Below are 72,089 nucleotides of genomic sequence, written 5' to 3' on the forward strand. Positions count from 1 at the left end.
TTCTAGTTTAATGCCTTTGTGGTCTGAAAAGTTGGTTGGTAGGATTTCAATCTTTTGGAATTTACTGAGGCTCTTTTTGTGTCCTAGTATGTGGTCTATTCTGGAGAATGTTCCATGTGCACCTGAGAAGAACGTGTATCCTGTTGCTTTTGGATGTAGAGTTCTGTAGATGTCTATTAGGTCCATCTGTTCTAGTGTGTTGTTCAGTGCCTCTGTGTCCTTACTTATTTTCTGTCTGGTGGATCTGTCCTTTGGAGTGAGTGGTGTGTTGAAGTCTCCTAGAATGATTGCATTGCATTCTATTTCCTCCTTTAGTTCTGTTAATATTTGTTTCAGGTATGTTGGTGCTCCTGTATTGGGTGCATATATATTTATAATGGTTATATCCTCTTGAGGGACTGAGCCCTTTATCATTATGTAATGTCCTTCTTTGTCTTTTGTTACTCTCTTTATTTTGAAGTCTGTTTTGTCTGATACCAGAATTGCAACACCTGCTTTCTTCTCTGTGTTGTTTGCTTGAAATATCTTTTTCCATCCCTTGACTTTAAGTCTGTGCGCGTCTTTGGGTTTGAGGTGAGTCTCTTGTAAGCAGCATATGGATGGATCTTGCTTTTTTATCCATTCTATTACTCTGTGTCTTTTGATTGGTGCATTCAGTCCATTTACATTTAGGGTGATTATTGAAAGGTATGAATTTATTGCCATTGCAGGCTTTAAGTTTGTGGTTACCAAAGGTTTAGGGTTAGCTTCTTTACTGTCTTACTGTCTAACTTAACTCGCTTGTTGAGCTATTATAAACACAATCTGATGATTCTTTATTTCTCTCCCTTCTTATTCCTCCTCCTCCCTTCTTCATATGTTGGGTGTTTTGTTGTGTGCTCTTTTTAGGAGTGCTCCCATCTAGAGAAGTCCCTGTAGGATGCCCTGTAGAGGTGGTTTGTGGGAGGCAAATTCCCTCAACTTTTGCTTGTCTGGGAATTGTTTAATCCCTCCTTCATATTTAAATGATATTCGTGCTGGATACAGTAGTCTTGGTTCGAGGCCCTTCTGTTTCATTGCATTAAGTATATCATGCCATTCTCTTCTGGCCTGTAGGGTTTCTGTTGAGAAGTCTGATGATAGCCTGATGGGTTTTCCTTTGTAGGTAACCTTTTTTTTCTCTCTGGCTGCTTGTAATACTTTGTCCTTGTCTTTGATCTTTGCCATTTTAATTATTATGTGTCTTGGTGTTGCCCTCCTTGGATCCCTTGTCATGGGAGTTCTGTGTACCTCTGTGGTCTGAGAGGCCATTTCTTCCCCTAGTTTGGGGAAATTTTCAGCAATTATTTCTTCAAAGACATTTTCTATCCCCTTTTCTCTCTCTACTTCTTCTGGAATGCCTATGATTCTTGTATTATTTCTTTTATATTGATCACTCAGCTCTCTTAAAATTCTTTCATTCCTGGAGATCCTTTTATCTCTCTCTGCATCAGCTTCTCTGCGTTCCTGTTCTCTGTTTTCTAGTCCATTAATGGTCTCTTGCATCTCGTCCATTCTGTTTTGAAGTCCTTCCAGAGCTTGTTTTATTTCTGAATTCTCCTTCCTTAGTTCTTGCATATTTCTCTGCAAGTCCATCAGCATGGTTATGACTTTTGTTTTGAATTCTTTTTCAGGTAGACTGGTTAAATCTATCTCCCCAGATTCCTTCTCAGGGGAAGATGTAACAGATGCTGAAGCTGTCTGGGTTAGTCTTGTCTGGATCATATTTTTTTGCCTTTTCATGTTGACAGGTGCTATTGACTGTCAGCTGGGAGGGCCAAAATTTTCACTTACTACTGGCCTTTCTTTACTGGGGCAACTGCGACCCCTAGTGGCTTGTGTTGGGTAATTGCGTGTAGAGTGGGTCTTTGTGTCTTGCCTGGCCGGGAGGGAGAAATTTCCCTTTCTGTGGGCGGAATTTGTCTCAGGCTGCTTCTCTGCTTTCGCAGCGCCCGGTGGGGTGATGGATGGGGGGGCTGCTTGACTATTTGCCTCCGTGAGGGGTCTCAGAGCTGTTGCCCAGGGGGTTAGTGCACCCGGTTTTCCCTGTAATTTCCAGCTGCTGTACTGTGACCTGGGTTTTTTCCGTCAAGCTGTTAAGTCCCTGTCCCTTTAAGACTTTCAAAAAGCCCCCGCTTTTCTTTGTCACAGGGGCATCAGCTTCAGCACCCGCTCAGAGGTCTTACTCCCTGTTCTCCCAGTATCCAGGGCCCCCTGGGCATATACTGTGTCTGCGCTCTGGCCCGGATGGCTGGGGCTGGGTGTTCGGCAGTCCTGGGCTCCGTCTCCCTCCCGCTCTGCCTATTGTTCTCCCGCCGGGAGCTGGGGGGAGGGGCGCTCGGGTCCCGCCGGGCCGGGGCTTGTATCTTACCCCTTTCACCAGTCGCTGGGTTCTCGCTGGTGTAGCTGCAGTCTGGCCACTGTCCTGCGTCTTCTGGTCTCTCTTTTAGGGCTAGTTGTGTTTGTTGTATTTTCAAAAGTATATATGTTTTTGGGAGGAGATTCCCACTGTCCTACTCACGCCGCCATGTTGGCTCCGCCTCCTGATTTATGTTTCTTAACCAGATACTTGAGGTAATCAATCCTCTGGAAGGGCAAAGATCATGATAGCCCTCACAAAGAGGTAGAGTCAGGATTCCCTTTGTCTGTCTCTGACCACATCTATAGGTTGGCCTCACTTTCTGTCTCTAAAGAAACATGTCTTTCATGAAAAGCTCCTGAAATTTGGTAATAGGCAGTAGTGTGTAGTGGTTAAGAGCATGTCAAACTGCCTGAATTCAACTCTCTGGCCCTACCACTTACTGGCTGTATGACCTCAGGCAAATTACTTAATCTTCTTCCCTACAGATCATTCATTTGCAAAATGAGGATTTGAATTATTGTACTTTGTAGGAATTCATGAAGATACATTTGATTAATACGTATACTTTCTTAGAATGATCTTTGGCACATATTAAATATTCAAAAGATTGTGGCTGTTATTCTTTAACAATTTCTCACCAGAAAGGTGGCTGAGAAAAAAACTTTGCTTTCTCTTTCAATAAAAACTGAAAAATATTCCATGTTCATAGATTGGAAGACAGTATTTTTAAGATGTACTACCCAAAGTGATCTACAGATTCATCACAATCCCTATCAATATTATACATTGTGGTTTATATACATTACAATTTTCATTCATTGTGGATGCTTGTCCCTTATGAGATATGTGACTATTTCCTCCTATTCTGTGGGTTGTATTTTCATTTACCTGTGGTGTCCTTTGCAACACAAAATATTTTGATTTTGACATTCAATTTAACTATTTTTCTTTTGTTTATTGCATTTTGTGTCATGACTAAGAAACTATTGCCCAACCAAGGTAATAAACATTTAACCCTCTGTTTTCTTCTAAGAGCTTTATAGCTGTAGATCTTATACTTAGGTCTATCAACTATTTTGAGTTATATTTTGTATATGATAGCACATAGGGGTCCAACTTAACTCTTTAAAATTTGGCTATCCAGTTACTCCAATACCATTTGTATAAAATAATATTGTTTCCCACTTAAGAAACTTGACAGCCTCGTTGAAAATCAATTGACCTTAAATATAAGTGTTTACTTCTGGACTCTCAATCTATTCTATTTATCTGTATGTCTATCCTTAGCCAGTTCTCAAAGTCTTTATTAATGTGGCTTTTTATAAGTTTGATATACGGAGATGCAAATCCCCAATTTTATTCCTCTTTTTCACTATTGTTTTGACTATTCTGGATCCCTTGTATTTCCATGTGAATTTTAGGGTTACCTTGTCAATTTCTACAAAAATATCAGCTGTATATGTATTAATATATACACATATATGTATATGTATTAATCAGAGTTAAGTTGGACCCCTAGCCTAAAGATGGCACCCAGCAAGAGTACTTTGAAAACACCCCACCTAAAGGACTTAAATTTTGTGGACTTCAAGGTTCAATTTTTCAAGCTTGTATTTACAACTACATACATTAAGAAATACATTTTTAAAGCGACCAGGGTAACACAGAGAAACATATAGTGCACAAAATAGCTAAATAAAATAGCAAAACAGCATGAAATTTACCAGGAGTGGTGAACTCTGAGATTAATCTAATTTATTAAGTTTTACTCCATTATTTTAATTCCTCTCCTAGTGCATGTTTTTGTTTTTTCAATACACTGTTCCTGATGAGTGAGTGTTTCCTGTCCTGCAGTATGGGGGAAAAAACTACTGAGGGCCAATCAGGGTAGCACACACTGCACTGCACTGTCCAGAGGCTCAGCCAATAAAACACTTAACACTTCCTACTGCCCAGGGATTCATCCAAAGAATAGGTATGCAACACAAGTAAATCAGTAAGGTCCCTCATGGGATTTTCCACCCCAGGGATTGAAAGAAACCTTTTGTTAGTTTGCTTGTTTGCTTGCTCACTGGTTTGTATTTGTTTCCTTATCATAGAGATTTAAGAACGTGCTTCTAGAATTGATTAAAGTAATTCTTGTTTCTTGGAGCAAATTAGGAGACCAGTGGTGAAACAGAAATGAGAAAGTTCCTATTGGAAGAAGAAGAGGAGAGGAGGAAACAGAGAATGGCATGGGAACCTCATTTCCAGTCCTGGGTCCCTATCAGTCCCTGCAGCTTCTCCTCCAGTGGAAGGACTTTGCTATCTCCCTGCCCTCTCTGCCCAATCTTAACCCCAAAGGCCAGTGTTGAGGTTATATGCTGGCTTCTCATTTTTCCCCTTTAAGTTTTTTTCCGTAGATAATTCTAGTCCAGGGAAGAAAAACATGAGATGAACATGGAATTATTCATTTATAATCATGTTGCTACCCACTGCAGACTGGTAGAGATTTAGGGACAAGAGTTTCGGAAAGCCATCCTTACAATGATGTCATAAACCTCCCCTCAGTTTCCTTTATATTTTTAAAGGGTTTAACTACAATGCTCTTGTGGGGTAGGAAGGCAAAATACCATGCATGTTATAAGTACGGGGAGAGGAAATCCTGGGACAAAATACCTCTAAAAACCGAAATCAGTTCAAAGGGAGAAATAAAGTTTAAAACCCGTTTATTGCTTACAAACTACAGTCCAGCACTGTCCCTCTCCCCTGCTCTGGAAGGAAGCAAAGCAAACAAGCAAGCCAGCCCCTCCCTTTAAATTCTCAGGTTCAGATACACCCTCCGTTGCCCAGGTAATTACCCATTGATATGGAGATGAATTTCTCTTCATCCCTGAGGATATGCAAATGCACTAAAGCCAGGTGAGATACTCTGGAAATGTTACAATTTTACCCACAGGCCACCCCTCCAGAAATCTCACCTTACAATCTACTCTTTTCCCCTTCTTCTGCAATGGTCCCTGGGTGAGAAAACTGGAGCATTGTGACCAGACTAATGACATAACAATAGCAACAGCAATAAAATTATGACAATCCTCAAACTGGAGGATTCAGCTAGGTTCAAAATCTTATGCAGATTAAGTCCATAGCTCTTCCAGTCCAAAGGCAGGCAGTAGCCAAGGGTTCAGAGCAATCATCACGCAGCAGCTGCAGCCAGGGAGTGCATTCAGGCCACAAGGACTGTAGGAACAAATAACCTTAAGGGTGATAAGGTACATGTTTTAATGGTACCAGCATAGGCAAATCTTATCCATCAGGTAAGATACATGCAAGAGAGTGGTCTTGTGACAGGGATGAGATCTCATCCTGGTCTAGTATACCAGACTTTCACCTCCCTCCCTGTGGGAGTTACAGATGTGTCAATATATAGGGCTACAAGAGGTACATGCACTGGCTGTGAAGATAAAACAAAACTTCCCAGCAAGATGCTCTTACCCACTGGATGTTTTGGGTACACTACCGTGACCTTTGGGGGCCATTCAGCTGTTATTCCAGGAATACACAGGAGGCCAGCTTCCAGGCCTTTCCCCCAAGGTGCCAGAAGGGCCAGCCATCGCTGGTCCATGTGTTGAAATGTCCAGGGCCATGTCCATTCAACAGTGTCTCCAGGGATTAATGCAGTTGGGGCTGGCAGCAGGATGTTACTCTGCTGTCCATATCCTGGCTTCAATAACTCCTCTTTGGTTTGCACAGACAGTTGTATAGGAGAGGTGGCAATGTGTGTTAGCATATCCACAGGGCTCAAGGCTCCTTTTCAGGGCTTCTCATTCAAACACCGTAGCATGGTCCATAAGCAAACTGACCAACCCTGTAGACTATTGGTGTCCTACTTCACACCAGATTTCAACAAACTGTTGTACCTCTCTATCATGCCTGTCCCAGTAGGATTATATGGTACATGAAATTTCTACTTTATTCCTAATTGCTATACCCATTCTTGTAACGTGGGTGCCTTGATCTCTTTCAATCACCTGCGGCCAGCCATAGGCTACAAAGAGATGCTCCAGGCCCCTCTTGGTGGTTTGCTGATCTGCATGACATGTAGGAAAAGCAACCAGTAGTCCAGTAGCCATGTCCACAGAAGTCATGGCATACTGATATCCTTCTGATATGGGCAGAGGCCCAATATAGTCTGTTTGCCACCTGACAAGGGGTATTGGCCCCCTTACTATTGTCCCATGTTGCTCTGGGACTCCGTGTAATTCCCTCTTAGAGCACACAAGGCACTCCTTCCAGGATCTGCTGACTTCTTCAAAGGTCAAAGGCAGGCCCCACCGACAGACTACAGCCCACACTGTCTTTTGCCCTGCATGCAACAAACACTGGTGTAGCCATTGGGCCACATCAGAGGCAGGCTTTCTTTCTAGCCAGCACACCTGGGCTAATGTGTCAGCTTCATCATTCCCTGGGGATGCCAAAGGCAAATGGCCAGTCACATGATTACAGTCACAGTCTTAGTCTGACCAGAGGCCCATAGGTCTTGCAACAACTCTTGCCCCCAGAGGGGCTGGTGACCAACCATCCAGTTGGCATGATACCATGTTGGTAGTCACAGGGTCAAGCCCCAATAGACAGCCCACCTGTCAGTGCAGACAACTATGGGGGAAGGCTCCTGGGTGATCACAAGTCACACTGCCCTCAACTCGGCCCATTGGCTGCTCTTCCCCTCTCCATTCTCCATCCATATTGTCTCAGTCTTAGGATGGAAAGCCACAGTCTTCCACTTTGGGGGCTGCCCATGACTGGAACCGTCTGTGTACCAAGCATCTTCAGGTATAGGGACTTTTCCCTCCTGATAAGGAGTCTCAGCTACCAAGGGCTGAAAAGCAAGTTATTCCTGTTTCCACTGGTACAGATCACTGGCCCCAATAAGCATTGGAGTTCTCCACTTAAGGGGCTAGTAGAGAGGGTGCTGCACTGCTGTAAATATGCGCCCCATTTGGCCAGTGTAAGTGTGAGTGCAACGCCACTCCGTGGCCTTTGGGTCCAGTCTCACACCCACCCCGCGATGGGATAGGTGGTTATTACCTTGGTTGGAGCTGTTTTAGCAAAGGGCTCTGTAGCCAGCAAGGCATGGTACACAGCAGCCAGTTGCTTCTCTATCAAGGTGTACCAGTCCTCTGCTCCTTTCCATAGTTGTGAACAGAATCCAATAGGTTGGCATGTCCGTTCAAGCCACTGCCAAAGACCCCATCCATAACCATTTTTGGTTATAAGAACATCTAGTTCACAGGGCTTTGATGAGTTCATTACATTCAAGGCCTCTATGGCCTTGACTCCCCACTTGGCAGCAGTAAAAGCAGCTGCACATGTCTCATCCCAGTCCCACCTGATGCCCTTTTGTACCAACTGGTATAAGGGCTTCAGAATTTGTGCCACGTGAGGGATAAACACTCTCCAGTAGCCCAAAAGACCCCAAAACTCTTGTAATACTGCCACAGTGGTAGGGGTGGGGAAAGCCTGGACCTTGTCTGTGACTGCTTTAGGAACAACTTTAGTTTTACCCAACCAGACAACCCCCAAGAATTTCACAGACAAACCAGGTGCCTGAATCTTGGTGCTGTTCACAGCCCATTCTTTCTCCTGTAGATGATGCAGCAGTCTAGGAATTGCCCCTTCTAAATCTGCAAGAGAATCAGATGTGGGTATAATATCATCAATGTAGTGTTAGAACTGCACTGTTTGCAGTTTCTTCCATGTGGCCAAGTCCTGGGCTACAAGTCCATGACAGATAGTGGGACTGTGGAGATATCCCTGTGGAAGGACAGTGAATGTATACTTCCACCCTTCCATGTGAAGGAAAACTGTTCTTGGCTTTTCTGTGCTATATCAACAGAGAAGAAAGCATTAGCAAGGTCTACTACATAATGATATGTTTCCAGTTCATGGCTGAGGGTTTCCAGAATGTCTGCTATAGAGGGGACAGCAGCATGCAAAGGGGGTGTGACTTTATTCAGTTCCCTGTTGTCTACAGTCATACGACAGGAGCCATCTGGCTTTCTCACTGGCCACACTGGGGAATTAAAAGGACTATGAGTGGGCTTTATGATGCCCACCTTCTCCAACTCCTGTAGAGTTTCTCCAATTTCCTTGTGCCCATCAGGCAATTTATACTGCTTAGTATTTGTCACCTGCTGAGGTACAGGCAGAGCTACAGGTTGGTGCTTAGCATGTCCCCTGAGAACTGCCTTTACCACACGTACCCTCAGTCTGAATTCTCCTGCAGTGGTCTATAACCAGAGGCCTTGCAGGATATCTATCCCCTAAATATACTTAGGGATGGGAGACATGTACACAGTATACTCCTTTGGGGGTAAACGCCCTATCCCCAATGATATTTGGGCTTTCTTCACTCTAATTGCCTTACCCCCATAGCCATCTATCACAGCAGGGGTCCCTGGAAAACATCAGGGTTGCCATGAATCAAAGAACACTCAGCTCCTGTGACCATCAGCGCCAGGACACATTGTACATTCACAGGGGACCAATGAATTGCTAATTCTACATGTGGCCTCTGGTCCCCACCATGTCCCCCAGGGTGGGGACTTTGATTCCCCACTCTCAGTCGAACCGCGATGCCCAATCATCCTCCTGTGGGGGTGAGGGCTCAGGTGAATCCTGAGTACTGTCTCCCAGGAAGTTTTACAGCAAAACTGTCCAGGCATGAGGCTTTGACTCTTGTTTCCGAGTCCTGGACCTCAGTGGCTGGAACTGCTGCTCTGACTTTAGTTGGTGCCACAGTTCTAATAATATTCTATTGGGCTGTCCATTGAGTTTTTCTTTCACTACCCCAGCCTTTATCCAATCAACCCACATCTGGGTCCTCGAGACCTTCACGGGGCCTTTTGCACCTCTCCTTTCAGTTGTGGCCCGTACTCCCTCCATGCCCTTATTGTTTCAACCTCCCCCAGATCTGCTAAAATATGAGTAGTCTCACATATGGGTTGCCCTAGGTGGGGGGAAAGCATATTCACTAGGGATCCAAAGAGATGTGGGAGCTGTATGCAGCACCAGGTTTCTCATTTCTAGAGTGAACACTTCCTCATCAGGGCCCTGGGAGTCCACATTATAGATGACGTTTTTCATACCCAATTCCCACAGTACCCGTTGGAGCCCTGCTTACATTTTCCAACTACTGGGAAAATATGGTAAATCACCCTCATTAGGCCAAACTATCCTGGTGGAAGCTATCAGCCATTCCAGGAGTGTCTGGTTCCCTGAGGCATGCCAGGCATTTTGTAACCGCTGCCAGAGGGAAGGGTGAGTCATCAGGGAAGCCATTCTACTCATCTCAGTACCTGACACAACAATGTTTTCCACCCCCATATCCCAGAGACATAAAAGTCATGCAAGCAGAGATACGGACGCTCATGTCCACCAGCTCATCCTGGTTATAGGGGTGGAGCATGGAGTTCCCAACAACCTGGGAAGGGGCCTGATCCTCCCCCTGAAGAGCCTGCAGTTGTTTCATTCATTTTTATTTTTTTAATTACAGCTGTGCGGGCCTTATAACAGAAGAAGATGGTAAGTCCAGCAGTGGCCTGGGTAGCAGATCTGCCAATGGCCCTGCCTCCTCCTCTTCTCCCTCGGGCTTCTCCACTAACGGCTCCTCCTCCACTATTTCCGGGGCTGAAGACACTACTCTTTCCTCCCCTCCCCCACGACCTCCTGCAATGCGGCTTTTCCTGCCGCCTCCCCGCTTGCTGCTCAGGACTCTTCTAGAAGTGTGACCTGTATTTTCAGTAACTGTCTCTCTTCTTTAACAGCATCCCATAGGTTATCGCGCAGCTCCTCCAAGCAATGCTGAAGTGTGTCCCTCTCCCACCTAAGTCCCTCTCTCTACTCGCTAACCCTCTTGATAATCCTCTTTCCCCTGTATAACATTTTCCACTATCTTGATGAAAAGAGACTCTACAATGCCATCCGCTACATGGCCCCGTAAGGTCTCCAAGCAGTCTTCCAACTCACAGAAGGCTAATTCTGCAGCTTTCTGGTGTTTCCATCCTTCCCCAGTTCTGGGGAAGGCCCCACCACTCTAAGAGGTACTTGATCCTAGGCCAACTCTCCAGTAGGAGTTCCCAACTTGGAAGCCCCACAGCTGGGGGGATAATAACAGGTGAAGTGGCACCCTCTGCTGCACCCGCTTGGGCCTCCCTACCATCCACAGGAGCAGCCCTCCCAAAGGTCACACCTACTATGACAGATTTCGGGTTCAGAGGCACCCTGCTGACTACCTCCAGATGTAAGTCCGGGGAGAGGAAATCCCAGGGCAAAATACCTCTAAAAACCAAAATCAGTCAAAGGGAGAAATAAAGTTTAAAACCCGTTTATTGCTTACAAACTGCAGTCCAGCACTGTCTCTCTCCCCTGCTCTGGAAGGAAGCAAAGCAAGCAAGCAAGCCAGCCCCTCCCTTTAAACTCTCAGGTTCAGACACACCCTCCGTTGCCAAGGTAATTATCCGTTGACATGGAGATGAACTTTTCTCCACCTCTGTGGATATGCAAATGCACTAAAGCCAGGGGAGATAATCTGGAAATATTGCAATTTTACCCACACATGTATACTGTAAACATTTCAATTTATACAAGAATGTAACATGTAGATAGTGAGGAAACCTTCCCCACTCCCACTCTTAATTATTTCTAAGAGTTTGGTATGTTTTGCTTGCACATTTATACATACAATTTTGGTTTACTGATGAAACAGAAACATTGTGTGGCAGCTTCAAGACAGTCCCTTGCTAGCATATGCTATTGCCTCTTCTTCTCCCTTTTCTCCATTTTTTTGCTGGATGAAATAATTTCAACTAAGAGGATGAGGACAACACACTATGTGTGACAGTGTAGTGAGTTTCAAGTGGTCAAGCCAAGGAATTCTTACACAACTACTGCAGTGGATATGCTGACTGGACACACTTTCACTGATTAGGTAAGGAGACAAAGAGACAAGACAACTAACTGGATTTAGACAGTTTATTACTTCTAGCAGAGCAGGCAGCATGAGCTTCATGCTCGCATTGTTTTCCCTTGCCCTCTAAGTGCCATGGTAATGATGCAGAGCAGCCAAGTTGATATTGTGTATACAGTGGGTCTTCATCACAGCTGAGGAACACTGAGCTTAAAAACAACCCAATTTTATAAGGACTTGGCAAATCTGACCAATCTCTGCCCAGCAGATCCAGGAATCACATCTTGTCCTCTGACCTGGAGAGAGACACTGTTTCATCTTCCCACCTGTTTGCTCTTTAAACATCCTTGAAAAGAGATTTCTGGACAAAAGCTGTTGTAAGACATGTAGAAATAACATGAAGAACTGTCTCCCAATAGTGAGTGCAAGTGATGCCAGGGTTCTTGTTCACGAAGCCAAAGAATGAGTTTCACAAACAGTCAAGGTAGGAGAGCAAGGTACAGGCTTTTATTTAGAGATAAAGTGAAAAAACAGAGCTCCTGGCTTACGCCAGGAGGGAACAAGGGAGTCCGTGGTGGTGCGTTGTCTAGGGGCTTCATAGGCAGTTGAGAGACCAAGAGTTAGGGAGGTGGATCCACCAGATTGTCTCTAAGTGTTTATTTTTAAAGAGACACTAAGTTTCTAATCAGTTTTCCAGACTATTTTGCGGAGTTAACATAAGAAATTGACTGCCTTGATTCTTTCTTAGAATAGCAGTTTCTTGTTTTGGGAGCGTATTAATCAAGGCTGCTTGTTTTTCTTTCAGGGTGAGCTGGGTTATTGTCTGTTTGTTAAATAGTCTTAATTTCTTATCTTTAAGATGGAATCCTTCCTGCCCTTCACTATGTTGTTTATGGCTGGGCCTGCGTGACATTAATTGCCCAGGTTATATATTACTTGATTAGGGGCTGTAGGAGGAAAAGCAGCATCTGGATAAAGTTAAACATAAACTGGGCTTTTTAGCAGGTTAAAGTTAATTTTACAATAGCCTCATTTAATTGACACAAACAAGACATGGGCTATGCTGTGGTATTTTCTTATCTGGGGATGTTCAAACATTCCAGGCCAGGTTATCCCTGGCTTTTTAGTTTAAACTAATCTTTACTGAAGAATGCTTATATTCTTAGCTTGATATTTTACTTTAGAGAATTAATGTGACTCTGTCTTTGTTTAATTGTTTAATATGGAGTTTTGGTAGGGTTCTTTTTCTGGAGGCCCTCACCCTACTCTGACTACACCGACGGTCCCTGTCTCACAAGGAGCCTGGATCACTGACCCACTGCATGGAAGCAACAGAACGTCCCTGGATTGTTCACTTCTAGATTTCTCTTATGTAAGATTATTAGCTTGTGCAATTACACCACTGTTCATTTGATCTACCACAAGTATCTGAATCTACCCTTAACCAAAGCATGAACTTTATTTTAATTCAAATGGTATGTTCATATAGAACACAGCAAGATATTCTAGACTCACCCTATGGCTTCCCTGCTGTCTGCAACTTCTTTGAAGTTGAGCAATTTGAACAATTATATCAGCAAAACATAGGCAATATATTAGTCCTTCAGATATGGACTGAATGTCCGTGTCCACCACCAAATTCATCTGTTGAAATCCTAACCTTCAAAAAGATGGTATTAAGAGGTGAGCCTTTGGGAGGTGATTAGGTCATTAGGGTGTAGCCCTCATATGAATTGGACTGAGGCAGGAATTAGTGAGACACAGGCAGCCTTAGAACTTGTGGCCCCAGTAAAAGGAAGGCAGGAGGAAAATAGGATCAAGGCCTCACAGTAAATAAGGAAACACATCCCTGACATCTAGATAATACAGCATGAGAAACAAGGGGCTACCTCCTGAGCATCTGGAGAATTCAGCCTGAAAAACAAAAGTGTCTTCCTAGCAACAAGCCCCTGCCAATCCTGTAAACTTCCTTCTTTTTGGCTCATAAACTCTAGACTCTGCCACTCTAATGGCATCCACTCTTGGATCCCCGCCCATTTAGAGGCAATCTCTATTTTTCCTTTCACTCCTTATTAAAAATTTTGCTGGTTGCTCTGTACTCTTGTCTGCTGACTTCATTCTTCATCGTCTCCAAGACACAGTCCTGGGGAAAACAGCATTTTAGCCGGTAATAGGATTATTAGATTTATAAAAGGGACCCTAGAGAATCTCCTTGCCCCTTCAACTATGTCAGGACACAGTGGGCATGTATCATTGTTTGTAACAGAAAACATAGTAATGGAATTAAATTTTCTTCAGTATGGTACTGCTGAAATTAATTTGGGGGCATCTATAATGATGAACCACTACATCCATGTAAAAAAAAACAACAACAAATTTTGTGGTTAAAATGTTATCATAGAAATGTATTTTTAAAATGTATTCACATAGAAAAATGGTCATGAGTACAAGTGCAGCCTGCAAATATCATAAATGGCATGGATCTATTTTTGTGTACATAGGTCTCTATCTGTGGGTCTCAAAGGATAAAAATAAAAATGATCTTTCTGTTCTCACGTACAGCTTTCTTTTAAGCATATTAAGAGGCTGCGCTTTCTGTCTAGAGGTCATCAATATCCCTGTAGGATGGCAATGCTTCTTCCCCTTTTCCGCCTAGACTTTCCGAAACGTCTCTTGGGCCACACCCTTTCCCTCCACCTTCCTGGTCTCTGCGATGTTCAAGCTGCAGTTCAATCTTCTGTCAGGAGGTGGCACCAAAGTATCTCTATTTTTCAAATTTCGCTACGAAGACGTTTATTCAACCATCAAAATATACAGTACTCTCCCTTAAAGCCCAGCCTTTGAACCCACGTACAAAATGATTCTAATTCTGTCTGAAAAAATCTGACAGGTATAAAAGAAGACTGTGAAAACATACTCCAGAGCCTGCATACGATGAAACACCAGGTGACAGCGCGCCTTGGCAGTTGGAGGTAGGTGGGCTAAGGGCGGTGTCAGGGCAGGTGGGAGGTGGCTGAGAGAGGATGGAGCATAGGAGCGGGGTGAGGACAGCTGTTTCCCGTGTTCTGACAGGGGATGACAGAAAGGGGATGGCAGACGGTGTGGGCAGCCTGTTCAGGTGAATGCCCTGCTTTCTGGGGGGGAACTGTAAGTTGTGGACACATCAGCCTGCACTGATGAGTGAAGAGATAAATCAATAAACGCGATGTAGATTGGTGTCAACAGTGGACCGAACTGGTTTAATATACATTAATTTTCCTAGCAGAATTGGTATCATAGTAAACAAATCATTTCATAACATTTGTTATTCTTTGCAAAATGTACTTTTCCTTAAAAGAGAAAAACGGAGATGGATGCCATCCGTTGGCCAGATCGAGCATTGCAGTTCTGAGAGTCAAAGAGCAAGCACTGGCTCAGTAAGAGGCAGAAGGAAGGAATGCAGGCTGTGATCTTGACTTACTGGTATTAGCCAGTATTTTCTGGAACTTTGCGTTTATTGTGAGAAATCCGTCTGTGTTCATTTTTCGGGTTGTCTAAATCTGATTGGATGTTCAGCCCTGGTCTAAATTGGAGAGAAAACTGCTCTTGTGAGTGTGTGAGTGTTTGGGGTGATAGAGCTAGAGGAGACAGACACCCACACATACACACTCACACAGATACATGGTCGATTCAGTTTTTTTTAAATTTTGGTATCATTAATCTACAATTACACGAGCAACATTATGGTTACTAGACTCCCCCCATCATCAAGTCCCCACCACATACCCCATTACAGTCACTGTCCATCAGTGTAGTAAGATGCTATAGAATCACTACTTGTCTTCTCTGTGTTGTACAGCCCTCCCTGTGCCTCCCCCTACATTATGTCTGCTAATCGTAATACCCCTTTTTCCTCCTTGTCCCTCCCTTCCCACCCATCCTCCCCAGTCCCTTTCCCTTTGGTAACTGTTAGTCCATTCTTGGGTTCTGTGAGTCAGTTTTATAATCTATTTTGTTTTCCCATAAAATTGAATACAACGAATGCATTTCCAAAGTAATGAATACGTGTTCACATTACCTCCACCAGTCTGTTCACAAGAATTTTCTGTATTCAAATTTTTATGAGAATGCATTCTTCCTGAATACACCATCTCAAATAATACACAAAAGTATATTCATAAATTGAAATTATCCTTCCTCTCTCACTGGCCAACCTCCATCCCCTGAGCAAGAGGAGTCTGTTGTCATAGAATGGTGCTTCCTCTCCAGATGTGTCCCTGTAGGTGAGGCATACATGAACATAGACACCTGCACACACTCATGGTTTATTCCAAAAGAGGAATCACATTATTTATCTTTTACATTTTGTCTTTTCCAATTAATATGAATTCTTAGGATTTATATTTGCATCTTATACTTCCTTGTGTTGCTTTGTATGCAATATATAGCATGTTGATTAGCCATATATATTTTATAAGAATTAGCTATTCAGATTACTTCCCATCCTATTTGTTAAGTGCACTTCACAAACCATGGACACTAACCCATTATATGAGTTGAGTTTGCAAGGGTTCTTTGCCTGGTTTTCAAACGATTTTTTTTCATTTAGAATGTTTTTAAATTCCAATAGTATTGTGACCTAAAAATCTATGCAAGTCATAAATTGCTTCTTAAGAGTTGAATAACATGCTAGGGCACATGTAATGGCAGCCCCCAGGAAGATTAGAGTATTCAGAGCCCAGGAGGGTATGGTTAACATGGGTAAAACTTTACAATATGTTCAGTTAGCTGGTGATGGGAGGCAACAAAATTGTTCCTTTTTTTTAAAATTTTTTATTAAGGTATGATTGATATACACACTTTTTTATTTATTTATTTTTTTAATTTTTATTTTGTTATCATTAATCTACAATTACATGAAGAACATTATGTTTACTAGGCTCCCCCCTTCACCAAGTCCCCCCCACATACCCCTTCACAGTCACTGTTCATCTGCGTAGTAAGATGCTGTAAAATCACTACTTGTCTTCTCTGTGATACACAGCCCTCCCCGTGCCCCCCACACACTATACATGCTAATCGTAATGCCCTCTTTCTTTTTCCCCGCCCTTATCCATCCCTTCCCACCCATCCTCCCCAATCCCTTTCCCTTTGGTAACTGTTAGTCCATTCTTGGGTACTGTGATTCTGCTGCTGTTTTGTTCCTTCAGTTTTCCTTTGTTCTTATACTCCACATATGAGTGAAATCATTTGGTACTTGTCTTTCTCCGCCTGGCTTATTTCACTGAGCATAATACGCTCTAGATCCATCCATGTTGTTGCGAATGGTAGGATCTGTTTTTTTCTTATGGCTGAGTAATATTCCATTGTGTATATGTACCACATCTTCTTTATCCATTCATCTATTGATGGACATTTAGGTTGCTTCCATATCTTGGCTATTGTAAATAGTGCAGTGATAAACATAGGGGTGCATCTGTTTTTTTCAAACTGGAGTGCTGCATTCTTAGGATAAATTCCTAGAAGTGGAATTCCTGTGTTAAATGATATTTCTATTTTGAGCATTCTGAGGGACCTCCATACTGCTTTCCACAATGGATGAACTAATTTACATTCCCACCAGCAGTGTAGGAGGGTTCCCCTTTCTCCACAACCTCGCCAACATTTGTTGTTGTTTCTCTTTTCGATGATGGTGATCCTTACTGGTGTGAGGTGATATCTCATTATGGTTTTAATTTGTATTTCTCTGATGATTAGCGATGTGGAGCATCTTTTCATGTGCCTGTTGGCTATCTGAATTTCTTCTTTACAGAACTGTCTATTCAGCTCCTCTGCCCATTTTTTAATTGGATTATTTGCTTTTTGTTTGTTGAAGTGTGTGAGCTCTTTATATATTTTGGATGTCAATCCTTTATCGGATCTGTCATTTATGAATATATTCTCCCATACTGTAGGATACCTTTTTGTTCTATTGATGGTGTCCTTTGCTGTACAGAAGCTTTTCAGCTTGATATAGTCCCACTTGTTCATTTTTGCCTTTGTTTCTCTTGCCCATGGAGACATGTTCATGAAGAAGTCACTCACGTTCATGTCGATGAGATTTCTGCCTATGTTTTTTTCTAAGAGATGTATGGTTTCATGACTTACATTCAGGTCTTTGATCCATTTGGGGTTTACTTTTGTGTATGGGATTAAACAATAATCCAGTTTCATTCTCTTAAATGTAGCTGTCCATTTTTGACAGCACCATCTGTTGAAGAGACTGTCATTTCACCATTGTATGTCCATGGCTCCTTTATCGTATATTAATTGGCCATATATGTTTGGGTTAATGTCTGGAGTCTCTATTCTGTTCCACTGGTCTGTGGCTCTGTTCTTGTGCCAGTACCAAATTGTCTTGATTACTGTGGCTTTGTGGTAGAGCTTGAAGTTGGGGAGCGGGATCCCCCCCACTTTATTCTTAATTCTCAGGATTGCTTTGGCTATTTGGGGTCTTTTGTGGTTCCATATGAATTTTTGAACTATTTGTTCCAGTTCATTGAAGAATGCTGCTGGTAATTTGATAGGGATTGCAATGAATCTGTGTACTGCTTTGGGCAGGATGGCCATTTTGATGATACTAATTTTTCCTAGCCAGGAGCATGGGGTGAGTTTCCATTTGTTAGTGACCTCTTTAATTTCTCTTAAGAGTATCTTGTAGTTTTCAGGGTATAGATAGGTCTTTCACTTCCTTGGTTAGGTTTATTCCTAGGTATTTTATTCTTTTTGATGCTATTGTGAATAGAATTGTTTTCCTGATTTCTCTTTCTATTAGTTCATTGTTAGTGTATAGGAAAGCTACAGATTTCTGTGTGTTAATTTTGTATCCTGCAACTTTGCTGAATTCCAATATTAGTTCTAGTAGTTTTGGAGTGGAGTCTTTAGGGTTTTTTATGTACAATACCATGTCATCTGCAAATAATGACAGTTTGACTTCTTCTTTACCAATCTGGATTCCTTGTATTTCTTTGTTTTGTCTGATTGCTGTGGCTAGGACCTCCAGTACTATGTTAAATAACAGTGGGGAGAGTGGGCATCCCTATATTGTTCCCAGTCTTAGAGGAAAAGCTTTCAGCCTCTCGCTGTTGAGTATGATGTTAGCTGTGGGTTTATCATAGAATGAGTTTGGGAGTATTCCCTCCTCTTGTAATTTTTGGAAAACTTTAAGGAGAATGGGTATTATGTCTTCTCTGTATGTCTGATAAAATTCTGAGGTAAATCCATCTGGCCCCGGGGGTTTTGTTCTTGGGTCGTTTTTTGATTACTGATTCAATTTCGTTGCTGGTAATTGGTCTGTTTAGATTTTCTGTTTCTTTCTGGATCAGTCTTGGAAGGTTGTATTTTTCTAGGAAGTTGTCCATTTCTCCTAGGTTTTCCAGCTTGTTAGCATATAGGTTTTCATAGTATTCTCTAATAATTCTTTGTCTTTCTGTGGGGTCCATCGTGATTTTTCCTTTCTCGTTTCTGATTCCGTTGATGTGTGTGGACTCTCTTTTTCTCTTAATAAGTCTGGATAGAGGCTTATCCATATTGTTTATTTTCTCAAAGAACCAGCTCTTGGTTTCATTGATTTTTTTCTATTGTTTTATTCTGTTCAATTTTATTTACTTTTTCTCTGATCTTTATTATGTCCCTCCATCTGCTGGCCTTAGGCCTCATTTGTTCTTCTTTTTCCAATTTCGATAATTGTGACATTAGGCTATTCATTTGGGATTGTTCTTCCTTCTTTAAATATTCCTGGATTGCTATATACTTTCCTCTTAAGACTGCTTTTGCTACGTCCCGAAGAAGTTGGGGCTTTGTGTTGTTGTTGTCATTTGTTTCCATATATTGCTGGATCTCCATTTTAATTTGGTCGTTCATCCATTGATTATTTAGGATCATGTTGTTAAGCCTCCATGTGTTTGTGAGCCTTTTTGCTTTCTTTGTACAATTTATTTCTAGTTTTATACCTTTGTGACCTGAATAGTTGGTTGGTAGGATTTCAACCTTTTGTCATTTACTGAGGCTCTTTTTGTGGCCTAGTATGTGGTCTACTCTGGAGAATGCTCCATGTGCACTTGAGAAGAATGTGTATCCTGTTGCTTTTGGATGTAGAGTTCTGTAGATGTCTATTAGGTCCATCTGTTCTAGTGTTTTGTTCAGTGCCTCTGTGTCCTTACTTATTTTCTGTCTGGTGGATCTGTCCTTTGGAGTGAGTGATGTGTTAAAGTCTCCGAAAATGAATGCATTGCATTCTATTTCCTCCTTCAATTCTGTTAGTATTTGTTTTACATATACTGGTGCTCCTGTATTGGGTAAATATATGTTTATAATGGTTATATCCTCTTGTTGGACTGAGCCCTTTATCATTATGTACTGTCCTTCTTTATCTCTTGTTACTTTCTTTATTTTGAAGTCTATTTTGTCTGATACTAGTATTGCAACACCTGCTTTTTTCTCTCTGTTGTTTGCATGAAATATGTTTTTTCATCCCTTGACTTTTAATCTCTGCATGTCTTTGGGTTTGAGGTGAGTCTCTTGTAAGCAGCATATAGATGAGTCTTGCTTTTTTATCTATTCTATTACTCTGTGTGTTTTGATTTGGTGCATTCAGTCCATTTACATTTAGGGTGATTATTGAAAGATGTTTTGATTTGGTGCATTCAGTCCATTTACATTTAGGGTGATTATTGAAAGATATGTATTTATTGCCATTGCAGGCTTTAGATTTGTGGTTACTAAAGGTTCAAGGTTAGCTTGTTTACTGCCTTACTGTCTAACTTAACTCACTTATTGAGCTATTATAAACACAGTCTGATAATTATTTATCTCCCTTCTTATTCCTCCTCCTCCATTCTTCATATGTTGGGTGCTTTGTTCTGTGTTCCTTTTAGGAGTGCTCCCATCTAGAGCAGGCCCTCTAAGATAACCTGTAGAGGTGGTTTGTGGGAGGCAAATTCCCTCAACTTTTGCTTGTCTGGGAATTGTTTAATCCCTTCTTCATATTTAAATGATAATCATCCTGGATACAGTATCCTTGGTTCAAGGCCCTTCTGTTTCATTGCATTAAATATATCATGCCATTCTCTTCTGGCCTGTAAGGTTTCTGTTGATAAGTCTGATGATAGCCTGATGGATTTTCCTTTGTAGGTGACCTTATTTCTCTCTCTGGTTGCCTTTAATACTCTGTCCTTGTCCTTGATCTTTGCCATTTTAATTGTTATTTGTCTTGGTGTTGTCCTCTTTGGATCCCGTCTCTCGGGAGTTCTGTGTACCTCTGTAGTCTGAGCAACTATTTCCTCCCCCAGTTTGGGGAAGTTCTCAGTAATTATTTCTTCAAAGACACTTCCTATCCCTTTTTCTCTCTCTTCTTCTTCTGGTACTCCTATAATGCAGATATTGTTCCTTTTGGATTGGGCACACAGTTTTCTTAATATTTTTTCATTCCTGGAGATCCTTTTATCTCTCTCTGTGTCAGCTTCTATGCGTTTCTGTTCTCTGGTTTCTATTCCATCAGTGGCCTCTTGCATCTTATCCATTCTGCTTATAAATCCTTTCAGAGTTCGTTTCACTTCTGTAATCTCCCTCCGGACATCTGTGATCTCCCTCTGGACTTCATCCCTTAGCTCTTGCATATTTCTCTGCAGCTCTGTTAGCATATTTATGATTTTTATTTTGAATTCTTTTTCAGGGAGACTGGTTAGGTCTGTCTCTGCAGATCCTCTCTCAGGTGTTGTCTGGACTATCTTGGACTGGACTAAATTTCTTTGCCTGTTCATGGTGATAGTGGTGGCTGTAGGCAGGTTGCGGGTGTGTCAGCTGGGAGAAGAAAGTCATTTCCTGATTGCTGGATGCCTTGCCCTTCTCTGCTGCCTGTGTCCGTTACCCGCACTCCTGGAACAGCCACCGGGTTAGTCCCCTAAGCTGCTGTCGGTGGTGTCTCCATCAGAGCAGCGTGGAGCCCTGTGGGGAGGGGAAGGCATGCCAGGTGTGCTCTTTCATGATAGCGGCGCCTCTGCCAGGCAGCTGTGTGCCAGCAGCGGCCTTTGGGTGTGGCCCGGGCAGCTGTGCATCGGGCTGGGATTCCGATCGGCTGATGGGAGCGCGCCTGCTCCCTCTGGCTCCCCTGCAGTTGTGTACAGGGGCTGTCCCGCACGGGCCTCTACTGGGCTCCTCTGGCTCCACTGCCACCGGTGCGTGTGAGCCATACCTGGGCTGTTCGGTCGCCGCCGCTGTGGGCTTGCACAAGCCTTTCCTGGTCTCCTCTGGCCCCGTCGGCACATGCGATCTGCTCCCGGTCCCTTCTGGAGCAGCTGCCCCCAGCACGCGCTACCACTCTTCCACTACTTGGCCAGTGTGTAGGGGTCCGCGCCAGTTGGAGGAATGACTGGCAGGATGCTTAGTGCCATAAGGGGCTTCAGAGCTGCACTGCCTTCCCGGGGTTTAGGGCACCTAAGGTTCCTCAGGATTCCCTGCTGCTGGCTAATTGTGCTGGGATGACTTTGTCCAGCTATGGGGTCCCTGTCTCTTTAGACTTGCAGAAAGCACTTGCTTTTCTTTTGTCTTGGGGGTGCCAGTTGCGGGAACCTGCCCACAGGTTTTGCTTTTCCGTTTCTCTAATATCCAGCTCCCCGTGCACCTTCTGTCTGTGCTCCGGGTGAGGATTTCTAGAGCTGGTTGTTTAGCAGTCCTGGGCTTTCACTCCCTCCCTGTTCCGACTCCTTTCTTCCCGCCGGGTTCTGGGGTGGGGGACTGTTCGGGTCCCAGCTGGCCGCAGCTTGTATCTTACCCCTTTCATGTGATGTTGAGTTCTCACAGATGTAGATGTATCCTGGCTGTTGTACTGCATCCACTGGTGTCTCTTTTAGGAATAGTTGTATTTATTGTATTTTCATAAATATATATGTTTTGGGGAGGAGATTTCCTCTGAACTACTCATGCTGCCATCTTCCCATGATTGATACATACTCTTATAAAGGTTTCACATGGAAAAACAGTGTGGTTACCAAATTTACTTATATTATGAAGTCCCCACCCATACCCCAATGCAGTTACTGTCCATCAGTACAGCAAGATGCTGCAGATTCACTATGTGCCTTCTCTGTACTACACTGTTCTCCCCGTGATCCCCCACACCATGTGTACTAAACAGAATACCCCTCAGTCCCCTTCTCCCTCCCTCCTCACCCACCCTCCCACACCCCTCCCCTTTGGTAACCACTAGTTCATTCTTGGAGTCTCTGAGTCTGCTGCCATTTTGGTCCTTCAGTTTTGCTTCATTGTTATATACTTCACAAATGAGTGAAATCATTTAGAATTTGTCTTTCTCTGTCTGGCTTATTTCACTGAGCATAATGTCCTCCAGCTCCATCCATGTTGTTGCAAATGGTAGGATTTGTTTCTTTCTTATGGCTGAATAGTACTCCATTGCATATATGTACCACATCTTCTTTATCCATTCATCTACAGATGGACACTTAGGTTGTGGGAAGCCTTTCCTGAATGCACTTTTCATCCCATTAAGCTTGTTGCCTTTGCTACACACTGCATCCTTCATCACTCCTTTTGTAGCCTTTATCAAACTTATTACAATTTTCTTTTTATTGGTCTGTTTTCCCTGTTAGACTGTGAGCTGTTTGTTGAGCAGAACCTATGTCATTCAGTTTTTATCAGGTTCCTTCCTGGCTCAATGCTGACAATCACCTCTAAGCATTCATTCAATGTATGCATGTAACAAGGCTGTCAATTTAATTGTTTCTATGGTTCCAATTATTGAAAATTATTTTCCAAATTTAGCCATAATGTGCCTCCCCGTTGTCTTCTATTCAGCTGAGGATATACATATAAAGCTAGGTGTTATTAATTTACTTGTCTGAATACTGACTTTGGTAATTTGCCTTAGATCTTATGGGATTGTATGTCTGGATGAGCATACTAGTCTTTCAAACCAAGCATTTTTTAAAACCCCAACATTGTTTTAGCATGTACTATCTTAAACTATGTCTTCTGAAATGTTTTTGTGTTATCTTCCATAGCCAAGTTTTAATATTTTTGTGTTATCTTCCACACAGTGTTTAATATTTATACTATTAAATTTCATCTTACTAGATTCAGCATGCAATTCCTCCCTCCCCACCCACCCTCCCAAACTCCTCCCCTTTGGTAACCACTAGTTCCTTCTTGAAGTCTCTGAGTCTGCTGCCATTTTGTTCCTTCAGTTTTGCTTCATTGTTATAGAACTCCACAAATGAGTGAAATCATTTAGCATTTGTCTTTCTCTGCCTGGCTTATTTCACTGAGCATAATGTCCTCCAGCTCCATCCATGTTGTTGCAAATGGTAGGATTTGTTTCTTTCTTATGGCTGAATAGTATTCCATTGTGTATATGTACCACATCTTCTTTATCCATTTATCTACTGATGGACACTTAGGTTGCTTCCATATCTTGGCTATTGTAAAAGGTGCTGCATTAAACATAGGGGTGCATATGTCTTTTTGAATCTGAGAAGTTGTATTCTTTGAGTAAATTCCAAGGAGTGGGATTCCTGGGTCAAATGCTATTTCTATTTTTAGTTTTCTGAGGAACCTCCATATTGCTTTCCATGATGGTTGAACTAGCTTACATTCCCACCAGCAGTATAGGAGGGTTCCCCTTTCTCCACAACCTCGCCAACATTTGTTGTTGTTTGTCTTTTGGATGGTAGCCACCCTTACCGGTGTGAGGTGATATCTCATTGTGGTTTTAATTTGCATTTCCCTGATGATTAGTGATGTGGATCATCTTTTCATGTGTCTGTTGGCCATCTGAATTTCTTCTTTGGACAACCGTCTCTTCATATTCTCTGCCTATTTGTTAATCAGGTTATTTGCTTTTTGGGTGTTGAGGCGTGTGAGTTCCTTATATATTTTCGATGTTAACCCCTTGTCAGATATGTCATTTACAAATATATTCTCCCATACTGTAGGATGTCTTCTTGTTCTGTCGATGTTGTTCTTTGCCATACAGAAACTTTTTAGTTTGATGTAGTCCCATGAGTTCATTTTTGCTTTTGTTTCCCTTTCTCGAGGAGATGCATTCAGGAAGAAGTTGCTTATGCTTATATTCAGGAGATTTTTGCCTATGTTCTCTTCTAAGAGTTTTATGGTTTCATGACTTACATTCAAGTCTTTGATCCATTTTGAGTTTACTTTTGTGTATGGGATTAAACAATAATCCAGTTTCATTCTCTTGCATGTAGCTGTCCAGTTTTGCCAACACCAGCTGTTGAAGATGCTGTCATTTCCACATTGTATGTCCATGGCTCCTTTATCACATATTAATTGACCATATATGTTTGGGTTAATGTCTGGAGTCTCTATTCTGTTCCACTGGTCTGTGGCTCTGTTCTTGTGCCAGTACCAAATTGTCTTGATTACTGTGGCTTTGTAGTAGAGCTTGAAGTTGGGAAGCAAGATCCCCCCTGCTTTATTCTTCCTTCTCAGGATTACTTTGTCTATTCGGGGTCTTTTGTTGTTCCATATGAATTTTAGAACTATTTGTTCAAGTTCATTGAAGAATGCTGTTGGTATTTTGATAGGAATTGCACTGAACCTATAGATTGCTTTAGGCAGGATGGCCATTTTGACAATATTAATTCTTCCTATCTATGAGCACGGGGTGTGTTTCCATTTATTGGTATCTTCTTTAATTTCTCTCATGGGTGTCTTGTAGTTTTCATGGTATAGGTCTTTCACTTCCTTGGTTAGGTTTATTCCTAGGTATTTTATTATTTTTGATGCAATTCTGAATGGAATTGTTTTCCTGATTTCCCTCCCTGCTAGTTCATTGTTAGTGTATAGGAATGCCACAAATTTCTGTGTATTAATTTTGTATCCTGCAACTTTTCTGAATTCAGATATTAGATACAGTAGTTTTGGAGTGGATTCTTTAGGGTTTTTTATGTACAATATCATGTCATCTGCAAACAGGGACAGTTTAACTTCTTTCTTGCCAATCTGGATGCCTTTTATTTCTTTGTGTTGTCTGATTGCCATGTCTAGGACTTCCAGTACTATGTTGAATAGAAGTGGGGAAAGTGGGCATCCTTATCTTGTTCCCAATCTTAAAGGTATAGCTTTCAGCTTCTTGCTGTTAAGTATAATGTTGGCTGTGGATTTGTTGTATGTGGCCTTTACTATGTTGAGGACCTTGCCCTCTATACCCATTTTGTTGAGAGTTTTTATCATGAATGGATGTTGAATCTTGTCAAATGCTTTTTCAGCATCTATGGAGATGATCATGTGGTTTTTGTCCTTCTTTTTGTTGATGTAGTAGATGATGTCGAAGGATTTTTGAATTTTGTACCATCCTTGCATCCCTGGAATAAATTCTACTTGATCATGATGGATGATCTTTTTGATGTATTTTTGCAAAATTGTTTCTTTTATTTGCTTAAACTCTCCTAAAGTCATCAGACTGTTCAGTACAGTGGGTATAATAATGGATATGTATATATATATATATATACACACCCATAATAATGGATATAATAATGGATAGCTTGAATACTGCTAGGACTGAACAAATGAAATATAAAGTACATTTGTTTAAAGTAGCTCCATGCATATCACCTTCTTTTCCTCCAGATCACCTGTCCCAAGGGCAACAACTGAGCTTCTGCCTTAGCCCCACCCACCTTTCAAGGATCAGCCAACTGATGTGGTGAGACACCCAGGCCTCTTGGGACAAGGGGTGAGACTTTGTCATCTTCATTACCTAGAGGGATTGTTGAGTGAGTACCTGCGGGGCCACAATAGCGGGGAGTGTGATCCCACCATTTTTCCAGCACTGGAAAACCATCTTCTAATAGAGAGGCTACTTTGTGTCCTCTGGGGAGGGTGAGGGATAGAACCTCATGCCCATCCTGCCACTTATCTAGAGAGGTGACTCAGGCTCTATGAGCCACAGTTTGGTCCTCTGTGAAGTGGGACTCCTGATACCTGATACTTTGGTCACAGAGCTGTCCTCAGGGGTAAATGAGAAAACCAGCCCAGAGTATACAGCATTTAGTGGGATTTCAATGGCCCTTTAAATGTTGAAACACAGTAGTAGGAACTGGCTGAGCCTCAGGTCTATCACCAGCACTGTCTTCCTACCTGGCACATACCAGCCTCTCAGTGTGTGGTCATGAATAAATGGAAGTGACTACTGGACTCAGTCTCTGGGTGGGCAACCACATCCTCATGCATGGGTCTGCAAGAAAGTGGGGTTTGAGCACCTTTGACCCATGGCTGCTGGATACCATCTGCTCCAGAGTCAAAGGGCAGTATCTTCATGGGTCCTCAACCATTCACTCCTGTAAATCCAGAGCCAGGTCCCTGAGGGGAGTCCAAACATAACTTGCTCCCCATTGTGGGTAATGAATTGGGGTATATCTGCACTGGAAGCTTTTGGGAAACAACTCTAAGGAATCTGACATATATACCCAGAAAATAGGTATCTCACTGGTCTCTCATTGTAGGGTGGGTAACTTAGCAGGTGAGAATTTCATTCTGGCAGCAGAGAGATGGTTTACAATGGCTCTTTGAATTCCATCCTGAAGAAAGCCCCCTTTTGCTGAAAATCACTGATTTCAGCTGTATGAAATAGGAACCTGATCATAAACATGCATTCACAGAGTCACAGTCAATATAATCCTGGGGTAGGAGTGTTGGCTTTGGAGTCTGAGAAACTGGAGTTTGAACCTAGGCACCATTAGTTGATGGTTGCATGATATTTAGCAAGACCTCTTTTGTCCCAAGCCTCCATATGAGCATTTCTGAAGTGGGATGAGAATGGTACTTACATCATATGCCTGTAGTGAAAATTGGGTGAGATAATATTTGGAAAACACTCAGTACAGTACCTGATACTTTGTAAGTGATTGGTAAATACTCACTTTTTAAATCAGTATTGTTATTATTAGACTTCCCAACCATGAATAGGGAGCATAATATGGGTGGATTTACTGTACTGTACATATATGTGCAGTGTGTGTGATGGTGTTTCCCATCTGATATAAAGTCAAAAGATGGGGCTGGATGAAGTGCCAACTGTTCTCTAAAAAGCAGAGTTATATCCTTTCCCCATACCTTGTGATTTATATTGCAAAAGAGACAAAAGATGTACACTACATAAGCAAAATATCTGCAATTATTTTTCAATGATGATAGATTGTTGGTTTATATCTTCATCTGAGTACTTTAGTCTGTTTTAAACATTTATAAACATGAGTGTGGATTATATTTATGATCAGAAATATAACCCCTAAAAACTTTTATTGTAATTAATTAGATATTCCAAACATGCAAAAATGAACTGCATTCCCCCTAGCCAGGTTAAGAAATGAACTTTACCAGTATATCTGCATAGGTTTACCTAGGTGTCATTGTTTAACTTGCAGTTCTCTTCACACATTTTGTTTTTGAGATGCATTTACATTCTAATCGCTGTACCTCTAGTTCATTCACTTTCACTGGTACATTGTAATCTACTGTGTGACTGTACCTTGATTTATTTATCTAGAATAATCTTTTCCTGGACATTTGGATTGTTTTCAAATCTATGCTATTACAAAGAGTAGTCCAAAGGCATTTTCTGTGTAGGTCTTCTTGTGCACATTTGCCAAGCATTCTGCATGTATATTTGTGGATTCCTTTGAGGTGTTCTCAGATGGGTATAATTTATTGGACATGACCAAATTACTCTGTGAAGTCAATGTACATCAAAATCCAACCAGTTATGTATGGGAGTTCCCATTGCTTTACATTGTCCATCTAAAGATGAAGCTAAGTGCCTGCTTCCAGACACAGGTGTTTGAGTCAAGCACATGGGGATTATGATAGCAGCTCTCTCTCTCTTAGCAGTTGTGTGACCCTGGAACATGTACTTAATCTCTCTGAGCCTCACTCTTAAAATCTGTAAAGGAAATCCACGATGCCAAACAGAGTGTCTGGAAGATATAGACCTGCCACAAATATATGTTTCCTTTCCATTTCATCTTTTTTTCTTCTTTAAGAGAGATTCTATTTTAACCTCAATATAATTAGTGTGTCTTAGGATTTGAGAATGTTAAAAATGAAAGGAAAACAAACACACTCATGTACATTATTTAAGATATTCAGGAGCATTTCTGTGATAATGAGTGCTGTAGAATGAGTTATCTAATGTAGTTGTATTCTTTCCCTATTGTGTATTCTTAGGGCCCTCCCTTGTCAAAGATTAGTTGACCATATGTGAGTGGGTTTATTTCTGGGCTCTCTAGTCTGTTCCATTGGTCTATATGTGGGTTTTTAATGCCACTACCATGCTGTTTTAATTACTATAGCTTTGTAATATCATTTTACATCAAGAAGTATGATGTCTCCAACTTTGTTCTTCATTCTCGAGATTGCTTTGGCTATTTGGGGGTCTTTTGTGGTTCCACATGCATTTTAAGATTGTTTTTTGTCTATTTCTGTAAAAAGAGCCATTGTAATTTTAATAGAGATTATATTCTATCTGTGGCTGGCCTTGGGTAGTAGGCAGCATATTGCTGGATTTTTTTAATCCATTCAACTCTTCTGTGTCTTTTGATTGGATAATTTATTCAATTTATATTTAAAGTAATTATTGATAGGGTAAGACTTACTATTGCCATTTTGTTAATTATTTTCTGACTGTTTTGGAAATCCTTTATTCCTAACTTTCTCTTTTCTCTATCTTTGTGACTTGATGACTTCCTGTGACAGTAGGTTTATTTTATGTTACCTACTATAGGTTTTTACCTTGTGGTTACAATGAGGTTTACATAAAGTATCTTATAACATCCTATTTTTAGCTGATAATAACTCAATTTTAACATTATACAGACACTTTATACTTTTATTTCTCCCCTTCATTTTTTAAGCTATTGATGCTCCAACTTACATTTTAAAGTACTGTTTATCCAAAAAAACATTATAATTCTTATAGCTGTTTTTAATATGTTTGTTTGTTAACTTTTAAACCTCTTATAAGTGATTTATATACCATCACTACAATACCAGAGAATCTTACTTTGACTACATATTTACCTTTACTGGTGAGTTTTACATATTGATATGTTTTTACAATGTTAGTATCTTCATTTCAGCTGGAAGAGTGACCTATAGTATTTTTTTAAAGGCAGGTCTATTGGTGATGAACTCCCTCAGGTTTTGTTTGTTTAGTAAAGTGTACCTCTCTTTCACTTATGAAGGACAGCTTTGTCAAGTGTGGTATCCCTGATTGACAGGAATTTTTTTATTTCAAAATTTAAATGTATCATCCAACATGCCTCTGGCCTGCAAAATTGCTGCTAAGAAATCCACTAATAATGTTTTGGGGGCTCCCTTTTATGTTATGAGTCACTTTTCTCTCCTGCTTCTTTAAAAATTCTGTCTTGGTATAGCTGTTTTGAGGTTCAACCCATTTTGGTCTTTTGGGCCTCATGAATTTGGATATCTATTTCTCTCCCAAAATTTGAGATGTTTCCACCTAGTATTTCTTTAAAGAAATGTTCTGTCCCTTTCTCTCTTCTCCCACCAGGATTCCTATAAAGTATATATTATTTTTCTTGATGGTTTCCCATAAGTCCCATAGGCTTTTTTCACTCTTTTTCATTCTTTATTTTCTTTTAGCTCTTCTAACTGGATAATTTCAAATCATCTGTCTGAGTTCACTGATTCTTCTGTTTTGTCAAGTCTGCTATTGAAACTCTTTATTGAGTTCTTCAGTTCAGTCATTGTATCCTTCAACTCTAGGATTTTGTTTGTGATGGTTTCCATGTCTTTGCTGAATTTCTCATTTTGTTCATGTACTATTTTCCTACTTTTGTTTAGTCATCTGTATGTTCATATAGTTCACTGAACTACTTTAAAAGGATTATTCTAAATTATTTGTCAGACAGTTCAGAGATCTCCATTTCTTCAGAGTCAATGGTTGGAGTTTTACTAGTTTCCTTTGATGGTGTCATATTTACCTGATTCTTCATGTCCCTTGATTCTTGCAATGTATCTTTGCATTTGAGTGAATGGTTTCCTCTTCCAAACTTTAAAGGTTTGCTTCAGTAAGGATAGACCTTCATCAGTCAGCTCAACTTGGGGTACTAGATGGGTCAGCTGGTAGCATCCATGGGCAAATGTGACTTGCTGTTGGGGTCTCTAGTTTGGTGAGGCACTGCCTGTGCTCTGAGGTTGGAAGAGTGCTTCTGCCTAGACTCTGTGGTTGGGTGGGCCTGCTGGCTGGGTTCTGTGTACAGTAGGGCTGCTTGGTAGGCTGTCTGGTCAAGTGGGGCTGCTAGGCGTGCTCTGTGGCGAAGTGGGGTGATTAGCTGGGCTATGCAATCATCTCTGATTGGTTAGTGTTGAGCATGATGTCACTGGCTGGACTGCACGATTGGGCAGGACTGTGGGGTTAGGCTCTACAATCCCTTCTGGTTGGACAGGGCCTCAGACTGTGCTCTGAAGTTGGGAGTGTGTACAGGCTAAGCTTTGTAATTGGGTAGGCTGTCAGCTGTGCTTTTTTGTTGGGTGAGATCCTTGGCTGAGCTTTCTTGTCTGGCAGGGCCTCCAGCTGTACCGCACGGTTGGATGGTGCTGGGAGCTGGGCTCTGTGGTCAGGCTGGGTTGCTGTTCAGCCTCCCTGGTTAAGTGGGACCACAGGCTGTGCCCTGCAATTTGGCTGGGCCATTGACTGGGCTTTCTTCCTGAGCAAGGCCACAGGCTTATTCAGCATTGGGCAAGGCCCAGGCTGGGCTCCACTGCTGGGTAGAATTGTAGGCTTAACTCCATGTCTGGGCAGTACTGTAGGCTGGGCTTCCAGGTTGTCCAGGACCACTGTTTAACTGTTTAGCCTCCCTAGTTATGCAGGGCTAAAGTCTATGTCCAACAGTTGTGCAGGGTGCTGATTAACTTGGTTCTTTGCCTTAGTGGGGCTATAGGATGGCCTGGGTTCTCTGATCAGGCTTCCTGGTGAGATAGGACTGAAGGCTATGCTCAGCAATTGGGTGGGGATTAGAAATTGTTTTCCTGGCTGGGTGGGCCTTAAGATGTACTCTGTGGCTTCCAGACATCTTCAGCCAAGCTTCCTGGTGAGGCAGGACGGGGAGCTATGCTCTACAGTTAGACAGGGCTTCAAAATTGCTTCTTCCATAGAAGGCCATAGAATGTGCTCTGTGGCTACTGGGCATGTATGTCTAGGCTTCCTCATGGAGCAGGACTGGAGGTTATGCTCAGTAGTTGGGTGTGGTTTTGAACTTACTTCTCTGCTCAGGCAGGGATGTAGAATGGGCTGCACAGCTGGTACAGCTCATTGGCTGAGAACCCAAATTAGGCAGAACTGCCAACCAAGCTCCCTGGCCAGATAGGACCACAAGCTTAGTTCTGCTGATGAGCTGAACTGCTTGGTTGGGATCTCTGCTCATGCACAGCTTTAAGCAGGAAAGGCAATCCACCAAGATCAAAATGCTGGTTGCTGTTATCCCTTATTCACTTCTCCACTTCTATCTAATCCTCAGTTGAGCCCTACAGATTCCCCCAATGACCCCTATGAGGTGAGACCCAAGGGTTCTTCTGGGAAGCATCCCACAATCCTGAGTGGCTGGATGTACATTTTGGACTCTCTTTTTTCCCACCAGATAAACAGTAGGTCCAGAGGGGTCCCTTAGGTGGGATGCTGTGCTGGTCTGGAGGAGGGGCAATGTAGGCAAAGTGAAGTCACTCCTCTTACCCTTCTAGTATGGTCCTTCTCAGTCTCTGTAGTCCAGGGGGTTGTTTCAATCTCATGCCTTGGTTCTTGGATTTTCACAATGGTGTCTTATATATGGATAGTTGCTAGTTGGTTTTGTGAGGGGGACTGAAGTTGGGAACAACATACATTGCCGTTTTGATGACATTTTTCTCCTTCTTTACATTTTTTAAGACTCTAGATTTATTGAACATGCATACATTATTATTTTCAAAGAGGAAAAAAAAGGCACAGAACTTTAATTTTTAAAAAGCCATGAAACAGACTGCAAAAAGCAACCCCAATTCTGTCTGAAAATGCCTTCAGTTGCATTTGGTGATGACTCTCAAATCTGCATTTTCTTACTTTATTCTTTCCTTTATGCTTTCCCTCCTTCTTCCTGCCTTTACCTCTCTTTTACTCACCCACTGTAATAATTATTTATTGGATGAGTGTTGTGTGCCAGTCCAAACCCATCTCTCTATCCAAGTTCTCTCTTCTGACCTTCAGTCCTAGAACCTTCTGCCAGTTAGACATATCAATGTGGGTCAAGAATATACTAACGCATAGCCATATGTGAAATCACACACGCACACACATACACACACACTATTTTCCCAGCAAATCCCTGAAACTTGAAAGATGACTATGCAAGAATGAGTTATGACAAAGAGGAAGGAGAAAAGGCAGGTTTAAATAAAACTGAAAATTTGGGTTAGAGTTTCTGCTGTTTCTTAAGAGTGGATCAACTTTAGAAAATGCACCTGACCTCTCTGAGCCTGACTAAATTAATCTAAATAAAGGAATGCTATATATACCAAAGGATTGTGTTTAGGAGTGAATGAGAAATCTTCTATAATGAGCCCAAACAGCACTGAGTACACAGAGGGAAATACTCGATATATGCTAGTTTCCTTCTTATTCCTTACATTCCCTTCCATAAAAAGAAATCTGTGACTTACCATAAATATTGTAACTATCACAGTGAAACATTTGGAAATGTTTCAGTAAGTAAGGAAATGTACAACTCTCCATGATGTGGGCTTCAATACCAATTCTTTGTCATTGAAGGAGACAAGTGATGAGTCAGTGGAAAGGAAGAAGTTCATTGCACTACTTCCACATAAGCAAGTGGAGTGTTGTCTGGGTAACCCTTTCACTTTTTTCATGTACCTCTTTGTTCTATCTATCTTATTTTAATTTTCTAAGTTAATTGTGGAGAAGAATATGTACTTAACCCTCAGAAAAACAAAGTTTATAGTAGGAGAAGGCATTAGAACCTTGGAGTGTTAGTGACCTGGGTTCCTGGGCCTGACACCACAGAAATATAGCACCTTGGGTTCTTCACTTCTCTGCTGTACTCATTTGTGGTACAGAGTGGAATAAAATGCCCCTTTGGAATATTATGGCATGATGTGAAGGAATGAGGGAATGAGCCCACTACTACCCAAATAACTTCAGCAGTCACAATGCGGACATTAAAGATTTAGGCATTAAAGGTACCATTATAGGTATACAAACATGGCATCTGCATTTATTATTTTTTTAATGAAAAGTCCAGTGGGACTCTGGGGAGATAAAAAGCCATACAGGCAAAAATAGCCACTTAAGAAGGCTTTTTATTGAACTAAGATCACTCCCCTTTACTGTCTGCCTCTTTATTTCTGTGATACCATTTTTATTTGCTAATGCTCCTATAAACTTATGGGAATATGACTTATATTCTCTTGCTGACAAAGAAAAGGAGTCCAAGAAGTTAAGTACCTTGGAACATGAGAACTTTTTCCTTGAAAATATAGTATGTCTTTTGGTATTAGAAAGACAACTACATCCCATGGGCATATAGGCTTTCTTCAAGGAACCCTGGAAAAGATGGATGGGCTAATGGATGTATACACACATACATTCTCTGTCTCTCTGTTTCTCTCTCTCTCACACACACACACACACACACACACACAAACACACAATCTTTCAACATCTTTACCTTCTGTGTTAACTGATATAAAGAAGGAATAAAAGTAAGCATACTTTCTGCCTTTTGAGGGCCTTTACACAATTTGCAGCATGGAAACTTGAGTTCTGGGGTAATCTGAGGAAAATCTCATTTACAAATCTGTTAGTTGAGATTATGTTATTCAATGATTTGCTCTCTCCCCTCAGATTAAATAATTTTTATTCATGCTTTGGAAGGCAGTAAAATTTCAAACCATTGCATACAAGACACAAAGTATGCAACTCCTCTCTCAAGGCTTCAGGACTTGGACAATATTATCAATGTGGAGATTTCTCTCCCTAAAAATTATTTAAATTAAATTCTGCTTGGAGAAGATTAAATGACTTTAACTGTTTTTTTCCTTTTTCAGTTCATTCAAATGAGAGACATGCCAAGGGCTACTTTGGAAGACATATGTTTTTCTGGAGTATTCCATGGGGTTTTGAGGAGTAAAGCACAGACTGATATGCTTACCTCCTCTCATGTTCCACCTTCCTCAATTGCCCAACTGTAGTCTTCAAGCCTGGCTGCTCTGTTAGCCCAGAACAGCTGTGAACCTCTGGCCTCCACCTACAAAAGGGCACACATTTCAATGGATTTCCCTCCTCCCCTTTTTTGTTCCTTGGCACAGTTTTCTTCCTTCCTTGTAGCGAAAAGCTCTTGGGGCTTCTGAAACTTGCCATCTTGCCCCAGGGCTTCTTAAACAAGGGTGCAGATCAGAATCAATGGTACACATTACAAACCATTGTTGGAATCCTCGTCTTTTTTTCAAGTAAATTCTGTATTGTCAAGGTAGTTCAGAATTTTTATATTTGGAAGGAATAGTTATGTTTCTGTTTCTCTCCTTTTATTATTACTTTATAAAGTTTTCAGTAAGTTATTCAATAGCAGCAAAAAGAACATATTAAGAGCAATTTTAAAAGCATGTACACAGATTCCCTTTCTAGAGCTGCTAATGTAGATCTGGGATATGGCATGGAAAAGTGAAAAGAAAATCCATTATCATCATCAGCTTCTATGCAGAGTAATTAGCAATGTGTTTATACAAGAAAGTTAACCATGGTCAATATTGGCATAATTGCATAATTGGGCAACTCTTGAGATTACTCTACAGTAATCAGGACAGTATGGTTTGACATACAGATCAATGAACATAAAACAGAACCCAGAAACAGACACGCCAAATATGTCCAACTTGTCTTTCACAAAGGTGCAAAGGCAATTCAGTGGAGGAAAGATAGCCTTTTTAACAAATGGTGCTGGAACAATTAGGCATCTATAGGCAAAAATAAATAAAAGATGAACCTTGAACAGAACCACAAGCTTTATACAAAAATTAATTAAAATGGACCAAAACAATTATAAAATTATCAACCTTTTAGGAAAACGTACAGTAGAAAATTATTTGGGATCTAGGTCTAAGCAATGAGTTCTTAGACTTGACATCAAAAGCGAGATCTAAAAATAATAATACCATATGATCCAGCAATCCCACTCTTGGATATGTATCCAAAAGAATTGAAATCAGGAACTTGAAGAGATATCTGCACCTCATGTCCTTTGCAGCATTATTCACAATAGCTAAGATGTGGAAACAACCCAAATGTCCATTGATAGAAGAATGGATACATATAATGGAATATTATTCAGCCTTTAAAAAAGAGGGAAATCCTGCCATTGTGACAACATGAATGAATCTAGGAGACTTTTTTTTAAGTGAAATAAGCCGGTCACAGGACAAATAATGCATGGTTCCACTTAAATGAGGTATCTGAAGTAGTCAAACTCTTATAAGCAGAAAAAGAAACGGTGGTTGCCAGTGGCTTGGTGGAAGAGGAAATGGGGAGTTGTTGAATGGGTATAAAGTTAGTTATGCAAGATAAATGAGTTCTAAAGATCTACTGACAACATAATGCCTATAGTTAAGCATCTGGTATTGTGCACTTGAAAATATGTTGACAGGATAGATTCCATGTTAAATATTATTACCACAAAAAAAACAAGGAAATTTTTGGAGTTGATGGATATATTTATTACCTTGATTGCAGTGATAGTATCAAGGGTGTATGCATATTCCAAACTCATCATAATGTATACATTAAATATGTGCATTTTATATCAATTATATCTCAATGAAGCTTCAAAAAGCAAAAAAATTATAAATGGGCCTCATCAAAATTAAAATGTTTGCTCTATGAAAGACCATGTTAAGAGGATGAAAGCTACAGACTGGGAGAAAAATATTTGCAAACCACATATTCAATAAAGGACTTGTTTCTTGAATATCTAAAGAAGTCTCAAAACTCAACAGTAAAAAAACAAAATCCAATAAGAAAATTGGCAAAATATGTGAAGAGACATTTTACTGAAGAGGATATAGAGATGGCAAATAAGCACATGAAAACATCATTATTCACTAGGGAAATGCAAGTTAAAACTCAATGAGATATCAGTATACCCTTAATCAGAATGGCTAACTTAAAAAACAGTACCACCACCAAATGCTAATGAGGATGTAGAGAAACTGGATCTCTAATACATTGCTGGTGGGAATGTAAAATGGTAAAGCCACTTTGGAAAATGATTTGGAAGTTTCCTTAAAACTGAATATGCAACTATCGTATGACCTGGCAATTGAAATCTTGGTTATTTATTCATGAGAAATGGAAATTTATGTTCACACACAAGCCTGCATAAGATATCCCTAACAGTTTATTCACAAAATCCACAAGCTGGAAACAACCCAGATGTCATTTAATAAAATTAGTAAACAAAGCAGGCTGCATCCATATCATGGACTAGTACTCAGCAATAAAGAAACCAAACTATTAATATATGCAATAATTTAGACGAACCTCAAGGAAATAATACTAAGTGAAAAAACCATTCTCAAAAAGATAAATACAGCACAGTTCCATTTATATATCATTCTTTGCTAGTATTTTGTTTTGAATTTTTGTGTCTATGTTCATGAAAGGTACTGAACTGTAATCTGCCTTTATTGTAAAATCCTTTCCAAGTTTTGGTTTCAAGAATATGTTGGATTCACAAAACGAGTTGAGAAGCAGTCTCTCTTTCCTATTATCTTAAAGAATTCATGTATCATTTATTCTTGAAATATTTGGAAGAATTCACTATTGAACCAATCTGGTTCTGGAGATTTCTTTTTGGATAGGATTTTAATTACAGATTCAATTTCCTTGATAAATATAAGACTACTCGAATTTATATTTCTTCTTGGATCCATTTGGACAGCTAAGTTTTTCAAGGAATTTTTTTCCTATTTTATATAAATTGCCAAATTTATTGGCAACTTTATTTCTAGTTTTACCTACCATTGCTTTTGCATAATCAGTGCAAATGTCAACACAGTGGAAAATACACCTGGGTGTGAGTCAAAGCTGTGGCACTGAACTGTATTAACATTCATTAATTCTTCAACTCCACATATTCATAGTTAAAAAACAAAATAAAACTTCACTTAAGAATATCCTCTATGAAGCAGTTAAAGTTAAATTAATTTTATTAGCATTGAACCATTAAGTCTATATTCTTTTAATATTCTGTGTGATGAATAAGTATACAGGCAGTTCTTTTGCTATATATCAAAGAAGGATGATTGTTTTGAGGAAAACAGTTATGTAATTATTTTAATCACAAGCATTCTATGAGGTAGTATAGTAGAGAGACAGTTTTTATTAGGTGTCAGATAAATACGAGTTACAATTCCTATCACGCTTATTAATCCTGTTACCTTAAAAATGCCCTTAACCTCTCTGTACCTATTTACTCATTTGTAAAATGTGAGCAGTGATTCTTATTATCAGTGAATTATTGTGAGTAGCTAAAGAAAACACCAATTTAAACTGTCCAATACAGAATTTGCCACATAGGAAATTCAACATGTCATTTCCCCCCTCATTCCCACCATGCTTCTAACACTGAAACTAGATGGATGATCAGTACACATCTATGTTTATTTTATCTAGATGATTAACTACCTGCAGCTGATGTTGAAGCCATATATGAGACAGTTTACAGAGTTAGCCTCAAATCTCCACAAACATGTAGTGAAGAAAGTTCCTTCTCTGTTAGCACTAGGAAATTTTCACTTACCTTATAAATGACAAAATCTTCTTAGCAGCCAAGGCTGCTTTATGATAGTAAGAAATGTAATGGTCTTAGATGTTTTCAGGTCCACCAAGTTTAGTTTAAGATAATGAATCTGAAGCTCAGAGAGACTTGATTAGTTAGTAGCCAAAAGAGTGCAAGACTCAAAACAGCAGCCACTTTTGTGATTTTTCCTGACACTCTGCTTAATAATCCTACCATTTAACTTTGTGCTCTTCTGTCTTATTTGGTTTGTGTTTTAGGTTGACATCATAAAGTATGTGAACTGCATGTCTATAAATAACTTTGAGTCACTGGAAGACAAAAGTACCCTGGATGAGAAGGTCCTGTGAAAGAATCAAGCATAATTGAGCTTCTGGCAGAGCATTGCAGGGGAGTCAGGAGATATGGGTGCTAGTGCCTGAACCAACACTGGCTCTGGGAATTTGGGTAAGTCTCTCCTCCATTGCTGTCCTCATCTGTAAAACAGAGCAACATATGTATTACTCTCAATCATCAGAATATGTTGTGCCAAATCTTTCTCTTATACCTTATACTCTATAAAAATAAAATAGAGCTGAATGGCAAAATTATTAATGTATTGGTAAAATAATATTAATATACAAGAATGTAAACACTTATTAATATAAATGTACCATAATTTTATTTGTATAAGAATATTAAACCTGATTGGCTTGGTTTATCTTTCCACTTAAAACCTCAAAAGATATAGTCTGGAATATCTATTCATTCACATATTTCCCTCTCTCTCTCACTCTTGCACACACACACACACACCTACACATACAGGACACAAGCACACTCTGGTACATACACATAGTCACATGTCATGGGAATAGGTCCTTAGTCACAAGGTAGGAAGTAAGCCCTGTCCTCTACAGCAATAAGTGAAATGTTGTGGAAAAACAAAGGAAAGTACAATTGATTCCAAATTGTAGGGGTCAAAGCAATCAGAGAAGGCTTTTAAATGGACTAAAAGCAATGAGACTCATTCCTGCCAAGCTGGTAGGCTATCTGATCTGAGCCAATACTGTTGGGTTTATCTAGCACCAAATCCTATACTTTCACCTGAAGTTATCAATTGTCTTGGCACATAGGTTAGTTTAGGGATGAGGTAAAATGAATTCAGTAAAGTCACAGGATACAAAATTAACATATATAACTTGGTTGTGGTTTTAATACATTAATAACGAGATATCAGAAGAAGAAATTAAGAAAATAATCCCATTTACAATTGCATTAAAAAGAATAAAATACCTAGGAATAAATTTAACCAAGGAGGTGAAATACTCCAAAACCTGTAAACATTGATGAAAGTAATTGAAGAAGACAAACAAAAGGAAAGATACTCCATGCACATGGATTGGAAAAATTAACATTGCTAAAATGTCCATACTACACAAAGCAATCTACAGATTCAATGCAATCCCTATCAAAATACCAATGAAATTTTTCACAGACCTAGAACAAAGAAACCTAAAATTTGTGTGGAACCACAAAAGACCCTGAATAGCCAAAGCAATCTTGAGAAAGAACAAAGTTAGGGGTACCATGCTCTCTGATTTCAAACCATTCTACAAAGCTGTAGTAATCAAAACAGTATGGGACTAGCATGAAAACAGACACATAGATCAATGGGATAGAATAGAGAGCCCAAGAAAAACCCATGAATATATTATCAATTAATCTTTGATAAAGGAAGCAAGAATATACAGTGGGGTAAAGACAGTCTCTTCAATAACTGGTGTTCAGAAAAATGGGCAGCTACAAGCAAAAGATGAAATGGACTACTATCTTACACCATATACAAAAATAAATTCAAAATGGGCTAAACACCTGAATTGAATACCTGAAACCATAAAACCCCTAGAAGAAACCATAGGTAGTATGTTCTTCGACATTATTCTTAGCAATATTTTTTTGTGCCAGTCTCTTCAGGCAAGGGCAACAAAAGTTAAATAGATGGGATTATATCAAACTAAAAAGCTTTTGCACAGTGAAGGAAACCATCAGTAAAACAAAAAGGCAACCTAGTGAATGGGAGAATATATTTGCAAATCGTACATCCAATAAGTGATTAATATCCAAAATATATAAAGAATTTACACAATTTAATACCAAAAAACAAATAACCCAACTAAAAAATGGGCAGAGGACCTGGACCTGAACAGACATTCTTCCAAAGACATACAGATGGCTAACAGGCACATGAAAAGATGCTCAACATCACTAAGCATTGAAGAAATGCCAATCAAAATCACCGTATCACCTCATACCTATCAGATTGGATGTTATCCAAAAGACAAAAAATAACAAGTGTTGGCAAGAATGTGCAGAAAAGTGAACCCTCCTACACTGTTGGTGGAAATGTAAATTGGTGCAGCCACTATGGAAAACAGTATGGTGGTTCCTCAAAAAATTAAAAATTGAACTACAATACAATCTAGCAATTTCACTTCTGTATATTTATCCAAAGAAAATGAAAACAATCTGAGGAGATATATACACCCCTATGTTCACTGCAGCATTACTTACAATAACCAAGGTATGAAAGCAACCTAAGTGTCCATTGATAGTTGAATAGATAAAGAAGATGTTGCATATATACACAATGGAATATTACTCAGCCATAAAAATAATGGAATCTTACCATTTGTTACAACATGGATGGACTTGGAGAGTATTATGCTAATGAGATAGAGAAAAACAAATACCATATAATTTCATTTATATGTGGAATCTAAAAAACAAGACAAACGAACAAAAAAACAAAACAGAAACAGACTCACAGATACAGCAAACAAACCATTGATTACCAGAGTGGGTAGGGACTGGGGGTCAGGCAAAATAGGTGAAAGAGATCAAGAGGTACAAACTTCCAGTTATAAAATAAAATCATGGGTATGTAATATACAGCATAAGGAATATACTCAATAATTTTATAATAACTTTGTATGGTTATTAGTTACAAATAGTAACTAGACTTATTGTGGGGATTGTGGTTTAATGTATAAAAATAACAAATCACTATGATATATACCTGAAAACAGGATAATGTATATCAATTATACTTCAATAAAAAAATTAAACGGGCAAAGGACTTGTGTAGACATTTCTCCAAAAAAAACAAAGATGTACAAATAAGCCAATAAGCATGTGAAAAGATGTTTAACATCACTAATTATTAGGGAAATGAAAGTTCAGACCACACTGAGAACAACTTCACACCCATGAATATGTCTATTATTAAAAACAAGCAAAAAACAGAAAATAACAAGTGTTTGGTGAGAATGTGGAGAAATTGTTACTTTGTGCCTTGCTGATGAGAATATAAAATGGTGTAGCTGCAATGGAAAACAGGATGGCAGTTCTCCAAAATATTAAACATAGAATTTTCATATGATCCAGGAATTACATTTCTGGGTAAATATTCAAAGGAATTAAAAGCAGCACTCAACAGATATATAATTTTTCTGCCTCTGGACATTGTTGACTGTGTGAAGCCTACAGTATGGCAGCCATCTTGAGATCACCAAAGCCAAACAAACCAACACACAGAAGATGGAAAGAACCTGAGTCCTTGAAGACACGGTTGGAACAGCTAAATAAAACCAATCCTGGAGTTGTCACTCTGCCATATTTCTTGTTAAATGAGATAATAAATCCCCTTATTGTTTAAAAAAAGTATTGAAAAGATGATCATTTCCTTTTGCTCACTATCCTCAGGTATCTCATCCTGCAAGAATGTCACTAAAGCTTATCCGTCATATAAACACATACTTATTTCATTTCCTTCTGCTTCAAGTTCAGTTCATCTCTATGAGATGTTCATGTTAAAGTCTCTTTTGTGGGAAGAAGAACACAGGGTAAGTCAATACCTATATTTGAAGTGTTATGTATTAGGCACTTTTTATAAGTTTCCTCATTTTCTCTTCATAATGGCTGTGAATTAAGTATCAGTATGCCTTTTTTACAGATGATCAAGTTCAGGCCTACAAAGGGTAACTCAGTACTACAGAGTCAAACAAACCTAGTTTGAAGCAGGAACGCTGTTCTCTTTATTTATACATATGAATAAGGTGTTATATATTTTATTTATATATGTAAAAAATATATATATATAGTTTCAATATCAGAAAATCCATTAATATAATCTATTGTTTTAATAGAAAAGTTGAGAGAAATTATATGATCATCCCATAGATGAACAAAAGGTATTTGACAGCATTCACCACTATTCATATTTTAAAGCCTCAATAAAATAGGAATTTGTTGATATTTTCTTAACATGGCAATAATATACATATCACAGCAAAAAAGCCACCATCCTGCTTAATGGGAAAATACTGGTGGCATTCCTACTAAAGATAAGACTAAGACAAGATGCCCACTTATCTCCTCTAATCTTAGACATTGTGTAGGAGGTATTTTACAATGCAAGTGAAAGCAAGCAATTAAAAGAAGTGGTAAAATCTCCCCATATTTTGTGATGATATGATTATGTATTGGAAAACCCAAAGAAAAAACAGAAAAAAATGTAAGAAAAAAAAATTTAATTTAGTAGAGTAGCAGGTTACACACCAACAACCAAAATCAAAAGCTATCACATATACAACTAAAGAAACTCAGAAGATATAATGGAAGAGTAGAAAATTATTAGATAAAAACTTAAGAAGCAATGTTCAAAACCCATGTAGAACACAAAATTAGATTTGAACAAATGGATAAACATGATTTTCTTGGGGAAGAAGACTCAATACCATAAAGATGCCAATTTCCCCAAGTTTATTAATTAAATATTATTCAAATTAAATAACAATTGCTTTTTTATGAATTTAGACAAGTTTATTATCAAATTTATTTCACAGGATAACAGAATAGTCAGATAAGACCTGAAAAAGAAGAGGGGGTGGCTTCAAGTCTTACCAGATACCAAAATATATAACATATGTACAGTATAAGAGTGTGGTGTTGGCCCATGAATTGACAGAAAGACTAATGAAACAGGATAGAAAATACTGACATAGGCCCACTTATACTTGGAAATTTTGAATATGATTAAGGTAGCATTTCAAATCAGTGGAGATATGATGGATGATTTTATAAAGTGGTACTGTGTCAGCTAGACAACCATGTAGTTAAAAAGGGATTCATTTCTCTACCTTACAGCAGGAGAAATTTCAAATGGTACAAATTTAAAAATAAAAAATGAATCCATACAAATATAAGAAGAAAACATGGGTGAATTCCTCTATAAACGGGAAGTGAGGAAACTTTCCTAACTATGACTCGAAATTCAGGAACATTAAGGAAAAGAGATTATTAAATTTGACTACATAAAAATAACAACAATTTTGTATGGTATAAAACATGCTAGCCAATTAAAAAGATGTTAGGAAAAATAATTACAACTAGTATCTCTGACAAAGTGTTGATATTCCTTCTACATAGAAGCTTATCAATATATAGTTACTAAAAAACAACAAAACCTATCATAGACATGGAAGAAATATAAACAATTAACAGAAAAACTGCAAATTGTCTCAAGCTTGCTTCTAATAAGAAAGATGCAATTCAACTATAATAAGATACCATTTATAACTGTTAGATTGGTAAATCCAAAAGTTTATCAACATCTTCATTTGGTGAGGATGTGAAAAACATGTCCTTTAATACACTGCTCAGGGGAATGCAAAATGACATGTTCAGTGTAGTAGGCTTAATATTGGCTTCCAAATATCAAATCCTAATCTCTGGAACCTGTAATTCTTACTTTATATGGAAAAGGATCTTTGCAAACGTGATTAAGTTAGGGATCTTGAAATGGAGAGATTTTCTGGATTATACAAGCGGGCCCTAACTGCAATTCCATATGTCCTTATAACAGAGAGGCAGAGGGAGAGTTAACACAGACACAGGAGAGGCAATAAGACCAAGGACGGAGAGGCTGGAATGTGCAGGAATGAGCCATGGAATATTAACAGCCAACAGATGCTAGAAGAAGCAAGGAACAGATTCTTCTCTAGAGCCTCCATGAAGAGTGTCACCCTACCAACACTTTGAGTTTGGTCCAGTGAAAGTGATTTTGGACTTCGGATACCTAACTCAGTGAATGAATTAATTTCTGTTGTTTAGAGATACCAAGTGTATTGTAATTTGTCACAGTAGCTATAGGAAAGTAATGCAACCACTATGAAGGGGAATTTGATAATACCTAGCAAAATTATATATCTTCTTATGCTTTGACTTGGAATTCCCATTTCAAGAAACATCTATATCTATATACTAAATATATATTAGTAATGACACAAAAAGAGTATAGATATAGATAAGGATATTCACTGATGCACTCTATGTACAGCAAAGGTAAACAACCTTTGATGGGTATTTATATCCATCAGTTGTGTTCTAGATGAACAAACTGTCATGCAACCATAGAGCAATGTACACTAAGTAAGCTTAAAGAATTATGAATATCTCCACATAGAACTATGGGAGGACCTCCAAGATATACTATTAAGTGAAAAGTCAGTGTATAAAAAGGTGTGTATAGTATGGTACTTTTTAATCTAAGAATTGGGGGAAATGCAAATATATACATTTTACTTATATTAAAAATAAAAGAACCAGTGAACATTGGTTCATTGGTAGAAAAGAAATAACCTAATTTTAATAATAGAAAAAATAGACTAAAAATATAGAACAAAGCCTCAGGGAACTGTGGGACTATACAAAATGTATAATATTCATGCGATTTTTGTCTTGGAGAGGAGGAAAAGTGCATAGAAGAAAAAGTATTTGAAGAAATAATGGTTGACAAACTTCAAATTCGGAAAAAGACATAAGCCTAGAGGTTCAAGAAATTGAGTGAACCCTAAACAGAATTATTCCAAATAAAGCCATGAAAACAGACATCATGATCAAACTTCAGAAAACTAAAAACAAAAGCAGAAAATGAAAACGGAGAGAGAAATGATGCATTACCTATAGGAGAAAAATAAATAACAGCAAATTTCTCATCAGAAACCATGGAGTGTAGAAGGAATTAGCACAACATTTTTCAAGTGCTGATAGAAAAGAACTTTTAACCTGAAATTCTATCCAGCAAAGTTATCCTCCAAGAAAGAAGGGGCATATAAAGATATTGTCAGATGAAGGAAAATGAAGAGAATTTATCAGCAGCAAATGTAACCTAAAAGGATGGCAAATAAGAAGTTCTTAAGACAGAAAGTAAATGATAATAGAAGGGCTCTCCAAAAAGGATACAAAATGATAGGGCCAACTGTGTATGAGAGAACATGTGCAGATAACATGGTAGAAATCCAGAAACAAGCCATTATCTCAGGAGAAATCCTGTGCAGAAATTCTACTAACAGAGTTGAAAAGGTTAGGTAGTGTGGACATTTGAGTAAAGTATGCAAAATCCATGTGTCTGCAACAGCAGAGTTATCCAACCATAAGAAGGTGTTCAGTTAACAAATGCAGATCTGTTTAGAGCAGGGGCCAGATATTAACTTGCAGAAATGATAATTTCACAAGAACAATATGTTAAAATAAAAACCGTAAACTTGTCAGAGCAGTGTGGTGCTGGGATACAATTCACTGAGCTGATGAGAGGAGTGGAGACAACAAAGGAGGAGAAAGCTTCACTAAGTAGTCTCTGGGAAGACGCAGAGATGAAACAAATGAAAGCATAGAGATTGTGCAAACTCATGGAGAGAGGGTTCTGGCTAAGAAAACTACTCCAGGAGGCAGGCTTCTAAGAAGCTCACTGGCAGATGGGGAGTCCATGGGACCTGGGGTCAGAGAGAAACGAAAGGGGGCGTATGATCTCCAGACCGCCTGGGAGATCCATTAGTTTAAAATCCTTCCCCTCGATGTCTGCTTCTACTTTAATGTAGGTTTAGAGAGCTGAGCATCAACTCAGCTTCACTACTGTCAGTGCTCCTGGTTCTTCCCGGCCCCCATGGGACAATGTCATGCAGGGCACTTTCCTTCTTACCAATGTTTGTGCCATTTCAGTGTGTAAAGAGGTTACATAGTAGCATCCCATGGAAGCAAATGGGTCCCCTATCAATTGGTCCTAAACCTGGACAGCCTCAGACCCCTGGAGTGTCCAATCAGTTACCTAGGAGTCCTCTCTGCTCATCTGGGAGCTCCTACTCTTCACCAGTCAGGCTGGACACCCAGTCCCCTCCCTCCTATCCAATCCCCATAAGCCCTGCCCCCTCTACCAGGTCCAGCTCCTTTTTGAGGAGTCTCTGATGACTCCAGTGTGGTCTTTCTCTTTATTATACATTAAGGGGGCTCTACAGAGGTCACCATAACTTCCATAGGATCTGGACCCTGTGAAACCATCAATGTGACCTCGGTAGCCCTGGGTCACTGGAGGTGTGAAGAGTGACAGATGCTCATAACACTTGTGTGCAGTCCATGACAGGGGAGGGAACTCACCTTAGGATATCTAAGACTCTGGGGCCCAGGAAGAGTCCTGACTCTTGCTACAGTGTCCCTCTCTGCCAACCCCCAGTCACCTCTTCATAGAACTTCAGGTAGGTTCCAGACTCCTCGGCCATGTGCACACCTGATATGAACATAGAGGGCACCAACACAGGAAAAGCACAATTATTATATGGAAAAAATGAGGACTTTTCCCCCAGCTCAACTCTATTACACTGTATATCATAGAGATGGCACTGAAATTAATATGTAATATAGACAAATACGTGGTTCCCTTCTTCTTACCTTCCCAAATACTCACTAAAACATAGTAGTGCTATATAGAAAGAGTTAGGATAGGAAGAAAGTAAACATTGGTATTGTGGATAGTGCACCAATTACTGTGCTGGGATCTTGATAAGATTTTGTCCTTGAACTCCTCACAATGCTCCTTTGAGTATAAGGACTATGAGATAGACATGCAAACACACACACATGCATATAAACATATAAACACACATATACATATGTATGTATATGTAAGTGTGTGTGCATTTATATGTTAAATTAGTAAGCTGGAGGACAAGGATACCTATGTTTGTGTGTGTGCGTGTGTGTAGTGACAACATACAAAACAATATTACATTTTGTTTAGGGAAACTCATGTAGAATATAATAATATAGGAATGATAACCATCCCTTTCTGGATAGTAATTATCTCTAGGGAAGAAGGAAGAGGATACAGTCAGGGAAGAGTTAAGTTTTTTCTTAATCTGGACTGATTTTGTATCTCTATGCTTTTCATCTGCATTATTTCATAAGTAGTAGTGCTTTTAGGGGATGCAGTTTTATCATAAACGTAATGGACACTCCTCTTAGCAAATGTTTAATATTTGGAGTCAAATGCAGAGTTAAAAAAAATCAGCACTCAGCAATCCCTCATCACTGAGCTTCACATTGTTTCATTCCATTGTTTTTTTCTGCATGAACATAGGCAAATGTATATGTATTATATCACCTTTCTTATAACTATCATCTTAATGTATGTATAGTTCAGTATCATTTTCTTGTTATTTTGGTTTTGCTTTTGTCTTAAGCACTAGCAACTGGAGAGAATGTTCTGATAAATGACAAGGTATAAGATGGGATCTATCTATGCTTTATAATGAAGCCTTTACCATTTGACCCAGCCCTTACCCTTGAACATTGCATCTGATTAGAAATGCCATATGTGTAGAATATGAAATAGTGCTATGTGTTTGGGTCTATTCATGAGCTTTCTATAGACTTCCTTTAATCTGTATGTCAATCACTCTACCCAACAGTTATAAAATCACAGTTTTGTGAAACATTATATGTCTGGCAGTATAATCTTTACTCCCATCACTCACTTTTTGGATGGGTGGCAGGAATCATCATCATCACCATCATCATCAGTAGTAAAAGATACCAACAATCAAAGAGCATGTGATAGATAAATTGCTTGCTCAAGATCATGCAACCAGCAAGTAATAATTCTCAGTATCAAATGCTAGTCCTTCTGACTCCAAAGCCCACGCCCCAGCCTCTGTTTCTATACTGAATGTCCTTCTATATTAGGGCTGGGGCCAGTATAGAGGAAGGGACTCACCCAAGGTCCTGTGCTCAGTTGATGGGTCTGGTTCCTGGGACACATGTTTGATGACTCCCATCTTCTGTCTAGCTGCTGTTTATGCTATCTCTTCTGTACTATTTCTTCTTCCTGGGGTGCAATAAGAAATTGGTTCACTCATATCAAACAAGAAGGAAAATGGAAGACAGGAAATCATGTGGTAAAAAGGAAATGATAAGATGGGACCTAAGTTCACTTCTTGCTGCTACATTTCCAGGTGTCATCTGTTTCAAATCTTCTATTTTGTGGGACAGAAGGTGACAGGATGGGCTAGGAGTAACATTTATCAAGTTCTACTATGTGCCACACATGTTTTGAAGTTTTCTTTTCTTTTTACAAGTCTGTTAAGAAGGTACCCTTAGTTCCATTTTACAGATGACCGACCTCAGACTCACAGAAGGTATGTAAATTTTCCAGGGCCAAACATCTACCCCTTTTCCTCTACCTAGACCAATCAGCAGCCTCCTATTTATGATGGTGGATTTCCAGGGCTTAAGGACTCATAGTGAGAAACACCCCTGATATGGAGCCAGGGGTGTCATGGCCCCATTGGTAATCACTCCCCTTTGGTAGATGAATATGACAGTAGGGATGAAATCCTGCCCTGTGAGCCAAGGGGCCTGGGAGTGAAAGCCCTGCGGCCAGGTTGACTCCTGAGGTGTTGAACGGGACCCAGGAAGCAGCACAAGCTGTGGTCCTTTGGAAAGGGAACCTGACTGGTAGGGTATTAACATATGCAACAACTATATGAAGGGTGTTCTACATTTTATCTCATTTCAATCTTAACTACTCTACCCAAGACCAGTAATTACCCTCATTACTCAGTGAAGGTACAGAAGTAAAAAATTAAGTAACTTGATCTAGGGAAACAACCTTATAAATTACTGCTTAAAGACTCAAAAAACAATTAGTCAAAAGACCAAGCTTTTTTCTCCCTCTGTCCTGTGAGCTGGCATGCACTATACCTCAAAGCATTATTTTTCATATTTTTTTAAACACTGGGCTGACGTACTTTTTAAATACTAAAAATAATTATGAAGTGTAAAATACCATATGAATAGCAAAAAGTTGAAACCAAAATGTGTGTGAAAAACTGGGGAAATTATTTACCACTTATATTTAGACATAAGTTTATATCCTTGATGTACAAAATACTCTTAAACAAAAGACACAGGTCAGTAACATAAAGAGATAATGCACATAAAAAGCAATATAAATTGCTAAAAATACTTGGAAACATTCCAAACCAAATAAACAAATGAAATGAAAATGAATCATATTAAATGAAATAAGTAAAAATGTAGAATCTGATCCCATTTCTGCAAGATAATACACATCAACTTTGGTAAGTGGGTATGTATGTGTCATTAGGTATAAATTAGTGCACTACATGCAGAGAAAAGTAGAGAGAGTAGGCACCAGTAAATTGACAGAGATGATTTCTGTATTATAATGGGCAGAAGATGGAGGCAGAGAGACAGAATAATTTCACATTCTTAATATACATTTCTATATTGTTTGATGCTTGTTAAAAAATAAAAATTATTAACTGGTAATCTGAAAAAGTTATTGAAATAAAGTTTTGTAAAATAGGAAAGCTACAAAGCAAGTCACAAAATGATATGTTTGTAGAAATACATTTACTGATTTAGAAACATGTTCATATACTGTTGTGTGAAAATAACACATTAAAATATTTCTTTGATAATAATTCAATGTATATGAGTTTGTGGGAGATAGAGGATACTTTCATTTTATGAATTTGTTTTTCCATAGTGTTTTAAATATGGAACATTTACTGTATAAAATGCTGAAAACAGAATAATTATGAGCTGATTACAAATATGATGCCCACATATATATTCATTGCTTTGGAAACATGTTCATAATATACTTTTTAATGAATAAAAGTATCATATCAAAACAATTTATTTGACACTGCCTCTCTGTGTGTGTGCATGTTTCTACACCTCAAACGTCTTCACACCAATTGTACATATACTAAGTCCTGCAGCTTTCCATTGAGTTCACATGGGACTGAACTTCTAACCTCAGAAACTGAAAACCCCAGGATGGGAACAAATACAGAAGGATCATCACCAGTGGGTGGAAAATTCCACAAAGCTTTGACCTATATGTTTGAATTCATGTACCTCCTTCACTGCTCCACTACCTCACCCTTTGCCAGGCTCCCAGTTGACTTTCATAACTGCAATTCTAATGCAGAGCACCAGGTGGCATCTTTCTCCATTTTCTACAGGTTATTTTTTCCACAAAGAAAAAAAGCAATTTTCAGAATAGGAACAAAATTTTTTCTTAAATAATATTATTTATATTTTAAATATTTAATATTGTATATCTTTATTATATTATAAAATACATGATTTTAGTAGATATAAATTTAATATATAAATATGATTGTAAATTTTTTAAAATAATAGCTAAATAATAAGTATAGTATAATCCTAATTCTCTTTGAAAATTTCATATGTATATAAAAGACAAAGAGAACATACTCAGTTTTGTTTCCTGCTTATATCTGTGTCTATATCTCAGTTATTTATTAGTATGTTTTGTCTACTGTGTGTCAGGCACTGTCAGTCCAATTCCACATCTGCATCTCACATCACCCTGCTCTTGATTTCTTGACCTGAATAACTGGAAATGTCCACAGGCGGCAAGATGGATGTCAGTGCCCACCTGAAACACTCCATTCCAGGCAAGGGTAGTGCAAGCTTTACCCTGAGTCCTGGACATCCAGTATCTAAACAGGAAATAATACAATTAAGTGGGGAATGGTTGTAACTTGGGGAACTTGAGCAACCTGTAACCCATACCTCTATCCTCTTGTAGAACTGTAGGAGGCTATCACCTTCTCCTGATGGGACCTCACTCACAGTGAAGGATGAAGCAATCCTTGTGTGGCTTTAGTCTTGGTTCTTCTCATGGGTATGAACTAGGGTTTTACTTTCTCTTTAGTCCCTGGCTAGGTCAGACTGGTTGATTCTGGAACTGGTTTTGTTCCAAACTATTTCATAATCCGAGGGGTCCTTCAGAGGTAACATGGAATTTCTGCTTCATGTAAGCCCTTCTTTACCAGTTATGGGAGCCTGGATTCATATCCACAGGAGACAGAAAAAGACTAGAGACCCCGTTCTCAAAGACAAGCACTGGACCAAGACCGTAGTCTGAACATTTAATTCTCCTGATTTAGTGGGACAGTTTTTATAGATTTCTCACATGATAGTCACCTTCCCTCAGGATTCCCCTTATGCCCAACATCCCAATATGATCCATAACTCTCTCTTTTATGTCCCGTCCACTAAAGTATGCCCCCAGAGAAATTCCCCTATACTTGGTAGGGGAGAAAACTTGTCTATGACTTAAAATTCAGAAGCAATAAGGGATGAGAGTGATACATCTTAATTTTTTTCACAAAAAAGTGACCTAAGAAGAGTAAAATGAAAAATTAAACACTGGGAAAATATTTACAACTTAGACGACAAAGAGTTATATCTCTAACATGTAGAAATCTTACAAAAAAGTGAATGAAAAAACCAAAAATCATGAGAGAAAAAAAGAGCAATAGATACAAATAGGTATTTCATCAAAAAGATGTTGATGCAGGAGTAAAAAATATAAAAAGTTCCTTAAACACAGAAAAATGCTCAACCTAACTCATGATAAGCAATGAAAAGAAAAATAACTATAATGAGATACCTCTTCTTACCAATCAGATAGTCTGTGAGGAAATACACATTCTCTTATATTGCTGATGGTAACATAAAATGACTCTACTCTATGAAGAGGATATGATACTATCTAGTAAAATTACGTAGGTATTTACTCTTGGAACCAGTAGTCTTTCTAGAATTTCTTGCAAAGATACAAAAATGCATGATAATCACAAGTCCATTCCTTGCAGAGCAATCCACAACAACAGAATATCAGCAATAAGACAAATGTCCACTAATAAGGAGCTGGTTGAGTAATTTAAGGTATAGCTACATCAGAGAGTACTATGCAGCTATAAAAAGCAATAGGATTCCCTCTGTAGACTGCTATGAAGTGATCTCTAGGATATATTAAGTGAAAAAGCAAAGTGCATAAAAATGTGTAGAGTTCCTGCTGTCCAATATGGTAACCACTAGCCATTTTTAAAAAGCTAAATGAAATTGAGAATTCAGTTGTTTAGTCATATTGGTCACATTTTAGGTGCTCAGCAGCCACCTGCTGCCAGTGGCTACAGTGTTGGACAGGGCACATACAGAATGTTTTTATTTCTGCAGAAATTTCTCCTGCACAGTGCTGGTGAAGAATGTGCCACCTTTTATCCATGAATGGGGAAGAAAACTAATATAAATATTACATTTGCTTATATATTTGAAATCTGGAAGGGTAAAACAAGAACTGACTCAAATGATTACCCATAAGGAGATGGTGGGGTATCCCAGGATGCAACCCAATGATAAGTATTCCCCTAAAAATCTACATTTACAGGCTCCATGCACTGAAAAGGTGAAGAAGTAACGACCAACTCAGCAGCCATGCACAACGCTAGTCCTCAGGCTGAATCCTCTGGAAACATTTCCCACTAAAGGAACAGGGCTTCCTTGGAGAAATGGCTGACTCCAGGTCTGTACCAGGTGAGTCTGGACCAAACTCTTACACCACAAAGAACATCAAAAAGACTCAGAAGCTGACCTGAAGGGGCTCCCGCTGGACATAGAGAACAATTTCAATGTCAAAAAGATTAGTCTGTGAGCTCATTATGACACTCAGAACAAGCAAACAATCAAACAAACTCACTGCTCACTTTTGGAGGATCCCAGGGAAATAACTCATTATTCTGAAAAGTGGAAATAATGCAAAAGAAATAAACATTCATCCTAACCTTCGTGTGTGAACCTTACCTCAGAATAACCTCACAGTTGATGAGGGGAAGTTGCTTTATAGAAGAATTCCAGCTAATAAATGCAGAAGACATTACAGAATAAAAACATCACCCTTCTGAAACCTTTAAGAAATGCAGATCTAGGCCATCATCTTCAAAGACTGAAAAAAATGAGATGAGAAGCAAATAGGAAATTTGAAAATGGCTGGCTCAGGCTCACAACACCCAAACTCAGTGATGCAGAAGGAGATACAACCAGACAAGACGGGGCATAGCGCTACAAGAAGTACACCACCACATCTGAGGTACTCTTGCCAAAAAACCTGAATCTGATCAAGCTTGTAAGTCTACTTATCAATTTAAAGGAAATAGGAGGGGCCAGTGGAACATAATAAACATCACAATAGGGATACAATCAGAAAAATACAGAATGCAAACTCCACAAGAAAAAATATATAGTTAAAAAAATAAGGGGAGACATTCTTTAGACTAGGAGATTTAACATTTCAGAGAAACTAAAATTAAACCCACATGAGATACCACCACACACTCACTAGAAAAACAAAAATGAAGAAGGTGGAAAACACCAAGTGTTGGCAAAGATGTGGAGCAAGTGGAACTTTCATATGCTGCTGGGGAAAATATGCACTGAAACAACGACTTTGCAAAACTCATGGGAAGTACCCACTGAGCTCAACATACACACACGCTATGACTCAGAAATGCCACTCTTAGAAACATGGCCAAGAAATGAAAAAAGAAAATGCCCCATCCAAGAATGTTCATAGCTCCGTTATTCAGTACGTAAGTCAAAAACTAGAAAACACCCAGATCTTCATAACAGATCAAGACACTGTGAAATATCCACACAATGCCTTTTGTTTTGAGAGTTATTCCCCTTCTGTTTGTTTTAAACTTTAGTACATGACAGAATGACTCCTGAAGCATAATTTCCACATGAAGAGATATGACCCCAGCCTAAAATCAACCACCATAGGGTGAGATAGTTCAAAAAAGGTCTTTTTCTTCTTCCCAAGTATACTGGTTAAGAGTGTGGGCTCTAGAGACAGAGTTTTGCTCCTAGTTCTGCCAGTTACAAACTGTGTCAGTTTGAATACTTTAATTTTACCTTAGAGTCATTCAATCTTCTTATCTGCAAAGCCAGGGTTATACAGTACTGACCGTAGAAGAAAAGTTTTTGAAAGTATTATATGTGTTCTGGTTTTTACAGGACAAATGGTCAAGAATCACATTAGTTTAAAAATTCGATGGCAGAGATGCTGAAATATGGTATTTTCTGTGACTTGAAAGAGTGGAGATTGCTCAATGCCTCAGTTTCCTTTTCTGTAAAATGGCAAAAACAATTGTCTTTACCTCACATGTTGTTGTTTTGAGAATTAATTGAATTAATATATGAAAATTCTTAGAATACAGTAATAACTCAATAAATGCTGATGTTTTTAAGAAACACACATTGAGATTTTTATAATTTTGATAGTTTGAGTTTGCATGTGTCTTTAATTAAGCTTAATTATCTAACAACCGAATCACATTCATCAACTGATGTATGTTTTAAATCACTTATTTTCATTATAACCACTGTTGGATGACCTAACTAATTGTCTTGACATTTCAAGACAAGAGTCTTGAAAATGCTTTAAACAACTGATCTCAGAACAGTACTACCATTTCTGCCCATGGCAAGGGATCACCTAGGATTCTGCTTTACCCTCACATCTCCCCGAGTATGGCCTGTCCAGGCCACCCCTGTCCTCTGCACCTGATGCAGCTCTGGGCCCATCCACCCTGGCCCCCCACTGTACTTCTGTAAGATTCTCCTCAAGGTTATCCTTGTCCCTGTCAGTCAACTGTCCACACAGTGGCCAGAGTCACCTGGTGAGTCCGTGAATCAGAGCATGTCAGTCCTACCCTCTACCCCTCCACCCTCAGAATCAACTCCAAACTCCTTACATGGCCCAATCCACGGGGCTCCTGTCTGCCCTCTGACCTCCTCTCCTACCATCTGCACTTTGTCTGCCAGGCTCCAGACACTGGAGTTCAACATCCTCTGCTCCTGGAATACCTGATGTCATGCACATTGCAGGGCCACTGATTACAACGTCTGCCCAGGCATGTTTTCCTCTTGTTGTCCAGGACTCAGTTCATGTGTCCCTTCCTGAGAAATAGCTTCACTGACAACCCATCTATAATAATCCCTGTCCCCCTCATTTTCTATTCTATTTGTGTGTTTATTTTCTTCAAAGTTTAAATCCCCATTTGAAATTGCCCCATTTATTGATTTAACTGCCACTACCAGTATTCCCAAACTAGAATGAAAGTTCTAGGGGCCATGCCTGTCTTGTTCTCTAGCTGTGTCCCCAGAGCCTAGTTCAGTGCCTCACATATAAATCATTGAATAAATATTACTTAAATGAAGGCATTGTTACATATTCAACACATAGGAGCAGACACAGATATTTAAAGCTGAGTGTCAGAAGCAACTGACAACAAAATTAAACATCAAAGTATTAAAACTTTTGAGATGATCTTGTTGCAAATCCATAGCAGTATACTTTTTAAAGCTTAGATTGAGTACCATAACCAACTGAAGAAATTATTTAAAGTGTAGACAACTCCCATTCCACCTCTCTGGTTTTGATTTAGCAGACTAGGATGGGCCCAGGAATTTGCAATTTTTTTAAAGCACCACCTGATGATTAAAAAAAATTAAAATAAAAAAGTACCACCTGATGATTTTGATGAAATGGTCCATGAACCACATTTGGAAAAATCTTGACTTAAACAGCTGACGTTGGTGTAGCATTAATTTAATGCCTACCATGCAGAGTTCTATTGTATCTGGGGTGTTTCAGTTGATGTAATTACTGGAAAGTGCACTGTTCCTTCCTTCCTACCTGTGACCAGATTGCTTTCCCACATGGGATCACATTTAATCTACACAATATTCCTGGATGGTGAGGCACATTGGGTATTGCTATCTTGTTGTATAGAAAATACCAGGGGGCAGGGTAGTGACTTACCTAAAGTGTCGTAGTGATGGGACCCTATCTCTTCACTCTTGCTCCAAGAATCTGCCTAGCAGATGCTACATCACAGTTGATTCTTCTCTATCAGATCCTGTTTCTGGGGCTCAGTCCACACTTTCTCTACTGTCCCCTAGAAGGGAAAGTCAGGGGATGAGACCGCACCTGGAACAGATAGGCACATGAGAGGAAGGGAAAGCACAGGAAATACAAGGGACAGGGTTGAGGATGTCCTTGCCTGTCCCCACAGCTGTGCAGGGACGCAGGGCCTCTTCCCCAGCACCATCACACAGCCTCCTCTCCACACAGCAGTGACCCTGAAGCTCACATCATGGACATGTGAGCTCATCCCTGCTTCTGTTACGCAGCCACATATTCTCTCTGGTAGTCATGCTGTTGTGTTAATGCCAGAGCTGTCGCATTGCTAGCATGAAGGGGGCAAAGTTGGAATGGGGACCTAGCATTGCTGAGGGCTTCTAGATGCCACATGCTGCAGGATGTTATTTTCAGACTTTTTTCTTCAAACCCTCAAAGTAATGCTCTGAGGTGGGGATAATTATTTCTTTTACATAAATGGAGAAATAGGCTGTGAGAGCAAAGTACATGCTCAAAGATTTCTGGGAAGGTGTCAAATGGACACAGAAGTCAACTTGAAAGGCTAACATTGTCCAATTTTGGGACAATCTAAGCATCAAAATACACAGCCATGGTAACAGATGGTAACCCTTTGAGAAAAGTAGGAATCTATGAGTCATGCTGATATAAATAAATACATAAATAGATGCATAAATAAGGGAGAGGGGAAAGCTCTACCCTACAGCCAAATGCCAACTAATAAAAACATCTAGAAGGAATGAGGGAATCAGAAAAGCAACACTTGACAACTATGAGAGTAACAAATGACTCAGACAAGAATCATAAATGATCAGTCTGTACCAAATCCCACAGAACTGAGCCACCATGGTAACCAAGCTGGCCAAGGAAAGCTGGGAAAAAGAAACAATAACCCAGCTTTAGTTCCTGTGTGTGTTACGAACTGAATACGACAGACATGCACACACACATACGTACATGCTCTCTCCTTCTCTCCCACCACCCAAGACCCTATCTTAATCTTCTGCGCCCCTGCCTTTGGTAGGGACGTGGCTCTAGGACAGCCCTGGAGCAGGACCCACACTTCCTGGGGCCGGGCGGGACCCCAGTGGCATTAGTACGAGACAGCGGGACACCGCGTCTCTAAGCGGAAAAGGCGACTTGGATCTGGGTCCCCTTGTTCCGCCACCCCCAGGGCAGTCAGCCCCCATGGCGGGGACCTGCACGCTCCGCACAGTCCCAAACACCTGTAGGCGGGACTTGTTCTTCTCGCCAGGCCACGTCTGTGTATTAAAAAAGTCTTCACTGTCGCCATGTTGACGTCATGTTTCTGTGGCAACCGCGACGCACAAGCTTGTCCTCCACACCGGAAATGCCTCCGCACACTCCTCCACCCACTGGCCTTAGCTGAAAGCAAAACACCTTTGCTGTGCAGGCTGCCACGTGAGAAAGCCTGCTAATTAAAGGCACCAGACTGGGACCTGGGCTATTGGCGGAGCTCTGCAAAGCTTGGCTGAACAAAGAATGTCCCTGTCGTCAGGAATTTTGTTTGCTTTGAAGAGACAGTAGGGGAGTATTATCAGATCACAGAGATCCCGAGGAAATATCCTGGGTTCTGGGAGATGAGCTGACCTTGGAGGGTGAGACTGTAAAAACCACAAGCCATGCTAAGCAGTTAGTTATCGGTGGCAGAAAACTAAGAGACTGTCTACAATCAGTGACTGAATTACCTAGGCACATCAAAAAATGTTTTGATGATCTTCCCTTATCACAAATCCCTCAGCAAAGTCATCCTGCAAAACAGAAATGGCCCCAAATCTTCATTCATTATGTAAATGTATGTACATTCTACTTGATGCTACATTTCCAGGTGTTCTCTGTGGAAATTGTGTTGTTTGGTTTAGCTCAAAGTCATTTCTTTTCTGGGACAAAGGAGAAAGATGGTCCAAGACTAACATTTGCTGAAGTCCTACCACATGCCATATACTCTGCACAGGATTTCCCATTTACCCCTCACAACAGTTCTGTAAGGAAGGCATCATGGGTACTCTTTGCAGATGACCAAGGGCAGGCAAACAGTCGCTGAGCAAGTATTCTAGCATCACACATGAAGTTAAGGGCAAAAATGGGGTTCTAGCTCTGGCCCTCATCACAATATACCATGCATTCTTCACAGAAGCAGCATCACCCCCAAGGAACTGAAAATTGATTCTTAGGGGTAAAGAGATCTTAGATGGTACTATGGTTTGTAGCCCCCAGAAAGACCAAGGTACATAAACGGTTATACACCACATCTCTGGTATTAAACATTTCACATTCTGTGAATGGATCAATGATTAGGAAAAAGGTGTCTAAAAAGCCCCTATAAGGTGGAAAATAATGAGAGAAGTTTGAGAAACATTGCATATACCCAATGTCCTAATAGATAGGTAATGGACCACTAGGGTTTATGGATTGGTTATCGTGCACTCCCCACTGGATGCTCACTCCTAAATAACCAATCTTGGTGATGATGATAATAATGATGATCATAATGATGGAAAAATGAAATCATTTTCCTGAAGCCAAGGGACCTGGGTATGGAGACCATGTAAATTGACTGGTTTTTAAGATGGCAAAGGCTCAATCAGACAATAGGTGTTTCCTCAGAAACATGATGTGGAGAGTAGGATATTAATATTTTTAAACTAAGCAAGTGGAACTTAATTTTTAAAATTTTTTATTGACAGATAGTTGATATATAATATTTTATTGGTTTCAAGTATACAACAGTGATTCAACAGTTAACAACATTATTAAATGTGCACCCCAACTAGTGTAGTTACTACCTGTCAACATAGAAAGATGTTACAGAACTATTGACTATATTCTGTATTTTCTACTTTCATCTCCATGACTAATTTATATTATGATTACGATTTTGTGCCCTTCACTTATTTCAGCCACCCACCCCAAACACTCCCCCACATTAACAACCGTCACTTCTCAGTGTTTATGAATCTATTGATGTTTCGTCTTTTTGTTTTGTTTTTAGATTGTAAGTGGCACTTTAAATATACTGCCCATGTCAAGGAACTGATTTCTCTGGTCAACAACCAGTGAGGTCTTGAGGTCTGCCAACAGATGTGTGAGCTTAGAATTAGGTCCTAACCCAACTGAAACTTAAGATGACTTTAGCCTCCACCTATACCTTCATTGCATCCTTGTAAGAGTTGCCAGAGGCATCCAGCTAAACCATATCCAGATCCTGACTGACAAAAATGGTGAGATAATACACATTTGTTACTGTAAGCTGCTTTTATTTTGGAGTACATTGTTATGCATCAGTAGATAATTAATGCATATATAACCAGATAATTCATATAAAGAGCAATACATGTTCAACCAACATTTTAAAATGGTTTATTTAATGAAATTTAAATGAAAACCTAGAGTATACTATTTTAAATGAAAAGGGCAAATTGCAGAACAGTAGGGATAATGTGATTCCAATATTGAAAAAAAGGTATGTGTATTTTGTGTATCTGTGTCTATATGATAATAATTCACCTACAAAGAAACATATGGCCAATATGCAACAACATATTGATAGTGGACAACTTTGGGTCAGAAGGTCGGAATCAGGCAGTGGGATTTAGGTAAATTCATTTTATAAAGATATTATAGATGTATATATTTATAAATGTAAGTATATAAATTTATACATATAAAAATATATATTTTTTGTATAGAGTATATATTAGATTTTTAAAGTCCCATAAATCCCTGAACCTGTATTTTTAAAAATTTTCTATTTTCTTTCTGTTGAGATTGAGTAATTTCTATTGCCTATTTTCAAGTTCACTGATCCTTTCTTCTGTCTTTTCCACTCTGCTATTGAGCACATTCATTGAGTTTTTGTTTGTTTGCTTGTTTTGTATGAGGAGGGGTCGGAAAAGGTGTTTAATTATTTGCTATTTACATTAAAACTAAATTATATCTTCAAATAGTTTAAAATACTATGTCATTATTGTTTTAAAAATAACCCCTGCATCTTATTTCTTTTTTTCACAGAAAACCCATGTAATTGTTTGTTGCTTCTTTTTTAATCAATAACTTCATTTTTAGAGAAATTTTAGGTTCAGAGCAAAATTGAACAGAAAGTATAGAGCTCGCATATACTCTTTTCCCTGCAAACACACAGCCTCCCCTACCAGCAACATCCCTCATGCATATGGTACATTTGTTACAGTCAATGAGCCAACACTAACACCTCATTAATAATCAAAGTCCATAGATTACATTAGGATTCACTCTTGGTCTTGTACATTCTATGGGTTTAGATAAATGTATAATGACATGTATCCATCATTATAGTATCACACAGGGTAGTTTCACTGCCCTAAAAATGCCCTGTGTTCTACCTGTTCAGCCCTCCTTTCCCTTAAACCCCTGGGAACCACTAATTTTTTTAATGGTCTTCATGGTTTTGCCTTTTCTAGAATGTCATATAGTTGGAGTCATACAATATAAAGCCTTTTCAGATTGGCTTCTTTCATTTAGTAATATGCATTTAAAGTTCAACCATGTCTTTTTGTGGCTAGATAGGTCATTTTTTGTGTGTGTGGAATAATATTTCATCATCTGAATGTACCACAGCTTATTTATCCATTCAACTACTGAAGGAGGTAAATAAATAAAAATATTTCCATATTTTCTAAATTTGTATGGATCTTGGTTTCCAAGTTTTGGCAATTATGAATAATTATAATCATGATTTATGAAAAAAGCTGCTATAAACATCCATATTAAGGTTTTGTGTCCATCAGCAGATGCATGGATAAAGAAGATGTGGTACATATACATAATGGAATATTATTCAGCCAGAAAAAGAAAGAAATCCTGCCATTTGCAACATCATGGATGGACCTAGAAGGTATTATGCTAAGTGAAACAAATCAGTCAGAGAAAAAATGCCATATGACTTCACTTACATATGGAATCAAAAAACAAAACAAAACAAAATGGCCAAAATAGCAGTAGACTCATAGACACTGAGAAATGACTGGTGGTTAACATGGGGAAGGAGCTGGGGTGGAGGGCTAAAATAGGTGAAAGGGATAAAGAGGCACAAAATGTTAATCATAATATAAGCTGCTCACGGGGAAGAAAGCACAGCGTAGAGAACATAGTCAATAGTTCTGTAACATTTTTCTATGTTGACAGATAGTAACTATACTGGTTGGGGTGAGGATTTAATAATGTATATAACTATCAAATCACTATGGTGTATACTTGAAACCAATATGATATTGTATATCAACTATACTTCAATAAAATTAGAAAATGAGTGGTGGTATTACTGACTACACACTCTGGACTTTACTGTGTTTCTCATATTTTCTAAATTAGTATGGATCATTTTAAAAGCCAGAATTAAAGCTTACAAAATATTGCTTGTTATTAAATAATTAAGACATTCAAAAAGTTATAAAAATAACAAAATAGACTTCTATACACCCAATTTAAGAAATAAAACATTACATACACAGTTGAAATTCACTTTGAAGTCTTCTGTGATTGCATTAATCTCATTCTTCCCCAAAAGAAACCACTATAAAGAATGTGGGTTTTCATTCTTAGAACTTTTCTTTAGAGTTTTATTACATATGTGTATATCCCTAAGTGAAATATGACGTTGTTCTATTGCATGCGTTTATCTATAGATGCCTGGATAAATGATAGAAAAGCAGGAAGAAAAAAAGGAAGAATAAATCCATATTCACATCTCAGCAGTGTGACCTGGATATATGTCTTCCTTGAAATGTGTATTCTTTTTCATAGCTTGTAAAATGGACACACCTTTTTTCTCTTTATATGTTGTAGAGAGCACTATCAGAATCTGCACATGCTATTTTCAATTGCTTTTTTCCTTTTTCCTTGATATGTTCATTGCCTAAGAGTTTCTCTGAACCAGCTAGCCCAAAACAATGTCTCAATGTATCCTGAACATGAAACATCTTCCTATTTATCCAAGCCTTATTTTCTATCTTTTATTCACATCGTTACTCATCTAAGCCTGTACATCGAGGACCTAATCTGGGCCATCCTGGTGAAAGAAAACAATTGTAGGGAGTTTTCCTATATTCACACTAACACCCATAATCCTAGGTCGGTATAGGGATTCATCTCATTTTGAACTTGAGCTGATTTTGTATTACAAGTGCCAGGCATATGTGTATTTTCCTTTCCCTTTATTTTTATATTTTTTTCAGTTGTACAAGGAAGGTATTTCAAAGCTGTTTTAAGTTGCATGTGTTGATTGCCCTAGGGCCATCTGCTAAATGAACAAGTGACTAACTTTTCCCCTGAATCCCACTGTTTAAGAATTCTCCCCTTCTGGAAGCTGTGGGCCTGAGCACTGGGTGATCTCATGCAATTCCTCACCCTTTCCCTCCCCCATGGCTTACACTGCTTGGCTAACTGGGTAGCCTGCTTTCAATTCATGGGGCTTTATTTGGCAGAATACAGAAAGAAGCATGTTGTGGAATTACTTTCATCTCATAACCTTCACTAAAATCCTGGAAAGTGGAGATAGTTTCTGACGCTAGAATGTAAAGTTTTATTTGAGATATCTGTTTGTGTTTGCCTTTCCCCTAGGAACCTGCAATTTCCTTGAAGCTGCCAAATGGGGACTGTTATGTGGTAGATTCCTAAACTAATTCTGTGACCACCTTATTACCTAATTTCCTTGGCTTAAGGATGTTACCCATTCTGATGCGAGCCACTTTCTTACAGGAAAGGCTAGGGAGTTTTTCACTGCCAAACCACTGCACTTTGGAGATAAAAATGAAAAATGCACGAAGGGAAAATAAATCAATAGAAATTCTTACAATTCTATTACTCTGGGAAAAGCACTGTTATCATTTGAGTATACATATTATTTCAGTAATTCAATGCAATTATAACCATGTATATTTAAGAGTAGCAATGAAATGATATCCTACTTACAATTTTGTAAACTGATTTATTTAGACAAACATAATATTATGAATTTCAATCCATGCCAGTCAATATAAATCTATATATTAATTAGACAATAGAAACAAATGGTAAATTCAGGTATGAAAATAATGATAGTAAGTGTTAACATTTATTGCTAACTTCCTCAGTGTCTGATACTGTTTTAATTTCATCCTCACCACTACGAGATGGAGATACTGTTGCACAACTTCAGACATAAGGAACTAAGGGCAGAGCTAGCAAGTGACAGGGATAAGATATGCTATGTGGTTCTGAGCCCATCTAACCAGGATATGCTACTGCCTTTCATATGACAAGACATTCAACCTCACTGTTATTCAGGACAAAGCAAAATAAAACAAACTGAGGTACCTTACCCCCTCCCCCCAGTTAACTAGACAGAGATTGAATATTGATAATAATCAGTGTAGTTTGGAATTTTGGGGAAATGTGTTCCATTAACTGTGAAAGTTCTCCACCACCTTGTCCCCCTTCCTGTGCCTCAGAGGTGTCCCCCATTATAAAGCTGAGTGACCTTCCTGTTGGTATAACTGAGAATATTTATTTTTCCATATCATTTTTTTGTACTGTTAAACACCAACCAGTGTACATTATAGTAAAAATATATAACATAGAAATGAAATACATTACTCCAAAACATACCACCCAAAGATAAATCCTTCTGTATTTGTTTCCTAGGGTTGCCATAACGTAGTACCACAAAGCAGGTGGCTTAAAAAAAAGATTCATTATCTCACAGTTATGGAGGCTAGAAGTCCAAAATCAAGGTATCTTGGGCCATGCTCACTCTGAAACCTGTAGGGAGTTTTTTCCATGCCTCTTCCTAGCTTCCTGTGGTTTGAAGGCAATCTTTGGTGTTTCTTGGCTATAGATGCATCACACCAGTCGTCCATCTTTACATGTATGTACATGTCTGTGTCCAAATTTCCCCTTTTTATAAAGATACCAGCCATATCAGATTAGGACCCACCCTAATGACCTTGATTACCTCGGTAAAGACCTTATTTCCAAATAAGGTCACATTCTGAGATAGTTGGGATTAGGACTTCAACATACATTTTTGGAGGACACAATTCAACCCAGAATAACCATTAATGTTTTCATCTGTATGATATTCTTCCCTTGGTTTTCTTAGGCATTTATATATTTATGCATGTATGCATACCTTTATAGATTTATGTGTAAATATAAGATCACCTCACATTTAGTTTTGTAACTCACTTGTCTCAGTAATAACCTACCTCAAAGTTGTCAACTGAGAATAAACATCAGTCTTTACCATAGATATTGTGGGTATACTAATGCCTGATGAAGAAAGAGAAAAATTAAAATGACTACAATATATGATGTACCTGTGCTTTTTATGTATTGAATAATTTAATGCTCACAGTACCACTATAAGGTAGATGTGCTGTTAATTCCCATTTAATAGTTGAAAAGCTGTGGGACAGGGAGAAAAAGGACTTTGCCCATGACTGCACAGCACCTCCTGGTCCAGAGCCTGCAAACTGTCAGATTTGTTGTTAAGTGACAGAGGGAGTCTGCACAAGCATGCATATTTTAAGAGGTGATTTAAAGTAACACTCAGTATGTTAACATATTCATACAAAATAACTGGACCTAGTGACACAAAGGTGGCTTATGTCCTTGGTTAGAGCACGTTCATTGCAATCATGGGGACAGAAGACACACTGCAGAAAGTTAACAGGGAATGCAGAAAATGCTTTCTGGAACTTTGTCTTTGAACAGAGAGAGAGAGAAATAGAAAGCCAGTGAGAGATACATTGAAAGAGAGGAGAGAGAACGAGAGATACCCTGTAGCTCCATGGGGATAAGGAGTCCAAATAGGTTTTTTTAAAAATCTTCAATGCTCTGAAATTTGAACAAGTTTAGAAGTTAATGTGAAAGTCATCTCTTATCAGATTTAATCCTTGAATTTTGCCATATAATCATTTCATTTCTTACCCTCTTATTTCCACTTTAGAGTTAATGAGATGCCTCTAATGGAACACTATGGTTTTTAAGCTTAATATATATTTTGTTATTAGTGAACAAAACATTGAGTACTTGTGTGTCAAAGTAATTCTTGGCTTTTTGCCTCTCAGGGAGGCAGCAAATGGATGAAATTCTGGTGTGATGTGGCTGGGAAGTATGTTATCTGAGGCCCCCTGCACTGGTGACTTTGGGACGGGTCCAGTATGTTACTATAAATATATGAACACAGCAGTTGGACAAACACTACACCTTCTGCCCTGGTACCATTTTCCAGTGAGCTTACCAGGTGAGTCAATGACAAACCTTTCTTCCTAGCATGGGCAAGTGGATTAGGGTCTACTCAAAAGCATGATGCTGAGCAGCTTTTATGAGCTTCTGAATCACCTAAGAAACTAGAGAAACTGTCCCTTTGGACCTTTGATCTCAAGACAAATCAGAAAGATATTTGCTCCCATCATCTAGATACCTGTATTTTCATTATGAGCAAACAATGAAAAACTATTTTTAACTTCTAGAACTGCCACCAATGAGAAAAAGAGATGGTACCCAGTTGCATTTGCCAGGATAGGCTAATGACATAGCAAACAATGATAAATTTTCTTTCACTTAATATAATAGAAGTTTATTCTTTCATAGAATTCTAACACTGGTGTTATTTGTCAGGTGGTTCTCATGGATGCCTTTCATGTGAGTAGGGATCTAGGGATCTAGGGCCTTCCTTCTTGTGGCCCTGTCATTTCCTTGATCCTCTGAGTCCTATGATCAATTTTCTCCTGGCAGAGAGCAAGGGAATGTGTATTGCTTGGGATATTTTTAGTGGCGAGGTGTAGAAGTGGCAAACATCACTTCTGTCCACATTCTGTTGGATAGATTTCCTTTACTCGGTGTGTTTTAGTTTGGGTTCCCCCAAAAGCAGAAGTTAGGGGCTGGCAGTTTATTTGGGAGGTGATCTCAGGAAGCAACAGTGAGGAAGGAGTCAAAATTGAGTCAAGAAAGAGTTTAAGTCAATATAATCGTACATTAGCAACATTACTGCTGTAGGTAGATAATGAAGATGAGAGTTAACTGAGACCTCTGAGAAGCATACAGAATATCTCCCAGAAGTTGGCAAACTGGAAGGTTTATTCGGTGCTCCATGTTTTGTTGGTTAAAGATTGCTCCTGCATACATTAATTCCCCTACAACGAAGGCTGCTTGAGACTGTGAGAAGAATATGAAGCAAGAAAGTGAAGGAAGGTGGCCTGCTTGAGGTAGGACACCATTGCTATTGGTGTGAGCTCACAGGGAACTGTCCTCAATAGCTGTGGATGTGTGCCAAGGAGATGTGATAGAAGGCACCAAAACTGCTTGCTACACATGGTCTTCACATAATTACAAGGGAGCCTAAGCAATGTAGTATAATAATGTGCTATAGAGGAAAATAAAATAGGAAACAATTTAAATTTTCATAAAAAAGTAGAATATTTAAATAAACTATGAAGCATGTTAGCTAATGGCAAGTCCTCTAAAACACATTTTAAATGGAAAAGAGTGATTTTCAGAGAAACTCAAATAATGTTACCCTGGATTTCAGGAGTGAGATCTGGACTTGGAGAGTCGTAATTCTATAGATTCATGAACTAATTGAAATAATTTATTAGGTAAGGGAAGATAGAAAAGTGATTAGGTCCAAGAATTAAATTAAACTCTAGGTCTTCCAGTATTAGAAAGTCAGGGAATATATATATTCTTTCAGTAGATAGAAAGATGATAGAACTTTTGGACTACTTCTCATTTTATCCCTTTTTTGTTTTCTCTTTAGGCAATGCTGCAATGAATATCCTCTTACCAACCTATTTTCATACATGTGACAAAATTTCCCTACATTACATGTTTACATATATATATTCCCTGGTCTTGATTTCAACAATTTAAACTCTCTCAAAAGTGTATGAGAATTTTCAACTCTTTACCCTACCTCCATACCTGGTATCATCAGAATATTTAAATTCATTTCTAACTGACAAGTGTGTTTCCATTTCCTTGATGTATATTGAAATCAAGTCTTTCTCTCTCTCTCTCTCTTACCATACATACACACAAAACCATTAAAAATTTTTTCTTCTGTAAATTTTTTGTCTATTTTATTGGTTTCTTTCTATACTTAATTTTTGTCAGATGATAAGTGACAAAATGTTATTTAGATGCTGTTATTTTCATTCCTTAAATTAGTGAGTTAGAATTGTTTCTTGTAATTGTTGACTATCTGCATTTCTTTGTGCACTGTTTACAAATTTTGCCCATTTTGCTTTTTTGTTACAGGGGCTTTTAAGGCATTAAGGCTAGTACCCTTCACTGATTCGTAGATTCATTATTTCAACAGGTATTTATTGGTTGTTTATTATTTGCCAGACACTCCAGCCAACATCCGTATCCCAGATCTTTCTTCGGAGATCTAGATGGTTATATTTACTGGAAATTTCCACTTGAAAGAAAAGTATTAGTACCCATCCACACATACATGGATTGTCAAGGAAAACACACACAGTTCAAAAACACTTACCCTTAAGTCCTTCATAACGACAAAATAAAAACGATACAGTGTGTTATTTGATAAGAGCACTGGCCCAGGATTAGTCTTTCTGTGATCTCTGTATTAAATGGCAAAAGTGTTAAATTACATAATGTTTCTGAATTTCTCATTTGTAAAATGGGAATAATTATATCTATATCAGAAAATTATTGTGAGGAGAAAAAAATCAAAACATTTCAAGTGTCATACACAACATATGGTACATTTGGTATTCAACAGATGTTAGTTCCCCTCCTTTCTCACATTCATCCTTCCTTTAAAGGAGATTCCTTTGACATAATCCAAACACCATGATTACCTGATAATCATGTGGAAATATTAAGTGGAAGGAAGTGTACAAGTTTCCATTATGTATTATTTTCAGTGTCATTTCTACATACTGGAGGGATTACTCTGATAATTTAAGAAAGAGGAAAACAATCACTGGGTTTGAAACCATAGGGTTTGAAAAAGAAAATGATCAACCCATTTCATTTTACTTCACATACTTCCCCCTCCCACTTTTTTATTCTATGTAATTTCCCCAAGAATAATGTGTGCAATGTGACCCAGAAAGAAGAGGCTTTGCAGAAGAACCCTGATATAGAGCACTAGGGGGTAGGCATAGTATAGAGCCCTGGGTAAGTCATATCCCTTGTGATGGCCATTTTTTGAATAACAACTCACAGATAGATGTAGAGTTAGTAAGATCCCATCTGGGAAAGCACATTTGATAAAATACATAACTAAATACACACTCTTACACACAAATGAGCACATGTAAAAAAAATGGTGTAATCTGAATAAGGCCACTGGATTATATCAATGTCAATTTTATTTTTATTATGTTGTACTGTAATTAAACATTGTATTTTAGTAATTACTGAGGGAAAATGGATAAAAGGTATAAAACATCTCCCTTTATTGTTTCTTACAATTGTGTGTACATTTACAATTGTTTGAAAAAGTTTTTTTTAAAGGCATGGTTCTTCTTGTCTAGGGAACTAAGAAAACTCACCCAATTGAAATTTTGTTATGTGCCAGGCACTGAGCAGGTGGTTTTACATAAATTACCTCTAGGATAAAAAATACTTCCTGGTTTTCCTTAAACAGAACAGTTACCTGTTCACCTAGAATCCCATGTTACATTAAAGTAAACCAGAATGGGTTTAGTAGACCTTGTTTATTTGTACTACTTGCCTTGTGGTGCTGTAACAAATAATCATAAACTTGAAGGCTTAAAACAATACACATTTATTCTCTACAGCTGTGGAAGGCAACAGTCCAAAACCAGTTTTACTGGGCTGAAATCAAGATTAGCAGGGCTTTGCAGGGTCTCTCTGTAGGCTCTAGGGGAGAATCCATTTTCTTGACTTTTTCAGCTTCTAAAGCTGCATTCTTCTCATTCTTTGGCTCATGGATCCTTCCTCCATCTTCAAAGCTTAGCATCTTGCTTCAGTTGTCACATTGTCTTCTTCTGTAGTTAAAGATCCCCCTGATCCCTCTTATAAGAATACTTGTAATTGCATTTATGGTCTACTTGGATAATCCAGGATATTCTTCCCATCTAAAAATTTTCAACACATATGACACAAATAAATCAATGAGAAGTCTATCAAAAAAATCTCATCATAATCACATTTGCAAAGTCTCTTTCCTAATTTAACAGAATTAGCCTATCCTTTCCAAGGACAACCTTCAGGGTACTCACTGTTAAAATGAAGTAAACTCATGCAGGAGCAGCTAGAGAGCTGCCTCCTTTTTGTCTTAAATAGATGTTGAGAAAAATATTTGATGCTGCTACTTCTGATAGTTATATGTGATTAGCCAGTTGGGCCATGATCCATGCCAAAGGTATCCAAAATGCATGAAAGTGCCAGCCTACCAGACAATAACATCATGGGAAAACATGGAAAACTATAGGTTTAAATGCATAAGAAGTATGTGTGGGAAATAAAGTTTGAGCTATCCTGCTATGGAGCATGAACATTCTTGGTACAGTGGTTCTGTTATGTATTATACAGTGCAAATCTACATCTATATTAATTATGTCATTGGGAATGAATCTTTACGTTTTCAATAAGAAGCAAAAGTGCATATCGAGTGGAAAATTAAGTAACAAATTTCATTTTCTTAAGAAAGTAGATGATAAACGTTTAACTTGTAGAAAATGTTTGCTGACATTTACAATAAACCAAGGGGACTGTAGTGATATTATCCACCCAAAAAAACTAAAATTTACAAACCAGCTGAAGAAACTTTTGCATCTACTTCAGAAAGTAGTAGATATTTTAATAAGAATGTGTCACATAATGTAGGGGCGGGACACGGGAAAGGCAGTATATACAGAGAAGACAAGTAGTGACTCTATAGCATCTTACTATGCTGATGGACAGTGACTGTAATGGGGTTTGTGGGGGGACTTGATAATGGAGGGAGTCTAGTAACCAAAATATTCAAGTAATTGTACATTAATGATAACAAAATTTTAAAAAATTAAAAAAAAAGAATGTGTCAGTTTAGCCAGGGAGAGCCAGTGATCAGAAGAGAGCTGGTGATCCAGACAGAGCAGAAGATGTGTTGACTTCTCATTCTGTGAACAGAACTTCTAATTTAGGTCAAGTTACTTTTCTTCTAATATAATTTACAATTTTTTGAATTCCAAGCTTTTGTGTGCATGTCAAAAAATAGGAATGATAGCTGTTAATATGTTGGCTGCATTAGCAAAGGAACTTAGCAAACAATTATTGATGATAGTTTAAAACCAGCATCATCAGGTAATTAAAACAGAAAATCTGTTAATACTAAGAATGATTTTATTAGTTTCATAAAATTCATGGAATAATAATAAATTTTTCATTTTATAGTTTCATAAAATTCATGAACTAATAATAATAAATTTTTTAGGAAACTTATACTGATGAAAGGGAAACATCCAGCCTTGATATGAATGGCATTGTGAATTCAATTGAAAAATCAACATTGAGGCTAAAATTGTGAGGTAGTGATGTGAATATGGACCAAAACATTGTAGAAAGATCAATGTTTCACTAAATTAAGAAACATAGCAGAAATATAATTAGGATTGGTTGTGTCACACACATAATTCATAATTATGTAAACACGATGTGGTATTTTGCAAATCAAAGTAGATATGGTAGTTTCCCATATTTACACAAACACTCGTACACACATACATACTCTGTGCCTGTGAGGGTATGTCTACACTGTAGCAGCTATAATATGGGCAATTTTCCAGTGTTGGGTTGGATGGTGGTTTCCCAAACGTGAAACAACAACAAAAAAAGGGGATGGGGGAAGGGAAGGGAAGGAAGAAGGGCAAGTATGGGTTCCGGATAAGAAGAGTGTTGTGAATCAAGGGTTATGATGAATACGTGCATCTGAGGTCCATATTTTTAAATGTTTTAATGCTTTCTTTTTTAACTGTGTGACATTCTCTCTAGATGAGAACAGGTCAAATGTTGGAGTGTAAGTTTCCAACGTGGAAATTGGTGAAGGAAGAAGGCGAGAAGGAAGATGATGAGATCAGTTTGGGGCATGTGGATTTTGAGACCCCCTCAGGGACGTTCAGACAGTGGCGTCCAACAGACAGTTGGCAAAGAGGGTCTGAGGCTCAGGGAAGGGAAGAGCGGGAACAAGTAGATTTGTGAATCCTCTATGCTTAGCAGGAAATGAACAGAGGTGACCCAGGGAGAGAAAACAAGTGGGCTGGGAAGAGGGGAGGCCCAGCCACACCGCTAAAGGCGGCAAGGCAGCTTCCTGGCGGGCACTACCACCCCGGCTCTGGATTCAGACAGAGCCGATCTTGAAAGAGGGCTGTGGGGCTCTGGCTGAGCGCTCTTGGGGAAGTCGGGTACCCTCCCTGTGACCACACAGGCGATCCTGGGCATCTCGGAGGGATGCTGTGAGCGGAGAGGAGAGGCGCCAGGTAAAGCACCTGCGGTCGGGAAGCCACCCCGCTCCCGCTCTCTCGGTGACTTGCCCTTTGCCACCCGTCCGCGCCCCGCTCCGCGGCTGCCGGGTCCCACGGGGATGGGGGTGAAGGGGCGGGGCGGGGGGCCGAGCTCGGGTGACGCGGCGCTCACGTGACCGGCCGGGCGCCGACGTGGGCAGCAGCCCCCGCGCCCGCCCGCCCGCCCTGCGGTCCGGTCGGTGCGCCGTCCTCTCCCGTCGCCCGCGCG

The 72,089-nt window shown here is 39.1% G+C and overlaps 1 protein-coding gene and 2 long non-coding RNA genes across 5 annotated transcripts in view; 2 read left to right on the forward strand and 1 right to left on the reverse strand.

Moving 5' to 3' along the window:
• Positions 1-14,123: 14,123 nt before the first annotated feature.
• LOC118936038 (uncharacterized) lies at positions 14,124-47,113 on the forward strand. Of its 2 annotated transcripts, XR_005034095.2 has the most exons (5): positions 14,124-14,299; positions 25,953-26,098; positions 38,440-38,626; positions 41,924-42,063; positions 44,085-47,113. It is a non-coding gene; the product is annotated as an uncharacterized LOC118936038 (long non-coding RNA). The 2 variants fall into 2 exon arrangements; XR_008995113.1 differs by lacking the exons at positions 41,924-42,063; positions 44,085-47,113 and having other exon boundaries at positions 25,953-26,058; positions 38,440-38,577.
• On the reverse strand, positions 38,519-56,303 carry LOC118936037 (uncharacterized). The gene is made up of 4 exons (XR_005034094.2): positions 56,223-56,303; positions 48,267-48,377; positions 46,652-46,781; positions 38,519-38,655 (listed from the first exon to the last, which is right to left on the reverse strand). It is a non-coding gene; the product is annotated as an uncharacterized LOC118936037 (long non-coding RNA).
• Positions 56,304-72,013: 15,710 nt separating this feature from the next.
• The window catches only part of TCEAL2 (transcription elongation factor A like 2), a 2,650-nt gene continuing 2,574 nt past the window's right edge, over positions 72,014-72,089 (forward strand). For both annotated transcript variants that reach the window (XM_057495548.1, XM_036932769.2), the window contains exon 1: positions 72,014-72,089. This exon is cut by the window's right edge. The gene's annotated coding sequence lies outside the window, so the exon portion shown is untranslated.

This window comes from Manis pentadactyla, chromosome X (assembly GCF_030020395.1).
Source record: "Manis pentadactyla isolate mManPen7 chromosome X, mManPen7.hap1, whole genome shotgun sequence".
NCBI classification, from domain to species: Eukaryota; Metazoa; Chordata; class Mammalia; order Pholidota; family Manidae; genus Manis; species Manis pentadactyla.